Genomic DNA, 72,089 nt, shown 5'->3' with positions numbered 1-72,089 from the left:
ATTTATTTTTAATTTTTTTTTTTTTAACTTGGATGATCCTTACTGTTTATTTTTGTTACGCGTTTGGTCTCTGTCTTATCTAAAAATACTATTTTTCCCTTATTAATTTTTTAAATTAATTTTCTTATTTATGTATTTATTTTTTATGAAAAAAATTAATATACCCCACATATATGTATCTTATCACCATAAATCTGAAACCACATTTGAGAAATTTAATTTGAGCCTTACCATTCACCATCTCATCTCTGATCCTCCTCATCTTCTATTTCTTTTCCATCTTTAGTAACATCAACGTTTTCACCGTCCTTCTTTTTTTTGGGTACTTCAACTCTAGAGAACCAACACCACAACCTACTATCTCTTCATATTTAATGGGTTGTGGTGTTGTTTCAACGGAGTTGAAGAACCGAAAAAAGAAATGTTGATGAAGACGTCGATATCACTAAAGATGAAAAATAAATAGAAGTTGAGAATGGTGAAAGATGTGATTGTGAGGAGATATAGATATGTGAGGTCTACTAATTTTTCTTAAACATATAAAGCATAAGTACATAAACAAGAAAATTAATTAAAAAAAATTAATAAGGGCACAATAGTCTTTTTAGGTAAGACATAGACCAAGTTCGTAACAAAATTAAATAATAGGGACCATCCGAGTTATAAAATTAAATTAATTAAAAAATAAATAGTAGGGATCATCCGAGGAGATACAAATATGTGTGGTATATTAATTTTTATAAATATGTAAAAAATAAACATAGATAAGAAAATTAATTAAAAAAAATAAATTAATAAGGGCACAATAGTATTTTTAGGTAATATGGGGACCAAACGCGCAACAAAAATAAACAATAGGAACCATTTAAGTTTAAAAAAATAACTTAGACACCAAAACCACAAATTCCCCCAAACTACAGGGACCATTCATGTAATTTAATTTTTACTTTTCGTTTTGTTCATATTTGGGTAACTATTTTTTTTTGTACACATCTAGGTAACAAACTTGTTGAAAGCGTTTACATTTAGGATTTAACCTGCTATAGCAGGTCATAATGGTCATATGTGAACACTCCCAAAAAGTTTGTTACCTACATATGTACAAAAAAAAGATAGTTACCCAGATGTGAACATACCGAAAAGTTAATTACCTTGATAAATCATATTCCCAAACTTAATCATCGGATGATTCAATTTTTAAAATCTTATAATAATAAAAATTGTAGACACTAAAGAGTTTTTTTTTTCCATCAAAACCCAACAAACTTCAACTTTTGGTTTTAAAAAGTCACTAAAGTTAATTTTGGTCCTCATATACGAAGTCAAAAAATACATGTTAATAAAGCCAATGTATGCATTATCAAGCCAGTTTCCGACTGTACAGATTATGTGGCCCCTAAGTCTCTGTTGTCAACTATACACAATCCTAATCAGATAATCTACTTGTGTTTTGGGTCATTAAAAAAGATAGGGATAATAACTTGAAAGGGTAACGAACTTTCGGTTTTGTTCACATTAAGTCACTAAACTTTTTTTTGTTATCTATTTGTCACTTAACTATTGAAATTGTTCATATTTTACCCTTATGACCGGTTGTTATCGATCATAAAGGTAAAATGTGAACAATTTCAATAGTACAATGACAAATTGATAATGAACAAAAGTTTAGTGACTGGATGTGAACAAAATCGAAAGTTCGTTTCCCTCTAAAAAAGCTCAATGGTTAAATGTGAACAAGCTTCCTCTTGTATAATGTTTGAGCAAATTATTTATTTTTGTTAAATTATAACAATATTTGTTGATGAAAAAATCTATGAAATAAAAAAACAAAACCCTAAAAAATATATTTAAAAGAACGAAAAACTGAAACCGAAATAAATAAATAAGTAAATAAATAAATAAACCAATGGTTTGGTATTTTGATATTTTCCAAATAAAACATCTAAATTTCCAATCTGATTTTGGTTTTACAAAAATTCAACTTTCGAATTTTCATATCTAAATGTCTCCCCCTTTTTATAATCGAAAAATGATTATAAAACCAAAAAAAGTAATGAGAAAGCGCTCAATTTGGAATTTTTCCACCAAAAACTCCCCCTTAACACATGACATAAACATTTTGCTTCAATCCGGAAAATCCATAATATCTTCAATTTTTAGCTTCGTTCACGGACCGCCTTTGACAAAAATTTGGGTAGAAATTGTCAATTTCAAAATTCCGTCAAATGCGGTCCGTGAATGAAGCTAAAAATTGAAGATTTTTGGATTTTCCGGATTTAAGCAAAATGTTTATGTCATGTGTTAAGGCCTTAGGGGGGGTGGATAGAAACATTCTGAATTAAGTGTTTTCTCATTCACTTTTTGGTTTTATAATCATTTTTCGATTATAAAAAGGAGGAGATATTTAGATATGGAAATTCGAAAGTTGAATTTTTCATATTATGCGGACTTGAAGACCGAAATGACCTCGAGTATTTGAAGTTTATGAAATGATTCGATTGGAGATTCGGAAGTGATTTTGGTTCATGATGGGTTTGGACTTATGAAGATTTTTGGAGTGTGCATAAATGCTCAAAATTTAGGTAATTTTTTGGAGAATGAGAAACTCCTAATTACCTTTTGATGCTCAGTTTATATGGTCTCACATTCTAGAACCCATATTGAAAAGCCATGGAAGAATTGAAGATTCGATGTTCATCTCTACATGTGTCACGTTTGAGGCTCGATTCGTGAAGTTGCTCGATTTTAGAAGATTTGAAGTGGGTCATCCATTCCTAACTTTGAGGCGGAGAATGTTGGGTACAAAGTTATCCATGTATAACTTTGTAAATGGTTTGACTTCTGTAGACCCACTTGCATGTGGTAATGTAGCCTTGTGACATGATGTATATATATATATATATATATATATATATATATATATATATAGAGAGAGAGAGAGAGAGAGATGTAAACACATCTATATAAGGTAGGTTAATACCACGTGTAGAGGTGTGCTTGAGAGATGTAACACTGAGAGTGTTAGTGTTTGTTAATTATGTAGATTTAGATCTAGATCTTTTTTTGTAAACACCTTTCATAATCGAATGCATCTTATAAACACCCAAATCACCGTGTTTTTTATGTGTTCTTTAATTTTGCATGTCAATCTAATGGTCATAATTCAAATAAGTGAGAATGATTCATTTGTTTTGTAAAACCAAAATCAGATTGGAATTTTTTTTTATTTTGTAAAATACCAAACCATTGGTTTTTTATTTCGGTTTCGGGTTTTCGTAGATTTCTTCATCAACAAATGTTGCTAAAATTTAACAAAAATAAATAATTTGCTAAAACATAATACAAGAGGAAGTTTATTCACATTTAGTCATTGAACTTTTTTAGAGGGAAGTGAACTTTAAATTTTGTTCATATTTAGTCACTAAACTTTTTGTCGTTATCTATTTGCCACTCTGTTCACATTTTACCCTTATGGTCGGTAACAATCGGTCATAAGTGTAAAATGTGAACAGTTTCAATAGTTCAGTGACAAATAGATAACGAAAAAAATTAGTGACTAAATGTGAACAAAGTCGAAAGTTCGTTACCCTTACAAGTCATTATCCCAAAAAGATAATAAGGGTTGATATATTCATAAATAACCCAAACGATTAAGTGAAGGTCTAAGGGAAGAAGGTCGGCAATACCTATGGTTTTTTGGTAGAGGATCGTCTCTAATTTAGGAAGCATTTCTGTGGTCGTGGTTTATTTTCTTCTTCTTGCACAAAATTTGAATTGTATGTGTAATATCTTGTTTTTAGGGTTAGAAGTTTTGAGCATTTTGGTAAAAAGTAAAAGCAAAATGTATCTTTAATTTAAAATAAAATAAATTGGAGTGAAATAAATAAATAAAGGTAAATGATTTCGATTAAAACTATAATAAACATTATTGATAAGTCATAAATAAATTTCAATATTAGTTGGGCATCGAATGAAATTTTTTAAAGTTTAAGGACCAAAAGTGTCAAGTTGAGGAAACTTATATTTAACTCAAGGATTAACCAAATGAACATATAAGATCGATTTTGTATGGAACGTGGTAGTTTTGGAAGACTCACTAAGCTTCGTGCTTACAGTTTTCAGTTTTGGTTTTAGGTACTTCCGGTTGCAAAGGGAAGAGCTCGGGATGACTGTGTGACATCCCCATTTTCACGGCCAGAAAAAACCAATTTCGTTTATGCTTTTATAATAAAATATGAGTAATCTTTCAATTAAAAGTATTTCGGAATTTGTTCCCAAAACAAAAATACGATAAAATTTATCAAAACATTTCTTAAAAAAATGTATTTTCATTTCATTACAAACTTGGGATGTCAACATCGATACAGATCAAAAGCGCAAACAATACGATATAGGCCTTGCAACATATATTACACCTAATGGCGTATAATCCAAAATCTTTCGTCATCATCCAACTATGCTATTGTTCCACTACATATAATATAGAAAGCTGAGTGGATCGAGTCTTAGATCCTGGTGAATAGAGTTTTCAACCCACAATAAATTTATTAATTTCATCAACCAACAATAAATTTATTAATTTCATCAACCAACAATATCCCTAATTACACATTCCCGTTATCCTCACTTTACGTCCCTAAACACCTATCATAAGGGACCTAGCCAAAGGATCATCATTGGGATGGACAATACTGCTAAGGGTATATTTCAATCGTTCAAAAATGATGAGTCAAATGGCAACGAAGATCGGCATGGATTACTGAATTGTTGACTATCTGCATTCTCCATATCTATTCTTAGCCACCATATTAAAGTGGTTGTGTCTCGCGGATTAGTTGATTCTCGTTGTACACACATATCATATTTATTTCATGTTCTAGTATCGTATTATGCAATATGTGTGACATCCCCATTCTCACGGTCAGAAAAGACCAGTTTTGTTTATGCTTTTAAAATAAAATTAGAGTAATCTTTCAAAAAATATTACGGAATTTGTCCCCAAAACAAAATATGATAAAAAATATATTTATGAAATCATTTCTTAAAGAAATGCATTTTCATTTATTTACAAAATTCGGGATGTCCACATTGATACAGACCAAAAGCATAAATTGTACAATATAGGCCTTACAACAGTTATTTACATCTACTGACCTATAATCCAAAATCTATCCTCATCGTCCAACTATGCTCTTATTCCACTACCTGTAATACATAAAGTTGAGTGGGTCAGGTTTGGGAGCCTGGTGAGCATATAGCGTTTTCAACCCACAAATAATAAATTTATTAATTTCATCAACCAATGATAAATTTATTAATTTCATCAACCAACAATAACCCTTATTACACATTCTGGTTATCTTCACTTTACGTTCCTAAACACCTACCACAAGGGACCTAGCCTAAGGATCATCATCGGGATGGACTTTACTGCTAAAGGGATTCCTCAACCATATATGTCCATAACGCAACCATCAGGGGGATGGAGTACACCGGTGAACACATCGTTCACAAACACCTACAGGTTGCAAGTCTGCTATCGTTCCACTTGACTGTCTAGAAAGGTCCGTGGTCATCATCTATACTCCGCTAGATGACTGGAACATCAACAACATTGAGGTCTCTCATCATTTTATTTCATCACACATTAACTATTTCATCTATCCATGTTATACCCAACATATTTGTAAATAAAAATTTATATACAGTTTAAATCATTCTAAACATGTATAAAACATTCATTCAACATCAATCTTAAATAAACAAACAATATATATACATATAGCATGTATTTTATATAAAACACTTCATATCTATGTGCAAGATGAAAGTGACTATATACTCACTTAGTAAGATGGTGGTTGGATGTAACACCCGTGTTTCTAGGCTAAAACATTAATAATGGTGTAATAGTCTAAGTCAACATTTGTAACCTATTTTGAAGAAATAAAGATGAATTATGTGAATTATGTGTTTTATGCTTAATTATTATAATTTAATGAACTAACAATAAAAAAAACGTCGAAAATAAATTTTAGATAAAGCCGATATCTATAAAGGAAGTTGTAGTGGTCGTGACAAGGATTCCGGATATATAAAGAATGCCGAAATCCGAGTTATAACGAGAAAGTTATGAAATAAATATTGGTGACTTGTTAGCCAAAACAATATAAACAATAGTTGATATACTCGTAAATAAGAATCCATCAATTATAAATTTGGATAGGTCGTGAAATAACATTTATTTGATAATACTTTGAATTCGGATATTATATATATAAATTTTATTATTTTGATAAATACTTTATTCATTATAAAAAAAGCTCAATAAATTAATTAAACATATATTGTCTAGTTATTAGATTTAAATTATATTTATATTAATAAAATAAACTAAAGCTTATATGATTAATATAAATAAATAAACGTTTTGGTCTAAAGTCATTATATGTATTAAATTATCTATATGCATAAATGTGAAGACGTTTTATTTATTTATTTATATTTTTTTTACAAATGACTTTTGACCATAAAGGAAGGTTATCTATTAACATTGACTTCATAACGTTCATTCAACATAGATAGCAAGTATACAGATAATATGCACACATAATATGTAGTTTATATAAAATACTTCATATCTATGTGTAGGGATGAGCATAGGCGGGTACCCACCTCATTTGGCGAGAACCGGAACCAGCGGTTCCTAGAAAGTTAGGACCGGAACAAGAACCACTCTAGATAATTCTTAAATTCTTGGAACCAGTCCCGGAACCAGCGGTCCCGGTTCCGGGAGCGGGTAACCCGGTTACATTATTTTTTTTTAACTTTTGTCGATAAAACCGCAACTCAATTCGATCCAAATTGAATCAGTTCGTACCAAAGAGGGACAAAATCGGATCGATATATTCTAAACCAGTCTAAGTAACACACACATATTTGTATAAAATACTAATGTGTGTGTGCGTGCGTGTGTGTGTATATATATATATATATATATAAACCGGTTTCGGCGGGTACCCAACGGGTTGCGATTTCGAAAAAATAAGAACCAGAATCGAAACCGCTTAAGGCGGTTCCATAACTTTAGGAACCGGAACCGGAACCGCTTAAGGCAGTTCCAGTTCCAAAACCGACAGTTCCAAGGCGGTTCCGGTTCCAAAAGCGGATACCCGGTTCCGATGCTCATCCCTATCTATGTGTAAGATGAAATGGACCATGCACTCACTTGAAAAGGTGGTGATTCCGAACTCAGACAGCGCTTCACTTCTTAAAAATAATTTCCTTCAACGAAACCTAGTATTATTATCACTAGAGTTTAGTATATTATTCGCCGAGACTAATTAATAATCTAGCTATTATGACTATTAAATATGCGTTAAACAATACTTATATAACCCATAATAATAGTGCAAGTACTTATTATAAGTTTCTAATAACGTTACTATAATTAAATAAAAACTATATTAAAAATAGCGTAGGCATAGCTCACTTACAGTGGGTTTTATAGAAAACCAGGTTTTGCTTGGAGCAGCGTTCCCTAGCCGAAAAGCTCTTATTCTCGGAGCCTTCGAGCACTCTGGGGCTTCCGCCTGGTGCTAGGGAGGTTCCATTGACTTTTCGGGGGCTTTCGGGGCTAGAGAGAGATTATATATATATATATATATATATATATATATATATATATATATAGAGAGAGAGAGAGAGAGAGAGAGAGAGAGAGAAAGAGAGAGAGAGAGAGAGAGAGAGAGAGAGAGAGTAAAGAGAAGAAAGAATGGGAACGGTGTGAAGAAAATGAGGGTGAGAGAGGTTCTATTTATAGGGTGAAAAATGGTTGAACTTGGTGCCACATGTCACCATATAGTGGCAAGACTTATGGAGAAAGCGATGACCAAGATTGTGCCACATCACCCAGTTTCGCACAACAGACTTCCGACTTCTAAAATCCGTAAATTTCACATACGACCTCCGTTTTTTATGTTCTTTATATTCACGCATAGGTAAAAAGTAAGATCTACAACTTTCATTTTGACTCCGTCGGCTAATTCTCGATGGATCTTAAATTTAACAGTACGAGGATATTATACTGTTAAATGTCCACGTAAAATTCATAACTTCTACATACGGACTCTGTTTTCGTCTGTCTTTTACCGTTGAGTTCCTATTAATGAGATCTTCAATTCACATTTAGGTCGCGTAGACCAAAAACCGCTCGATCTAAAATTCGAATTTCGGGTTGTGCACTCCTAAGCCAAATCTTAGAAAATTCATAATCTTCTCATACGAAGTCATATTTGGGCGTTCTTTTTCTGTATGTTCTCGGTTTAACGTATACTAAAACTCTTGTTTAGATTTTTAAGGCTAAAAATTCCTCCATCGTAAGTTCACTATTTATGTCTCCCGGTGTCGTGCCGGTTCTGCCGTAAAATTTCAACGGACCATAACTTCTTCGTTATAACTCGGATTTCAACGTTCTTTAATTATATGTACGGAACCCTTGAGACGTATTCTACAACTTGGTTAAGATTAATTCCTATAAATAATTTTCCATTAAAAACTCATTTTTTGAAGCTCATTATTTCTAAATTGACTAGCCCGAATCTATGGGCGTTACAACAACACCTTTCATGTCTCCCGGCTCAGGAAGTGATTAGTAGATGACTCCGCGGTGGTGCCTCTAGAGGATATTTAGGTGGATGACAGCATGAACTACATCGAGCGACCGGTAGCCATCCTCGACAGGAAGACGAAGGATATAAGGAATAAAAAGGTCGAGTTAGTGAATGTGCAATGGCAACACCGCTAGGACTCAGAATATACTTGGGAGCCGGAGGACGAGATGAGGGAGCACTACCCAGAGCTATTTCCAAACACAACAAACTTCAAGGACGAAGTCTAAAATAAGCAATGGAGATTTGTAACACTCGGGTCCTGGTATGTATTTTAAATTAATTTATTCATTATGAACTCGATGAGTTGGAGCCCCCAAACTCGTCGAGTAGGAACATAATTTGGAAGCGAAACCTAAAGTCTACTCGACGAGTTGAGGGACACAACTCGACGAGTAGGGTTGCTAGATTGAAACCCTAATTTTTAGGGTTTAGCACCCTATTTAAACACCTTAACCACCAAAGGCTGGCCTCCTTTGCAGCCTCCATCATCCCAAACCCTAGGCACGAAACCCTAATACGTTTTTGAGAGTTTTGAGCAATTCTTGGTGCTTTCTTGAGGTTTTGAAGAAGAAGAGACTTGAAGAAGGAGCAAGGAAGTGAAGGATAAGAGTAAATACGGAAATTGAGCTCCATTTCTGGTTCATTGGAGGTATAAAGCTCCTATATTGTCTATTCAGTGTTTAGATCTAGTTTTGGACTGATTTCTCCATGTCTTGGTCCAAGATTGCTAGTTTTTGAGATTTGGACGTCCCGAGTGATTACTCTTTTAGATATGTGGTCTAGAAGAACTTTCATGGCATAAATGTGCAAACTTTATGGCCATGGAAGTCCCATGCAAGCTTTAGGATGCCATTTTGACCTTTTGAGCTCCAAAAGGCCATGCATGGAGGGAAAGTTAGGGACTTTACATGTTTATTTGGTGTCTAGAGTCTAGATCTCAGCTTTTATGCTTTAGTTTGGAGTATTATGGCTTTTGTATCAAGATCTAAGTCTTAAAGGATTAGGGTTTGAGCTAAACCCATTAAAGAGGGCTACTAACGGGTAAAGTTGGAAACTTTACCCTTAAGAGGACATTTTCAGCATGTAGGTGAAGTAGGGGGCTTAGATTTGAAGGATAAGAGCTTAATCTATTAAGATGGCTCAACAGACTGAAGAACTTGTCGAGTCCATAAAGGAACTCGATGATTTGGGTCGAGGTGTCACGAGTCTGTAAAGGGAAAAACTCGACAAGTTCAAGGATGACTCGACGAGTTGATTGGAGAAGTCCTGACTCTGTTATAAGGAGAAACTCGACGAGTTGGATCGTGATTTCAAGGTTTTATGATTCATGGATCTCGACGAGTTGATGGACCAACTCGGCAAGTTGAGTCAACCAGGATGTTGACTTTGACCAAATGTTGACTTTGACTTATACTTGGAAGAAGGTTGACTCTTAAGGGGTCATGAGTACGGAAGGATAATTAAAGGAACTGTTTATGTGTAGGAGTCTGAGAGAGATTGATTTCAGAGCCGGAGTCTTTGCAGCTATTCCTAGTTTATCGAGGTGAGTTACCTTCCAGTAGAAGTGGGTCGAAGACACCAATGCCTGCCCATTAGTAGTTGATTATAGTTAAGATGATCGTCTTTGTGATAGTTGTTTGGTATGCCAGTATATGTTATGATTTATGTGTTAGTATGTTATGATATTATGTGATAGTGATAGGAGGGGTGGGATAGACCCCGTTAACGGTTGTAAGGATTGACATGGTAGGTTGGGCACTCAGATATGGCTGACAATATGTTATGCTATGTTATTATGTGGTAGTGGTAGGGGTGAAATAGTCCCCGTAACTGGTTGAAATAAACCGGATTGTAGGTCGAACACCCAGATATGTCTGGCGGTGTAGGTTGAGCACCCATATATGCTTGACAGGGGTAGATCGGGCACCTCGATATGCCTGAAAATGGTAGGTTAAGCACCCAGATATGCTCAACAGGGTAGGCTGGACACCCATATATGCACAGTAATATGTTTATTGTATGATATGTGGTATGATGGGAAACTCACTAAGCGTTGTGCTTACAATTTTCAATTTTGGTTTCAGGTGCTTCCTATTTGAAGGGAAAGGAGCCGACATGACTGCATCGCATCACACCGAGATTTTCGCACATGAGATCTATGAGATTTATACTCTGATATTATTTTGTCATGACATGTTTTGATTATGGATACATTGGTTTTGATACGAGTAGTTTTATGGTTATTTTCATAGAAATGGTTTTATAATTGTTTATGGAAAAATGAAATTTTTGGTATTAAATTTTGGGATGTTACATGTTGCCTACTTTTTTGTTTCCCAACCACATCGATCTAAAAAAACTAAAAAAAGCTAGTGGTGGCATGCCAAATATAATTTAAAACCCATAAAACATTTCAATAAATCAAACTGTGGTTACGAATAATCAAATTGATTTTAGCGAACCATACTGCTAATGTATAGTCATTTTCGAGGTAACGATTTAGTGGAAATGTGTTGCTCATTCAATCCATCAACCAATACTAACAAATCATTGTATGAGGTTGGACATGACTCTCATTTAATGGATGATGAGTCCAAAAGCGAGAGGCGTAGTGGTAAATCCAGGACTACGGTCGTAGTCCTACGGTTTGAGGCATTGGTAAAAAAAATTGAATTTTGATAACACTTCAAAACAATATTTTTCTCTTGCTCGTTTGAACCAGGGGAGGAACATGCACGTTAGGACTAGGGGCCAGATATAAAGCTTCAAACTAAAATAGTATAGACAAGTTTAATATTATTCAAAGTTACGATATATCAAAATTTTCGAAAAAAAACTAGTATGAAATATTGTTACATCTATCGTAGAATTATCTTTTAATTTTTTAAATATTATAAAATTATTCTTTAAACTTATTACTTTTTTTACAAATTTTATAATTATCGTGTTCTTCTTTAGTTTTTAGGTGAGCAACTTTTCTGACAGCAGTGTTCTTCTTTAGTTTTTAGGTTTCATATTTTCTGAAATATTGTGTTAAATAAATGTAAATTGTACCAGTTTTCCGGGTTTACTTATAGAGTATGACAATATCCTTTTAAAATTAGGATTTTGTTTTAATTTTTTCAGTAATTTTCGGATAATCTATTAATTGTATATATATAATTTTTTATCACGAAATAAGCTTGATTTTTTGTGTTGTTATTTTGGAGTTGACGATTCAGTGTCATATATCATAAACTGGAGGGGCCACAAAGGCCATAAAATTAGTGAAAAAAAATGAACCTATCATTTTATATAATACAAGTATTAATAAGTAAAAAAAATCAAGGGGTCACGCCCCTGGCCCTAGTGAGGATCCGTCACTAGTTTGAACTTTGAAGTACATTTAGGTTGAAGGGAGTGGTAACATCTTCAGTATGTTGTAATATAGGATTTTTTAAGGCACATAAGATTTTTTTGACTCATGTAGGATGAATAGTGTTAACAAAAAGGTAAGGAATGGTAGCATTTAATCTTTTGTTATTTATATTTTGTATATACTATAATATGGTATCATATACAAAACATATATAACTATAAAGAACATGTCTATATCATTTCTATTATAGACGCAACCATTAAAATATAAAATAATACACCTCAAAACCCGTCCTATCTCTGACTCTAATGCTACCTCATTCACCATGTTGGAAATTTTAAATGTTCCATGATCAAAATAGTTATATTTGGTGGATTATGCATCATGATCACATACTGTTACTTTATTAATGAGCACTATGAACTAATTCACCTAAAATATTTGGTTGATGGGTATTCTTCAACAAATATATATATAATTCCAACCTGAATATTCTTTTCCGCTTCATATTCTGCATACCGGATTAGCAAAATCTGTGATTGCTAAACAATATATTGATTTAAAATAGTTGTTATTCCTTTAGTTCTTCATTTACAAATAAGATAAAGAATAAAACAATTCCAATATGAGTTTCGATATTTTGAAAGTATTCATGAAGTAAATAAGATTCATAAAGATAATGTTACAAGTTATTCGAGTTTTTAATAATAGAAAATCAATTAAGAAATAATGTTTTTCATTTTTAAATAGATTAATTATCATTAAGTTAACTATTGGTTATCAATGTTGTAAAACTCGCCGAATTGGCTGATTACTCCTCCGAGTACTCGTTACTCGGCCCCTTACCAATGCGAGTTACAGAATCCTGAGTACTCCCCGACTGGTCCATCACTAGACTGAGCAGTGTTTAAAACCCGATCAACTCGGTAATTAATATGTATAATATACTTAATGATTTGTAATTTAAACACACATATGTGATTATTACTACATATATATCATAATTTTTTTTAGTAATTATTCACGAAGTGAGACAATTATGTGTTTTTTTGTTTTGTGTATTCATATGTATCTAATTTTGTTATAGATTTCAATCAAATTATGATTTTAACTTATGATTTTGACATGTATAATTTATTTAAAAACATTTCTACATGAATTTATTGAATCCGAGTATTCACTACTCAGTATTTGGTCGAACAGGTACCGAGTATCGAGTTTTATAACCTTGCCGGTTATACATATAAATTTATATGTTTTGTCAAGATATACATATAATTAAAGTTTTACACAGAATCAAAGATATAGACATAATTATAAAAGTTACAACTTTCAATTTTATCCAATATGTCAATAAACTTTATTGTGTTTTCATATTACATAATTACATTTCAATGAGGTAATTCATATCGGATACCATTATGCACACAATATCAACACCAAATAAACTACATACCAAATGACATATGAATGATATATATAATCCCATAACAGTTTATCCGGTTGAAATTTATCACAATATCACAATAATCTAACAATACCTAAAATAAAATTTAAAAATACAATTAAAAGACAAATAAGCTACATATCCATTCCTATTAAATTGTCATTTAATAACATTAACATAAGCATAATGAATTGAAATATGACCATGCGAACATCTAAAAGGATCATCCGCAAAACATATGTGATATGCTTATAATTTAGACAAAATTACATAAATGGTCCTCATGGTTGACAAAATTGACCAATTATAGTTCTTATGACGAATTCTTTACACAGATGGTCCCTGTGGTTTCAAAATCTTACAAAGATGATCCTTTTGACTAACGGCGTTAACTTTTTCAGTTAAGTTTTATGTGAAATGATATATTTGCCCTTCATGCATAAGGACGCTTTATGTAATATGTTTCTACCATAGGGACCATTTATGTAATTTTCTCTATTATTTATTATTTTTTTATTTATTTTAATTATATATTTAAGGATTTAGATTTGTTTAAATTTATTGTTTAATATATATATATATATATATATATATATATATATATATATATATATATATATATATATATATATATATATATATACACATACTAACATTTTTTAACGTTTTGTTCAAATTATTTTTTCTAATCTTTTTGATATTTTCTTCAAGTAAATTTATTAATGTTTTTTATTTTGACGTTTCATTCGAATATTATTTATTTATTTTTTTGACGTTATGTTCGAATACATTTTTCAACTATATAACGTTGTATAATTATTATTTTTGTAAACTAATTTATTAACATTTTTTTATAAAAAAGTGTAACGTGAATATGATTAATATAGATTAGGTAGACATAGGCTAAGCTGAGACCGCCTCACAACGTTGCCGAGAACGACCAAGTCATTTCACATTAGATTTAAATGTAATTATTTCGAGTTATTTTATTTATTTATTTATTTATTTTTTTGTTTTTAGCAGTGTTGTAAAAAATCACAACGCAAGGGTCTCTAATCGGTCAGGTAGCGTTTAGGGATTAATCTGAGTTTAAACGGGCCTAATTATAATTTTTTACAACACTACTAAAAACAAAAAAATAAAATAACTCGAAATAATTACATTTAAATCCAATGTGAAATGACTCGGTCGTTCTCGGCAACGTTATGAGGCGGTCTCAACGTAGCGTATGTCTACCTAATCTATATTAATCATATTCACGTTTAACAAACATTTTACACTTTTTTATAAAAAATGTTAATAAATTAGTTTACAAAAATAATAATTATGCAACCTTATATAGTTAAATATTTGAATTAAAAAGTAATAATTATATAACCTGATAAAAGAAAAAAATGAAAACATAATTGAAAGTGAATTAAGTTACGATTATAATTACAATAGTCGTGAAATCCTTTAACAAATATAAACATACTATATGTTGAAAAATGTATTCAAACATAAAGTCAAATAAATAAATAAATAAATAATATTCGAATAAAACGTCAAAATAAAAAACATTAATAAATTTAGTTGAAGAAAATATCAAAAAGATTAGAAAAAATAATTTGAGCAAAACGTTAAAAAATATTATATATATATATATATATATATATATATATATATATATATATATATTAAACAATAAATTTAAAAAAATCTAAATACTTAAATATATAATTAAAAAAGATAAAAAAAATAAAAATAAATAATAGAGAAAATTATATAAATGGTCCCTATGGTAGAAACATATTACATAAAGCATCCTTATGCATGAAGGGCAAATAAGTCATTTCACATAGGACTTAACTGAAAAAGTTAACGCCGTTAGTCAAAAGGACCGTCTTTGCAAGATTTTGAAACCATAAAGACCATCTGTATAAAGAATTCATTATAAGGACCATAATTGATCGATTTTGTCAACCATGAGGACCATTTATGTAATTTTGTCTATAATTTATTAACTCATGTAAGATGTAAGATATAAATATTTTTGTCTTTTACTTATTAAATTATATATTACTTTTTAATCATTTTTCATATTTAAATCGCTTGAATTTGGCTATGAATATTGCTTTAGACCATATAAAAAGGAAAGATTCCAGGTTTAAGGAAAATAGTCAAACAGTGGATGAATCAAGAAATTTGAAAAAGGGTGGCCGGCTATTTTCGAGAGAGGGTAGTTGGAATTTCAAACCAACTTCATTTCTGTCTCGATTATGATAATCACAAGTTCACAACACTCGCTTTCAAAATCTCCCCCGTTTTAGCTCGATTGATACATTGCTACAGACATATCTGAAAGAAAGAAACGGGGTTGTTTGATGACAGAAATGGTGGTTGTACCAAGAGGAGCTGGGTGCGCCGCCGTATGTGGCGGCGGTTGTGCCGGAAATGACACAAGAAAAGGGGGTTCTTCAAAAGAACACCAAAACCACCTCTCCTTAGTGGCTCTCATCATAGCAGCTCTAAGAAAATCAATGGCAGCTTGCCGAGTTGATGATCAGAGGGAAGAATCAAAATCAACAAAACCAGCAACTCTCCATCATATGGAAATCGGTTGGCCAACCGATGTTCAGCATTTGACTCATGTTACCTTCGATCGATTCCATGGATTTTTAGGTCTTCCTGTTGAATTTGAAGTTGAAATCCCCTGTCGAGCCCCCAGTGCCAGGTGCTATAATTTTTAGCCATTCTTCATTAATTAATCACTTTTAAGAACAATTTGCTCTAGATTTCAAAAACGTATGTGTACCTTACCATATAAATCGATTCCGAATGGAACCCACTTCTACGTTAGTTTTGAAATTTCTGTAAACAGTCGGAAATCTAGGGTTTATGAGTTCATTGACAAACAGAAAATGGTGCAAATTTGTCAAAGGAAATTGCAGCAAATGACAAATTGGGACCCTCATATTACTAGCAAAATAATGAAAATTTGAAATCCAAAGTCGAATAATTGGGGTCCATTGACTGAAAATTTGAGCAAGGGCAGGTTGGATTAATGTTTTAAAAGCGATTATTCAGTTGTATATATATCCATTGTTATACACTCTGTCGATGCAAACTAAGAAGAGCTAGGGTTTTAACTTGTTATGTGAAATTAACGATAAAATGTTATTGCAGTAAATTGAAAGTGTGGGTTGGAGACATTTTTGCATTTGGTCACTTTGATTGTGTTATTGACATATGTTTTGTTGTTGTGTAGTGTAAGCGTCTTTGGGGTTTCAGCAGAATCCATGCAGTGTTCTTATGATTCAAGAGGCAACAGCGTCCCGACAATTCTGTTGCTCATGCAGGAACGTTTATATGCTCAAGGAGGTCTAAAGGTATGCTACTTGCTACATATATCAATATATCATACCAAAAAAAGATTAGTATTTGGTAGAATCTCACACAATGAAAAGTGCCTGTGGATTGTCCCTCTTTAGTACACCGTTTGTTACATAGGTCCGGACAAAATTTCTACGGCTATTTTTGATGATGATGATGAATATGAAGAGGGCATTCACGTCTTTTCCATTAATAAGAGATCGAAAGCGAGTCTTTGTCCACTTATTTCAACTTTTTGGATGGGACAAAAATTTGCAGTTTTTGTCCCTCAACACCCAATGCAAGCCAAACATAGTACAATGTCTTGGTGTTATGTTTTGTCCCACACACACAACCCCCAATTGATACCACGGATTTGGGTAGTGTTTGGTATGATGGAATCGGGAAAGGAATGGAGTGTAACAAACATGGGGTGTTTTTTTTTTTTCTTCATTTGATCATGGAATGGAATGAGAATTTGCAATATAGTCCATTTTTATTTAACTAGATTATTATAACACAAATCCCTTTCAGAAGATTTTTGATTTTGTAACAATTGTACTTTCTAAAAGTAACTAGGACATATATTTTTTATTCAAATATTATTTGGATTTTAATCGGCTTTTCTTTTGTTAAATTTTGTATATAAAAATTTATTAATTTCGATAAAATAATGTATATGATAAGAGTTAAAACTACACATTGTGTTGTTATGTGATAGAGCATCTCTAATGGTTAACCTCTCAAAAGCTTTTTACTTTTGTCACGTCATTTTTCCATTACCTTTTATTGACAAAATTCTTTTATCAAATAGCTTCTCCAATGGTTAACCTTTTCAAAAGGTTTTATTTTTCCTTCTAAAATTAACTACTTATTCTTTTATCTATCTTAAAGGTTTTATTAAGCCAACTCGTTTAATTTATCATTTTACTAACATTTGTCGTGTATTTTTTTCCCGAACTATAAAAGATGATAAAATTTTCACATATGTAGTTAAAAAAATAAAAATAAATAATAATAAAAGATTACCTAACTGGCTAACCGCAATATTTTATAATACTTGATATTTTTTAATCCTCGCCCAAATGAATTAGCTGGTCCTAGAAATGTTAGAAAAAGTGATCAAGAAGTATTTTGAAAGTTTTGACAAGTATTTTTAAATTATATAATGTTTTCATAAAATATATTAATTTTTATTTTGTTTATTAAATCAATTAATTAATTAAATAAATTCAAAACCTAAAAGAAATCTAATAACTAATATAACTATGTTACTAAATGTAGGGATCAACTGTGACAAAGCCTAAAAGAAAATTAAAATAGAATGTCATATAAAAGTTTGATAAAAAAAAGATTGATTCCATTCCTAGAAACTAACAAACCAAAGAAACACAAGAATTGATGGAGCTGGAAATGTTTTTTTCTCAGTTTCTGCATTAAGTGAGTGATTGTGTATTTTGTAGGCGGAAGGAATTTTCCGTATAAACCCGGAGAACAGTCAAGAGGAGCGGGTGCGGGAGCAGCTAAACAGAGGCACGGTGCCCGAGAACATCGAGGTCCATTGTCTTGCGGGTTTAATCAAAGCCTGGTTCCGGGAGCTTCCAAGCGGTGTCCTTGATGGCCTCTCACCCGATGAGGTTCTACAGTGCAACACAGAGGAAGAGCGCGTTGCGCTTGTGAAACAGCTCAACCCCACACAATCTGCATTGCTTAATTGGGCTGTTCATCTCATGTCTGATGTCGCCCAACAACAAGAATCTAACAAAATGAACGCTAGAAATATCGCCATGGTCTTTGCCCCCAACATGACTCAGGTAGTAAATAATCAAAATTCCTTTTCATCTTCTGTCTTGCTCATTTCACTGATTATATGTTTATTTGGTTTCGATTTTAGATGTCGGATCCATTGACAGCTCTAATGCACGCCGTTCAAGTGATGAACCTGCTCAAGACATTGATCGCCAAAACCCTAAGAGAACGCGAAGAGACAACCGCCGGAGCCTCAACCGTTTCGTGTCCTTCCGACCATCATCAAGAGATGAAAACCGGATGTGAACCGCCAAGACAACCATCATCATCATCATCATCATCATCATCATCATCCAAAGAACAAGAACAAGAACAAGATGATGCTGATGATGATGAAGCGGAATCATCGCTAAGCGAGATTGAAGAAAATTTTCTGAAACGAATCGAGGAGAACAAGAAAGCAAAGGATCGGTTCAAAAGAGAACTGGATCAGCTGGTGACACAACGTTCAAGTCCAACGAGCGGGTTTGACTTTCAAGAGGAATCATCGGGTGCTAGTCTTAATAGTCTGGTTTCTAAAAAAACTGAAACCGCCATACAGATTGTAGGCCGACATGGTAGATGGAATGGGAATGGGAATGTATGAACTTATAATTTTTCGATTCTTGAAAAACTTTTAAGCAGTTTCTGCATATCAAAACCTGCTTGCCATGTCATGTTTTAATAATAACTTTGTAAAATGTAAACCAGCATGCCATGTCCTGTTTCATGCGAATCTTCTAACATATCTTCCTCGTCTTGGTCTAGGGAGTAGGGTTGCTTTGTTTGACTTATTAATAAAGAGTCGGGAAAAGCAAACAAGTCGTCCTTAGATACTTAATACTTTTTCTAGCGTCCACCATCATTTTCTTAAACATCCACGACTTTTTAAATTTTTATCACAAATTTAAAGCAAAAAGTAAAAAGCACACTGTCTAAATTCATTGAAATTTCATTATGATAATTAAAAGGCCATTGTTTCAAATGCCACTCATACATATATACGATTATTCCAAGTAATTTGTCGTGGTGCATGTATACATTTATATTTAAAGCTTTGAACCGTTTCCAAGGTTTATAAATCAAACACAGATTCATTCCTACCAGTCAAATACCATTGTAGATCATATTTCATATATAACACATATATAGAGTAAAAAGAAAAAGACTAAAGGAAATAAAATATAAGCTCAATCTGCTCAAACACCGAAGTTTGAGTTAGAACCAAACCATCTGTGTGGATTCTTTATTTCCTTTTTTTAATGAGCAAAATCACGAATCCAGACAAGTTTCCCAGAATTGTCTGTCATCCAGACTTGAAGAATCAACACACAACTCATGACATCTCTTTTCTTGGTCTATCATCTTGCTCTCACCCCAATTATCATCGTTGTTGTCATCATCATCATCATCATCATCATCATTAATCTCTTCTCTATTACCATCATAAACATCGCCATGATCATGATCATATTGACCATGACCAACACCATACGCATGAACTTGATGATGGTTATCATGATTGGTTTTGACATTAACATGGAATGAGTGATCATAACTGCAGGATTCAACGTCATCATCCATGGATTCTTCTTCTTTTTCTTCATGTTTTTCTTGATGATGATTATGATAATGATGACGCCGAAGAACATCATCTGCGATGGCATCCTCAGAATCAGCAGATGACTCAAACAACAGGAATGGTGTCACATCAATCATACTATTCTTCATCTTCCGATTAAATTCCATAGTTTCAAAGGAATCAATGGAAATGAATTCAAGTACTGTTAATCACTTGGATTCTTTAATGCTGTAAGTGGCAAACTTTAGAAAAGTTATATATACGGCGGCAGATGGCTAAAATAGAAAATTAGGAGTTGGAGGACTTTGAGTGGTAGAGAAAATTAATTAAAGTTCACATGCAGTGATTATTATATACAGTTAAAGCAGATCATATTTTTTTCCCTCTCAATTAGAGTGATTATAAAGTAAGTTTATCGTGATGTTTGTGATTATCCATAAATTAGATAATCGGGTAACTTGTTCTAGAAAAAGAATACACGGATCTTTAACTAGCACGTGGGCATCACGTGTTTGTAACTTACCGTCACCGAAAAGTAAACAAATACTTAACGCGGTAACGACCACGTTGTCCTTTTTCAATTGTGAATAACTGAATATAGGATGAGAAAACCATACAAAAAATTAATTTAAATGTGTATAATATGAATAAAAATTTTAGAACAGGTTTTTTAGTTGATAATATATATTTGTTACGACCCGGTTATTATTTTGGAATTGTGATATTGCCATGAATATTCTTTAAGATTTTTGAGTTTTTATGGTGGGTTTTTCTTCTTCTATTTTATCTCATTTATTTAATTTTGGTTTCAATCAGTGGTGGTGTCAGACAATTGGATTTTGGATATAAAAAATAGTAAAATTCAAAATAGTGTTTGTGCAAAGTTGCTTAATATTTAGATATATTACTAATAATTTCGAATAATATCTACCATATAAAATTATAAAAATCAATATTCAATAATCGATGATGACTGATAACAAAGTAACAAATTTATCACAAAAATTAAACATGAACTTTATAATTATAATTCCTTAAAAAGACTAAACGGTAAACGATTATAGCAGAAAACAAATTAAATTCAACCAATAACATAAAATAGTTGAAACTGAAGCGATGAAAATTTGGAATTTGGAAAGCAATTTATAGAGAGAACCTAAAATCAAATTAAAACAATTTACAACATTCAATCTAGTAAAACTACACAATACAAACCAAATTATTTCTTACTACATTGATACAATTTCATGAATGAGAGTATGATCCAAAAGAATAGACTCGGCTTAGCTCCATACTTCATAGAGATAACCCTAAAAATTTCGTCTAAAATACTACAAATTTATTCTCAACCAGGTTTCTACTTTCTAGTGATCATGAGCATTCGACTTGAAAAATGTAAATAAATATGCAGGAAAAAGCAAGAAATTACCATAGACTTAGAGACTAAATTGCTTTTAATCCAGCAATCTCTCGCAGCTTCTCACACAATATAAATGTGATTGTTGTTTGTGGACCTAATCGAGCAAAAATTGCAAAGCCCCTGCAACATTTTTTAAATCAAATCCTCATGCATCTGTTACATAAGAATGAGGGCATTCATGTCTTTTGCACAGACGAGTTGAGTGCGAGTCCATGTCCCACCTTCTTGGGTAACATCTGTCTCAATCTCAACACACAAACCAGACACAATACAACCTGTTCTGTCATGTCATGTGTAACAAACACAGGAGCTAAGGGAACAAGTATTGTTGGGGGTCTCACCCTTTGTAGAGTCCACGAGGTCCCTCTGTGATCAGAACCTAGAATTCATTCCAACAACATCTGTGAATTGTGATTATAATTTATTTAAAAAAAAAAAGGAGCATAAAGAAAGAAGTTACCTTATATGTACAATGAAACCCGTTTTTGTAAGCTCCATCACTCATAGATTCTCGTTGTAACATGAGACGCGTTTTAACCATGTCCATAGGTGCAGTTATCAGTGTGCTCACCAAACCCGCTACTGTACTCGACCTTCACATCATGTAAGTCACAGTTTGAAAAAGCTATAAAAGAATACATATATCATAATTCATATATGTAATGTATTTACAATGTGACAAGTTATTAATATAGTATTTAAGTATTTCGTGTAAATTGAAAGATTGTAGGTAAGGTAGGTATGTGTACATGAGATGAAGATAGAATCCTTCTTCAAGAGGTGTCCGTTTTATTAAGACCTACATCATAGCCATAAAAACAAAATTTATAACAGGAATTAAATATAAAGGTGAAAGAGAACAACACACTTTTAGAAGTTCACCCGCTTGAATTCATCATATGTTGCCAGCTGTGATGCTGTTAAAGCTCCTGCCCGGGCCATAGCGGGTCCCACCCCCTTCCAGAGAGCTGTTATGCCCTCTTTTCTGACAATTTTCTGCAGTTCACTAATTGCTCCTCTACGTGCATTAGGGTTCATTTGCAAACGCACCTATTCAATATGTTATGGATAAAAAGTCAATAATATGGATTAAAAAAGTGTTTCCGGGTCGACCCGACCCTCTTGTTTTGTCTAAAAGGTTCAGAAAGTGTTTTTTTTTTTTTTTTTTTTTTTTTTTTTAGCTTACCTTTAGAACTTCAACGGGGTTGGTGAGCAAAGTGGCAAAAGCACCAGAAACAGCTCCAGATGCAATCTTCATGAAGATGTTAGTGGACTCAAAGGCCAGTTCACAGAAATTTTTACAAGGTTCATACAAACCTAAACGTAGACCTCCATAAAGAACTGACCTTGTCAATGCTGGTGTCAAACCAAGATACAAGGAACGAGTTCCTTCTTTCTTAACAACTTCAACAAAAGTTTGTCCCTGTAAACACCCAAGCATCATGACTGATTCAATTCTTCTTGTTAAAGCAGATCTTTATAATTTATGATGAATAATACCCAACATGACCTCTTCATACCATTCCAATTAGTGGACCTCTTTGTCCCACAAGTTGCATCTGCAGTCTAACTTTGAGTACATCTACATACAAATTGGAAGAAAAAAAAAATCAAATCAAAATCAAATTTCAGTATATAGGGATTGATATAAAACAAGTGAAACATGAAATTATTGAAATTTGAAGGAAGAAACCTAATGGATGTGTGATGCCGGTGGCTGCAGCAACAGCAACACCACTTGTTCCAAAGTGAGATGCAACTTTGGAGGGGGAAGCATACCAATTTTGATTGAATTTCATTCTAATTTCGCCTGGATATTCAAAATCACAAATCAGATCCCTACTTTCTCATCCAAATACCATGTTTACAGCAATTTTCAAATACCGATGTCCTATCATACATGATTTTTACTCAGATGAAATCAAGCACAAGCACAAGCACAAATTCGTCTGTAATGCAGAAACTTAGCTAAACGAACAAAATGGGAAACCACGACCCGATACCTTATGCTCGTGACGAAGGGGTCAAAGGCATAAAACAACCAAAATAGTCCCAAATTTCAGCAAAATTGAGATCGTTTAACAAGATTTAATCTTTAATTAAGTATATGTTACGATTTAGCATTAAAAATTAAGGGTTACAAGAGAGAACCTGAATCATTGGAGGGGTTCTGGAGAGAGGAACCATTGTTGATTCCTTCAGGCATCTGGTTAATTTTACTTTTCCTATTTCCTATTTGGATTTTCGCTCCCTTGACCCAGTTATGTCAAATGCAACTTTTGAAATCAGTACAATAATGATCCTTTGGTTTAGTGATAACTTCATTATATACGCCTTTGCCGTTCATAATTTATTTTTAGACAAAACTATGGTTTTGTAGTTTATTAAATGTCACAATTTTGAATCTCTGTTAATTTTTTTTGATGAATATGATCTTCCTAAAACTTACGTTATTGATCCTTGTGGCTTAATCTTGCGTGATTAGTCCTTTAGCCACCTGAAATAACTTTTTTTTTTGTCCATTTTTATTTCTTTTATATTTGACAAAATTGCAAGGATGATCCCTATTATATATCAAAACTAACAAGTTTGGTCCAAACAAGTTTGGACTCGCAATGATAATCCAAATGTTTCTTTTGTTGCGAGTTTAGATCAAAATTTTAAAACTTTTTTTAAAAACATATTTTGCCCTTTGTTTTTTCCTTTTTTATTATTATATTACAAAAAAGAAAAAATCTCTCTCTCTCTCTCTCTGTGTGTGATGCAAGACCACCGCCTCTTGCTGGACTACAACCACTTATCGGACCACCCTAGTCACTAGAGACTATTTTCTTCGTCGGACCACCCACATCACCTCCGTCTAGCCGACTCTGCAACGTAGCCGGATCTGAAAGCCTTAAACTTCGTTGCAACCGCCACATTCCACCTCAAATGTAAGAAACCACCAGAGCCATCTCTGTCGTCGCTTATCCTTCTCCGACGAGTCTCCTGTGTTTGTAGAAGATGAATGACAATGACGATGATGAGCCTCATGTGTTCTCGTCATCACTCACCTGTTCTCGGTTTTTAATTTTTTTACACCGTAAACCTCCATCATCCACCACCTCTGTTTGCTCACATCACCGAACCGTCGTTTTCCACCTCTAGTTGTCATCCCTTACTCCATTTGAACCCTTAGCTACACCAAAAAAGCCATCAATTAAAACCAGTAACCATCTTCCTTCAAAAAACATCACCTCCATCACCCTTATCCTGCACCTTAAACAATTGAGAAACCATTACCTTCAAATAATTTTTTTTTTGTTTTCTGAATCGTGACCCAAGTAGAAAGAGAAAGGAAGAAAGAGGATGTGATTTTTTCAGAGCTTTCTGGAGACGCTTCAAAGTTGGAGAGTTTTGCGCTCCATGAAAAAACGATAGTGACAAAACCCTAGTTATTTAGGTGACGGCGACTTCAGATCGATTAGGGTTTTCTGCAGGTGACGATGACTTTGAGATCAAATGTTAGTGGTGGCGGAGACGATGGGGATTGAAGACGATAACCCTGATTGGAGTTGGATCTACAATGGTGTTTTCTTCAACTCTTGATTTTGACTTTAGAACAAGAAACCATTCATCAGATCTTATTTTGACTTTAGAACAAGAAACCCCAAAAAAATTGATAGCAAACCCATTGACAATCGTTAGAGCTCCGATTGAAGCTAGAAAGAGAGCATCGATTTTTCATTTGTACGGATTTTTCACATGTCACTAAAGCTTTGATCGGAGTGAGAGGGGGAGGGGGTGTGTATTTTTTTTCTTTTTTAATGTAAATAATAAAAAGAGTTTAAAAAGGAAAAATACCAAGGGAAAATATATCTTTAAAATTTTTTTTGAAAATTTTGGACTAAACTCGCAACAAAATGAAAATTTTGTGCCACCCTTGCGAGTCCAAACTTGCTAGTTTTGACATACCATAGAGATCATTCTTGTAATTTTTTAACAAAATATATTTATATAAAAAAATAATAAACAATTACCTTAACCCCGTTCATCATCTCTTCCTTCACGTTTCTTTCTTTCATTCTTATTGTCGGTAACCCCATCTGAATCTTACATGTCGAAACCGCCAATAGTCGCTGGCCTTCGACAATCCATCCTTACCTTCATATCTCTTTATTTCATGTCGCACCACATCAACCTACATCATCTCTCTTTCCAGTTTTATCCGATGAAACTTCCAAATATCCTACAAAACTATAAGTCCTCTGACCATTCCCCCATCATACCATTTGAAACAAGTTCATTGATCATCACCGGATTAGAAAGATCCACGATTCCATTCATGATCTACTACTTACCGGGTGGAATCACTGTTATGGGAGCCCCATAAAAAAAGCTTGACTTGCTCTACGATTTTTTTTTGTTGCAGGCTTATATAAATCCATTGACATTCCATGGTAAATTAGCAAGTTGGAATGCAATCGTGCTATTCTGACCTTAAGCTTGTTCTTCTACATAACCAACCTATAATTTCACAAACCAACACCAGCTATGTCATTGATGAAACGTCTCTTATAATGGACAAAGACCAATTAAACCCAACCGTTGTCGCTTGGTTCATCGCTACAAATGGCAGCTGCCCTTCTTATTGTCATGTGTTTTTCAACTAACACAAAAACGAACCGATTAAAAAAACAACAAACACGACAAAGATGACATAGTATAACAATTAATTTATTTAATTAATACGTAATTATACATAACATGACAAACACAAAAATCAAGATTGAAATTCTCTAACATCCCGGGCTTTAAGGTATTTTTAAATCCTTCCCTTGGTATTTAAATATGTCATTTTGGTCCTTAAAATTGGTTGGAATTAGCCCTAAGAAGCCCTTGTGGCAAATTGGTAATTCTTGGGAGCTTGAGTAGTACGTTGGGCGTACATGTAGGTACGCTAAGCGTACTAGGGCACGCCCTAGTATGCTGGGCGCACACATATGTACGTTGGGCGTACGTGTGTTCGGGTGAAAACCCTAATTTTTAGGATTTGTGGAGTATTTAAGCACCATTATGGATCATTTTGCCTTACTCTTTCAGCCTCCAAGTCCTTGAGCCGTTTTGAGTAAATCCTAACCCCATAAGTGAGCATCTTGAGCTTAAAGTGTGATATTTGTGTACCAAAAGGAGAAAAAAGTGCATCAAATAAGTCAAGGAAGGAAAACAAGCTTGTAGATATTGGATTATCATCTGCTTGGGAAGCTCCAGAAGGTAAAAAGCTTCCACATTTATGCTTGGATTGTTTAGATCTTGTTTTGGTAGCTTTATGGTGTTCTTCTTGTCCCAAAAGTTCCAATATTATGCATGCTTTGTTTTGGACATGTTTGGCTGTCCTTTCAGACCCAAGGATGGGTTCTAAGTCATACAAATGAGGTCCCTTTAGCTAGTTTGGTTCCTTGTTCTTTATAGGAGGTCTTAATGGATTAATACAATGTATTAAGGACTTGGACGACCAAAGTCTTAAATTTTGTAAGCTAATGGATAGCGAGTTCCCAAAATAACACATACCAAACATACAATGGGCCCAACCCTAGGGTTCATTACCAACCCAACACAATTATGGGCCCTCGCCCTGGGGCCTCACCCTGGAGTATATTTCAACCCGAGATATCACAATGGCCCCCACCCTGGGTATATTTAAACCCGACATACCATATTGGGCCTTGCCCTGGTGTATATTTCAACCCAATCACAACATGTACCATTTAATAATAAGCATATCACATAAACAGACAATGGGACGGCCTTGGTGCCGTAGACCCATGGTTATAGTGAGAAGACTCACCTTAACTGCTAGAATCCCTAGTAAATGCTCAGGCTGCGGTACAGAAGAATCCTCACGCTATCTAACAAATAACCCAAGTCAAAATTGGGTCTTAATCCATATTCGTGGACCCAAGCTCCGAGTCCAAACACCTATGTTATAGGTCCATTAGCCATTTTCATATTGGGCCCAACCATTCGTGGCCCGAATATAAAGATGGGCCCTAAGGCCCAACTTATCCATTTAAGGTCCAAAACAAAACCCTAAGACCCGTGCACTTAGACTGGGTCAAAGCCCAAAACCCATATAAGGCCCAAAGACTAAAGTCCAAAACTACAAAGTTGTCTGGGCCGACGGCCGGCGTACGTGTTGGTACGCGTGGCGTACCTCGACTGGAAGCAGTACGCACGACGTACACGCCAACCATGCAACAATTCATGAAACGACTTAATGCATTAAGATTTTACGTCCAAAACCCATATTTGAACCCATTAGGACCTCTAGGGCTATAACGTTGCCAACTTTAAGCCCATGCATAGCTACAAGAAGCCCAAAGACAAAAATCAAGCCTTTTATGTCCTTTGTTACATCCTATCTTTGGAATGGGAACTAAACAACCTCAAAGCTTGCACTTTTAAGAATTGAGATGCCTAAACATGCCTGGAAATGCAACTTGAAAGGTTTAGAGTAGCTCATACTCACCAAGATTTAAACTTTTGGGTCAAAAACAAGAAATCTAGCCCTAACTAAGAACTTGAGGAAACATGAGCAAAAATCTGAGCTTTATACCTCAAAGTGGTGCCAAATGAGTAGAAAATGGTGGATCCAGAATCTTGGAGACAAAGTTTTATTCTTGAACCACCTTCTTCACCACCAAGGAAGCTTAAAATCTCTCTAAAAAACTCAAAAGATCCAAAAATAGCTAGGTTTAGCTAGGAGGGCCAAAATGACAATGGGGGTTGAGGTAAGGGAAAGTATTGGGGTCATAATGGGGTTTAAATAGTGTACAAAACCTAATCACTAGTGTTTTGGTTTGAGCCACGTACGCCTAGCATACCAAGATGTACGCACAACGTACGCACCTGGAGACCTCTACATTTAGCTTAACAAGGGCTACGCCCCGCGTACCCGAAAAAGTCAAGAGTCCACTCTCGGGACCAAAAGTGACATAAAATCAAATTCCAAAGGAAGCCAACTTGAACAATCTGAGATGTTACACAAACATATCAAATGCAAATGGTATAAACATGTGTTGATTTTCCATGCACAATATCTCATGTTTGGTGACCTTGCATGTAACAGCCTGTCCCACCGTGAAACCCCTGACCCTCAAGTCCACGAGATGGGATACCCTTGTAAGGCCCACATATGCGATTTTACCTCAAATCCTTCCAAAAATCAAAACATAAGCCGATCTAAGGGTTGACCTTGCTTCTGTCGGGTCAGTCAATAAATTCACAGTGCCTCTTTCTTGGTGGAAACCTCGACACAAGCCATCATCCCAATATTTCATATATCACATCACATATACAATGCATACATACAAGGTTCATAGTCAACATTTGAGTAGGCCTATAGGCACAAGCCATCATCCCAAAGACCTGAAGAACTTCCATCCATGATCAGTTTATAGTCAACACCTCAAAGGGCCTATAGGTATAAGACCATAATCCTAAAACCTTATTGAACTTCCAACCGTGATTAAATCATAGTCAACACCTGATTGGGCCTATATGCACAAGGTCATCATCCTAAAGACATGTTGAACTTCCATCTATCATTCTAGTGGGCTTGTAGGCACAAGACTATCATCCCCTAAAATCAACACAATCAAGGAAAATAGACTAACTAGCCTAAATCAAGGTTGTAGAACTCGTTACTTGGTACCTGTTCAGCCGACTACCGAGTAGGGTTGTGCATGGGTCAGTTTTGGACCCCAACCTAACCCAACCCGTAAATGATCGGTTTCTAGTTTTCAGAACCCAATAGGATCGGTTTCTGGTTGGTTCGGTTTCTCGGGTTCTGATATCGGTTTGGGTGGTTTCTCGGTTTCTTGGGTTCAACCCATACACTTACGGTTTCCTGCCATTCCAAAATCAACATCAAAATGACCGAATCCATAATCAAACAACTAAAATCGGTGTAATAATTTTATGTTTAGGTCGTTGTAGAGCACTCGACAGTTTCATAAATTGAACAAATATTTCAGCAAAGCAACATCAACACTTTGCTGTTTGGGGATAAAAATGTAATGTAATAGTAGCAAAGCAACGCACAGATTGGCAATTGCAACTAAGAAGTGAGAAACTGAAAAGCTAGAAGGGAGAATTTGAAAACGAGCCTGAGAAACGAGAAGGAATCATCGGAGGCATGGCGGGCTAGTAGCTTTGGAACTTGGAAGGGTGGCGCCGACGGTTTGGGAACGTGGTTGAGCTCGTCGGAGCTCCTGCTACTGGAGTGTACTTGCGTCGTCGACTTTGATCCGGGGAGGTGAGATGAGAAACGGTGTTGCCGCTAAGTGAGAAAATGAGAGATGAATGCGATTTACAGATTAGTAGCCACATTTGGGGTTGTAATATTAAATATTGTGTTTTTTTAATATGTACATGGTTTGGTTTTATGGATTGAGGGGGTCGGTTTTATGGGTTTAGAAATGGGTTGGTTTTACGGGTTTAGTGGGTTGGTTTCTATGTAAAAACCGAAACCGAACCTAATTTCGGTTTTTAAAAAATTTAAACCCTAACCGTCGATTTTGCTTTGGTTTTGGTTTTTTCGGTTTCGGTTTTGTCGGTTTCTTGGTTTAGGTTTGCTCAATCCTACTACCGTGTAGCGAGTACTCAGGAGTACTCGGATTCGGTAATTCATGTAGAAATATTTTTAGGGAACTTATATATGTCAAAATCATAAGTAAAAATATTAAGTTGATTGAAATATATAACAAAATTAGATATATATGAATACACAAAAACTGAAAAACACATAATGGTCTCATTTCGTGAATGATTACTGAAAAATTTAAGATATATATATATATATATATATATATATATATATATATATATATAGTAATAATCACGTGTGTGTAATAATAAATCCTTAAGTATATTATACATATTGATCACCGAGTTGATCGGGTTTTACAACACTGCTCAGTTCAGTAGGGGGCCGATCGGGGAGTACTCACGATTCTGTAACTCGCATCGGTAAGGGGCCGAGTAGCGAGTACTCGGAGGAGTAATCGGCCAAATCGAAGAGTTTTACAACATTGACCTAAATACACAATCATACTCTAACAATACTTAACCAACCTATCACATTGGGCATATAATGCCTCACACAATATAATAAGAACACTCACCTGATGCCAATAATAGAATCTTAACAATAGCCTTTGTAACGAAATAACTAGCACATACCCACCTAATATCAAATTCATCATAGTTTGGCCAAAAGTCAAACTGGTAAAAAAAGTCAACAATCAATGGCTCATGTGCCATGCCAGCCTATGGACGCGTCGCGTCCATTACAAGACAAAATAGTTGTGCCATGTATCCATAGGCAGGCTGCAACCCTTCAAAAAGTGTGGCACACTTCTCTTCTAAACATACTCTTTCCTTAAGCCCTTAATCCTTTTAACCAAGAGTTATAACTCTTATATCTGAATCTCACAAGAGTTTTAATGGATAAAGTTTCCAAATTTATCCATAGCTATACCTCAATCAAACTCAATCTCAAAACATGACTAAAATGCTACAAAATTCTTGCATGGAAAAATAGGGACACAAACAAGCACTTATTTATCCATTGAAAGTCCAAAAAGTATGTAACATCCCAAGAAATGTATGTAAAAATTTCGTTTTTACTTCAACCCAAAACCATGAAATATTCATATCAACCATTCGAAAATATGTCAAAGTAAAAATAGTTATCAGAGTACAATCCCTAATTCATAAAAGTGTGGAAACATGGGTGGATGCACTACGATCAAGCTGGGCCCTTCCCCTTCGAACCAGAAGTACCTAAAACAAAATTGAAACCGTAAGCACAAAGCTTACTGAGTTCCCCCAAAATATTTCATACCATACATACAATGGGCCTTACCCGACATTGGGCCCTGCCCAATACAGGTCTGTCAATAACATGTGATAGGCCCCTATCTAACACACTCATCAGGATTCAACTGGCATTGGGCCCCGCTCAGTATACATGCAAACACATACAATACATGCAAGAGCCACACAGACAGCTAGCATTCTAATAACAATAATTAATGGGCCTACACTGGTGCCTTCGACCCGCCAAAACATTGTGAGAAGACTCACCTCAATCAAATGATGCACAAACACACACTCACATGTTGTTGTTATGATGGCTCCTTAACTGAACACATTCAAACTAACTCTAATAAAGAATCAGGGTAATAGTCACAACTAAAGTCCAATCACAATCCTTTCATAAAGGGTAAAATACCTGTTTACCTTTCCTACTCTAGGCGTAACAAGCCATGACCCAAGCCTAAAAAAACCTAAAGCCCAAGAAATAGCCTAAGAAGGATTCTGGTGAGTACGCCCCATGTACCACTAGTTACGTCCCACATACAAGCTTATACAACATAAGGGAAATCAGAGCTTAAACACACTATGTTGAGTGTACCCCTTTGTACCCCCCATATACTCCCTAAAATGCTAAAAATCACATTAAGCACTTAATGCTTAAGTCCAAATGTCCAAAACGCATATCTTGCTCAAGGGAAACGTCTTAAACGATAAAGTCATCAAGTTGATGCCTTTGCATGGCTCAAAGAGTCCCAACATGCATTTCTAACACTATAACTTCATATTAAGACCATCAACTCATGCATGGTTGACCTTAACCCACCAAGATGCCATTTTTATGATTCTACAACTCCAGAAATACCAAGAAATGACCAATACAAGTTCTGGAGTAACTTCTACTCACAGGAACCAAACCAAGGGACCGAAACATACCAAACATAATCCTAAATCTAGATCTAAGCGAAGGAGTCATAAAGTTTGAAGCTTTATACCTCTAGAAGCTTGTTAGGGGGAAGAGAGTTATGGATCTTCAAGCTCCAAGCAAACTAATCCTCATCCAATGAGCTCTTCTTCTTCTAGATGCACCAAACACACACCTAAAACACACTCAAGGATCAAATTTCTTTAAAATGGGATTAAGGTTTCGTGATAATGGTTTGGGGATAATGGAGGCTAGTAATGAGAGAAACCTTGGGGCATAAGGCGATTAAATAGGGTCCAAACCCTAAAATTTAGGGTTTACCCCTAACTCGAATGCACCCAGGTACCAGGGGAAAATCTTGTGTCCATGAATCGCTAAGATACACCCAACGTACCTTGATTACGCCCAACGTAATAGACTAATTTGCAAATTAAAGAAACACTTTATATTTTAAGAAATTTACCTGAGAACCTGGCGTTACAAAGCAACACCAAGAAACCTTGGGGACTGGAGTTTCCATACACCAAATGGATAATATCGAAAGTGACACAAACAATTCACTTGACTTAGCTTCTTGTGACATAATCCACTTGCTTCCTCTTCAAGACTCAACCAAATGCATCAAGAACACCAAGAATGGATGAGAGGTGCGAGGGGTTTCACTTATGGAGGATGGAGGTAAGATTTACGGAAACCATAGTAGTTAGAGCCCTTAAATAGCCCCCAAAACACAAGGCCTTAGGATCTTGGGGTGTTGTGGTGACGCACCTCGCTTTTTCAAAGTCGCGCCGTGTTTTCTTTTAAATTTTCGCTCTGTGCCTTTCCAAAGACTTGCTACGCTTTAGGTTAATTCGCAAAATCCTATATTCTCAAAACCCTAAAGTCAACACCTAGCGATCCCGAAAAAAAGTGTTTTAAGTGGTGTCTTTTTTTTCCTTTGATAAAACATAATTTGTTTTGAAGAATATTTAGTCAAAATGGGTATGCAAATATTTTAGCTAGGGATGCAATGTTAGTATTTATCTTTAAAAAAGTATTATATAAAAAATTAAAACTACCGGTAAAAATTTACAGGTACGCAATTACATATCCTTATTAAACTTTACATGTGCCTCTGGTGTGCCACAAAAAAGAAACAACCATCAAAACATGTTAGCCTATATTCTTTATATATATATATATATATATATATATATATATATATATATATATATATATATATATATATATATATATATATATATATATATATATATATATATATATATTGGATTGCTCCCTACAGGCTAAGTCAATTTAACTTGAACCAATCCCATAAACAATGCAAAGTAGTTAGTATAACCTAGATTTATTTAGCAAACATGGAATTCTAGTTTTGTTTGGCAAGGTAATTTTTTTTCTAAAAAAGATTAAAAAATGTATGCTTTTTTAGACCAAAGTCAAATTTACGAACACAAATTTATGCTTTCAAACACAAATCTAGACCAAAAAATGTATGCTTTCAAACACAAATTTTTTCAAAGTGCTTGTTAATTAACAATTTTTTCCCATAAGATTTTTCAATCCTTCAGTGGGTCACATAGGTTTTCTACCTATTAGAATTAGATAACTCATACAAGATCACATAAATAAGCAGCTTGAAAAAGCTATACTATCGTAGAAACTGAATTAAGCTTTTTTTAGTCTAAGTTTACTCATGAAAAAGGTCCAACAAAAAAAATCTCCTGTTGTGCATGCTCTTAAAAAAACAAAAAAAAAAAACATAGTTTGTTGACACCAAAAAAAATTAAGGCAACTAACTACTAAATAAAGGGAAACGGACGAGCTTACTAGAACGCATGGCATCTCATCTAAATTTCATATTTACTGTATGTACGAAAAAGGTATGCCAAAAATCCTCATTCGACTACAACAAGAATCAAAACGACATTTGGGAATTGGGATTTGTAGCAAAAAGTGATGAAAACCATATTTCAAAACAGCCATTTTGACATGTCGCTATAATATGAGAACAAATGTACAAAACATCAGAATGTTGATGTTGATGTTTCTTCTAACTACCATCAAGATCCCCGCTTCCATTTTTCTTCCGTTTCCTTGCATAGCGCTTCATTATAATATGCCCCTTGAACAGCTGATGTCTGAAAATGTAAAATTGGCTAAATAAATAACACTACTATGCCTATTTCAACCAATTTGTGTAAATATGGGTCACTTTGTGTTATACTTTAATGCTAATGGATCAAAATGATAAAGTTAGAGAAAGAATCATATGCCAAAAGGATCCAATTGGCATAATAATCAAGCATTTGTAACTTTTTAAATTGCCTTGTTAACAAAAAAAAGGATCATTATTCTAATAATAGTTTTTTTCTACTTACTTGGCGTATTCTAGTTTCTGAATAACGATCCCGTTTAGTAAGAGTTCCGAACTATAAACTGCTACACCTGCAAGTACATATACTTAATGTTTTTCAACTAACTTTCAAATTAACATTTAATGGAGCCATAAAAAAACACACAGCTAAATACAAGAAACAGCAAGATTCTTGATACATAATATATGGATCTATACCTTTGTCTAAGAATGGAACACATGATACATAATCTTGTTCACAAGACAGTATTAACATATCATCTGAGGTCTTGCACTCCATGCTAGCTTGCTCAATGTCTTCCATGACCTATGGAGCATCTCATTGTAACATTAGTTTCAGTTGCACATATGCATGACAATAGCAATTCTTTTATATTATATATATATAATTTTAGAATCATCAAAATCAAATAAGAGCATGATCACACCTGACCATGAACAGCCTTGATCAAGTTTTTAATCATTTCTCTGTCAGGTTCTACATTTGGGGTAATGAAGACTCTTCGATCCTGGTATTTTAAGGGCACATATGATTAATGAGCATATTCATATAAACTTTTATCATGTAATATTGAATCATTATCAGTTACCTTTAGAAGTGGATGTGTTGTTGCACGAGACAATGAAACAGGCATGCTAAAGCCCATATGTTTTTCCTTTTTAGCATCTCTAAGGATGTAATTTTTCTCATCGATAATACACCCTACCTGATCACAACTCTCTAGCCACAAGGGTGTCACAATTTGTTTACCTAAACCCATTGCTTCCAACATCTTCTTTGTTCTTGCAAATCTATCAGCTACAAAATGTGTAGCATCTGAGCAATCCGTTGCCATACAAGTTCCCAACTTTTTCAGAATCTTCATCAAAGAAAAACAGAATTCATGATCAAGAAAAGCTATTTGAAGCAAATTAGATCTAGAAAAGCTTTCTGAAACAAACTGGAGAACCTTTCTCTGCTGCTTAACCACATCATCATCAAGGCTTTGGCTGAACAACACACGGATTTCTACCTTACTTCTACGTCTTCTCAAATCCTTTGACATAAAAACAGGGGCAGATTCGGAAATTCCCAATCTAGGAAGCTCATTCCTGAGAGAGGAACTTGTAGAGCTTTTCTTGTGCAGTTGCTTCCGGGGTAGACCTACTGAATAGACACTTTTTTAAAAATTGATGATGTAAAAAGGATAACAAAAAGTAATAAATTCCAGTGCGATTTGTGAAAAGTTTGTTATGATAATGCATATTGCATACCCTGATCAGAAGTCCTAGAGGCGCTACTCATAATGTATGGTGTCTTGTTCTTTCCATTTGATGATAAATCTTTTATCTTCTCCTCACCACCTAAAGCTGGTATAGATTCGAATGAGTGTTCAAATTCGTTTAAAGTTTTTGGAATCATCTTTATCCTCATTGAAACACATTTACTGTTGCTAAGTTTCTTTCCAGATGTTGACCTGTATATGGAAGCAGAGCGTGCTTTCCTCTTTACACTTGACATGAAAGAAGCTTCCCTGAAGTTCCCTTCCATCTCACCATTGCCACCCTTGACTACAGAAGATTGAACATTTAAGGTGTTTGTCAATTTTGCATTTTGTATCATCATATTTCTACACGTCCTTTTCTTTTTGGGCCACTTCCATGTATCAAACTTCCAATCACCTAATTTTCTTTTATGAAGTACATCAATCTGCTTACCATTATACGTTGCATCTGCAGTCCTATGTGAGCGTTTTTCAGAGGACCCATGTCTAGTTCGAGAAGCCACAGGTGAAAAGGTTTTAACTTCCTTATCTGGTTTTATGTTTTCCTTGTCTGCATCTTGTTTTTGCTTCCTTCGTTTATAAACTTTCAAAGATTTCTCATGTACCTTCTTCTTTGGTTCAATAAGATTATCCCCATTTGTGCAGTTTTCATCCTTTCCTAGATTCGGTAACTCAAGATTCAACTCTCTTTGGTTTTTATTATGGAAGCAAGTAGACATTTTATGTCTTCTGTTAGCAACCCTCTTTTGCTTAAAACTTATTCCATTGGTTTGTGAATCACAGTTAGCACTCAAAGGAAATGAGAACTTTTTGGATGGATTCTTGACCCTTGTATGTTCATTAACATCAATATGTGGAGGTGTGGCATATAGCAAGGCTTCCATAGCTTCAGCTGCCATTTGAGTGTTAAAACCAACATCAAACATATCTGGTGGTTCATCCCTCTCATTGCTATCGTTTCTAGGCAGCTGTTTGGATTTGCATCTTTCACTCAAATGTTTATCTCTTTGTATGTCAGGTTCTGTTTTCTTTTCCAAAAAGAACCCCCCTCCATGATCAGGTTTATCACTATCCCAATCGAAGGTTGAAAAACCGATTTTGGTCATAAAACTGGTCTTCATTGCTAATTTTTGGGACCCTTTTGCACATGAACTAAAAGGTGATCTTGGTCCATCATATTTCAGAATCTTGACTTCTGGAGAGGAGTTTACAGCACTAACTGACAGAAAATGATCCACAAATTTCAATGCATCAGCTTCTGCTGATTCTCCAGGTTCTTGAGATTCATCAACTACTGCATTCTCATCCTCAAAATTATTAGAAGAGGCATTTAAATTAACAAGCTTATCTCCTTTTGAACATCTTGTGTCTGTATCCCAGCTCCCAAATTCATTTTCATTATGTGACACTAAGTTTCTCTCTTCTGATCTTTCACTGGGAATATTATCAGTTAGTTTGTCTGTCAAATTGCTTCCCGCTGAAGAACCAACATCAACGGATTGTGCATGTCGCCATAAACATCCTGATAAGAAATATAACTACAAATGAGTCAAAATTTTATGAGGAATAAACATAAAAGAGATGCAAAAAAACACAATTTCAAATGGGATTTATAATTCTTGACATTAATGAGTGTTTTGCAAAGCAGCAAGATGCCTGTTTCAATATGTTAATTGGCTTACCTCTTATTTTTCCCTGTTTTTGCTCAGAGATAGCTTCATCATCACTATCCAGCACAATTTCATCCTCACTATCATCTACCATTAGGGCTCTTAGGTCGCCAACAAAATGTGAAATATCCAACTCCTCAGTATCTGCATCCAAATTCTGCAACGGGCTTTCCAATTCTTCGGTGAAATCAAAATCCCCAGCAATAAGATGACCATCCTCAACACTTACATTAAGGTTGTTGCCTGTTGAATCAAGAATGGATGCACATAAGACTTAGTTCATGCTATGAGCCTTCAAATACAATTTCTGAAAGTGCTCCATAGTATATGAGATTAATCATGGATCGTTCTTAACCCTGTAATTCTAAACAAGAATCCATAGCATCTCTCTTGATTACAATAAAACTAAGAACTTTGCATTGCTTTGAGCTTGGAAATCTCAACCTGATACAGAGTATCCTAGAATCCATAGCATTCTCTATTCCATTACTAGGAAACTGAAAAGCATTGATTTGATTTGAAATTCAATCCACCATGAAATTTCAACTAAATACAGAGTACTCCCTCTGATATAGAAAATAAACTCACTTCAAACCATGTGGTTAACAAATGTCATTTATTCACCACCAAAATCATTCTATTTGGAAGTACTTGATATACAAATTCAAGTCCTTAGCTATGCTATCAAAAATTCAAAATGCATAACCAAAAATTATAAATGCTACCCTTTTGACCTCCTCAAATCACAAAGCGTAGTTCCTTTTTTTTTTTTTTTTCTGGAACAGCTAGAAATGAACAGATGATATACAAGTAAAACACACACATCATATTTAGATCATATATTCGAGTGTGCCAATGCTTATTGTTGGGAAATGTAACAATAGAAGGGAAAAACAATATGTACCCGCTTCACGATCATCCAATGCGGCCATAAATTAAACACTTTGTGCAAAACCAAAACCCTAATCAGTTCTTTCAATTCACACCAAACGCCTACAACAAAAACCGATTAGAAACAAGAAAACCGGCATTATTCTACAGAAGATGGAAGAATCGACGTAGAAGCTTATTTGAGAAGCTAGTGATGACTAAAAAGTTTAAAAGAAAAACTGAAAACTTAATCGTAGATTGGAGGATAAACTCATGGAATATAACGTTGATTAGGTAAGATTACAAATGAAATGATAGAAAATGATAGTGAAATTGGGGTGAGAGACTGTAATATGAATTTGAGTTGTGGATTTTGGGGATGCGAAGCGATAAACGAGGAAAAAGAGTGGGAATTTGGAGGGAAATAGGAAAATGAGTTGAATAAGAAAAAGGGGCATTCCGAGAATCGAACTCGGGACCTCTCGCCCCCAAACCAGAATCATACCACTAGACAAAAATGCCCAACTTGATAATTTAGTACAGATATTATAATATAATCCAATGATTGGTTCACGATTGATCACGTCAAAGTAACATCCAAACTTGAAAATAACAAATCAAACCAGAGACCTGTATTATATGAGATTTTATACAAAATATCCGAATACACAAAAATAAACTTTACGCCGCAATCAAAACATATAAATATAAAGTTTGGCGGCAAGAATTAATGATAGAGGGTTGTGTAAGTACCACAAGGGAGCTGGTTACGTGTAATGACGGAAATAAGGAATACTAATTACAAGCCAATAATGAAATGTGGTTTGTCACGGAATGTGGATATGTGGATGATGTCATATATATACATAATATTAATATGTTTAGCGAGATAATAACATAAGTTCTAGTTGGTTTAGATGGTTAATGTGTTAGAAGGTGTTTTTGGAAGTTGCAAGGTCAAATCTTCTTTCAAACGTTAACTTTTTTTCCGTAGCTCCTTTTATATAGTTTTATATGGATTATACATATTATATTATGATGTTGTGAAAATTAAATACAAGTACTAAGTTGTCCAACTGGTTAAACGTTGAACTTTTAATTTTGATGTCCCTATTTCAAATCTTGAAATTAACTTTTAACATTGAGGTCCCTATTTCAAATCTTGAAATTTAATACAAGTACCGAGTTGTCCAACTAGTAAAATGTTGAACTTTTAACTTTGAAGTTACAATTTCAAATCTTGGCCCTTACATAGGTGTACTTTATTTTATTTATCAGTTTTTCAACTTGTTATTTAAAATTCTAAATTATCCCACATCGGTCATAACATGAAACATAGCTCTTATACATCTGTTATATAAGCAACATAAGCTTCTCAATTATCAACAAGTTAAATTTTCGAATGAGTTTTGGTTTAAACCTAAAACCAAGTTTTGGAAACCAAGAAACCGAGCATCGGATTGTGATACCCTTTACTTTGACCTTGGCTTCGCTACTGTTTGTGATAGTTGCATGCATTGCATTCTTTATATGAATTGTGTTTCCTTAACCACCCATTTCTTAAAGTATAAAATTGTCATATGTTGTTGACCAGGTTATTGAACCCAAGCCTTTATTGTGTTTATATGGTTTTTCGGACGTTTGGTTCGAGTAAGTCGGACAGTGGCTAAGCCAGGTTCAAAGTAAAGGGGTATCCCAAATCGAGTTCGGTTTCTCGGTTTTCCAAACTCGGTTTCGGGTTTAAACCCAAACTCATTCAAAAGTTTAACTAGTTGAGACTTGAGAGTTAAGAAGTTTGTGTTGCTTATATAACATATGTATATAAACTATGTTTCATGTTATAGCCGATGTGAGACATTTTAAATTTTTTAAAAACAAGTTGAAAAATTGATAAACAAAATAAAATACACCAATGTAACAACCAAGATTCCAAATAGAAACCTCAAACTTAAAAGTTCAACACTTTACCACTTAAACAATTTAATATTTGTGTTTAATTTTCAAAGCATCATAATATAAAAGGTATAATTTGTATAAAGCTATATATGCGAAAATAAAAGAAAATAAATGTTTGCAAAAAGATTTAAAATTGCACCCTCTGGAAACATCCCTTAACACCTTAACCATCTAAACCAATTACATCTTGTGTTATTATCTCGCTAAAAATATTAGTATTATGTATATATACAGTACATAAAACGAATTTTTTCTAAAAAAATTATACTACCGATTTTTTTTTTCCGGGGATTTATTGCGGAGCCGCCCATGAAGTCAGATTGCTAAATCTCACTCCAAATAAATCGACATCGGGTAACTCACTAGGAAATTTCATTGCATAACTTATTTTGATATGTGCTCATATTAAAAAAATGAAAGATTTAGAGGTGTGAGACATTTAGAAGGCCTCGTTGTGTGCGAAACTTAATCCTTGTTTTGATACCTATAGAAACCTCGCACTTTGAATTAAACTATTAACTTGAACACTTTTGGGACCGTTTATTTATCGAAAACTTTATGAAATTGTGAACTTTTTTTTAAATATTTAAACATGTTTTAAATTCACCTCGCAAAGGATGTAACAATCCCGCAAATCGAACATAATAAGTCGTGGACATAAATCAATTTGTTTACCCGACTTTTCCTAACAGGAAGCCGTTCATAAGCAATCTCCAAACAAATTTATTTATCTTTTCTAGGCGCATAATGATTCCACTTAGTGACACCATTCCTATCAGATAAGAAAAAAAAAATCATCAAGTGTTTTTTCTTACAACATTTGTTGATAAAGAATCTAACTTCCAATACTACGAGTCAACTATCCTATGAACTAAATTTTTGAAGAGTATGCAACAGGTCCTCGAATTGGGTGTCTTCAGCTCCACACCTAATTTGTCTCCCCCGTTTTTACATCCAATGCAACTCATTCTAATCATCATTAATATAGCAATCCTATGCAACTCACCTAATTTGTCTCCTCCGTTTTCACATCCTATGCAACTCATTCTAATGATCCTTAATATAGCAATCCCTATATTAACTCAAGAAAAAACAATATGTGGAACTTAAATTATAAATCCACACATCAACCTTAATATCTATCTAAAAACGTGGTAGAATTACCATCTCCCACATGTTTCACCAAAACATAATGAGGAATTATGTCTTTGACATTTATACCACTAAGAGAATTGATTATATAGGCTCAAACTCTATTTTTTCGCACCTAAACTCACCAAACCAAAACTCCACAACCTTACACCAAAAAGGCCTTCTGCTCCTTCAAATCGCCACCTCCAATTATTTTTATTTTTATTTTTATTTATTTTTTTGTAGGAGAGCATGGTTGAAACTCTCCAAACTCCCTATATCAATTCCGTTAATTTCGTTTTTATGTTTGAAGGTCATAACCAAATCCTCATGCATGGTACTAATTCTAACATGTTATGATTCTTGAATATCTTCAAAATTTGAGTGTTTTTTGTATCATTTATCACTAGCGTGGAGGCTAAGATCATTTACGAATGACATATAATATGGGAACATGATAAGAGTTTTAGTTAGTTAGACTTGCAAGATCAAGTGCTAAGGGTCATAATTGTCGATTGGTACAAAATTTTAAAATTGTGTATAATAAATTACATTCAAGGTTATTCGATTTAATTCAAACATATTTTACTTTGCATTTAGTTATTTTTGAATTTTCTTAACTCACCATGTAGCATTTAAGACTTTGGAAGCCATCAATCCATTATATAGAATAATGGGTATTAAATGTGAAAGTTAACATAGGAAATACATATATATTTTTTAATGCGAAGTGATTTGTCCACAACAATTTTTCTTATACACAACAATTTCTCTTTTATAAAGTTATACAATACAATATTTTAAAACATAAATTGTTATGTGTGGAAAAAAAATTGTTGTCTATAAATTAGTTCTATTTTTAATCGATTCTTATATGAAAAACATTCGTCATCATCAGTTTCTTTTATAAGTTAATCAAATGAAATGAAGAATGTATGTGTTCAAACCGGAAGTTACATATTGAAACAATCAATTCTTGTACATTCGAAAGGAGTGGATCATATGGAATAATGATTTTTAAATGTGGAAATTAAAGTGGAAATTCAACATTGAAACAGATTCTCAATTAGTACATAATTTTGTTTAATGGAAAACTCTATTTTATAGTTCGATCATTTTTTTACTTTTTTGAAAACTCAATTAATTACATTCAAGAATATGGGTGCTCAAATACTACCTATGGCTATTTACTCAAAGAATATGAAAATAGTTTTGGTCTGTTAATTAAACGAGAACTACCTTATGATATATATACTAAAGTACAATTATATCCTTTTGATTTAGTTTAATAATGAATTGTCGATACAACACAACCATTTGTTATTTTGTAAGTAATCAATTGGTATGGTACTACTGAGTACTTATCAAACATGTTTGACTATCAAACTATTGATTATCAACATATAGGTTTCGGTTAGTAAATTTGATTACCTTACTTTATATGTAAATCCAAGACATATGGCATCCCATGTGAATGTGAATATATATATATATATATATATATATATATATATATATATATATATATATATATATATATATATATATATATATATATATATATATATATATATATATATCACCATTTTATGCTTTGCAGTGTCTTTGGTTCTCTACTAAAGGTGTGTTGCAGGTGTAATCAAGACCAAAGATGCTTAGATCAATCAGATCCACTTGGTGAGTATTTTCTTCTACTTGATCTATCTAATCTCTCTCTCTCTCTCTCTCTCTCTCTCTCTCTCTCTCTCACACACACACACACACACAAAACACAGAGACAAACACATATACACTTTCATACTTGAGATTTTTCTTGTTTTGGGTTTGTCATGAAGCATCTCCATTTCAAGAGGTCTGGGTGCTCCAAGTTTCCAATTTAGGAGTTTCTCTGCTCAGTCTCCAAGGTTTGTTTCTTATTCTACGATCAACAATAACTCTAACCGATGTTTGTATGCATAACCGGGCGGTTTGTCTCGTAGCTTTTTGTCTGTTTTTAAAACTATATAATACTAATTAATATAATATGTGTAATTATAGAATCATATTATTAAAATAATAATGCTGTTTTTAAAATCCTCCTTAATAAATGAAAATTTTTTACTCCATATCATCTTCTCCTTCATTTGAATACATAACATTTTCTAGATTTTTTGAATTTTCTATTTTTCACTTATCATTTTATTGTAATTTTCATTTTATTAAATTAAAATTCCACATTTAATATGTAAGGTAATATATATGTAAGGTATTTATTAGAAATGATTTATATATGTAATGTATTCAATGCAAAGTCTCATTAATTTTAATAATTTAATTTTTTTTTCATTTTTCTTATAAATTCAAACTTCTCAAATTGTTAAAATTTCATATATATATATTTTTAAATAAACTCATATAATACATGAATCTCACACCTAGTAAAATAATTTAAGAAATTACAGTATAAAAATTTGATTCATTTGACAACCCTTTCCTGATGGCCCATTTTAATTTTAATTAAGATTGTAGATCTTACTCATGAATTGTTATAGTTGATCATAGAAACTTGAACACACACACACATATATATATATATATATATATATATATATATATATATATATATATATATATATATATATATATATATATATATATATATATATATATCGTATTTAGGTAAAAAATGTAAAATAAAACAAAATAATTGGATGAGACTGCAAGTGGATGGAGTGCATGACAGGTTCAAGTCCAACACATGTTTGTAGGTCTACAATAGTTTCAATCAAAGATTCTCCATATAAAAACAGTACACTTATCAAATCGGAAAAAGGAATAATCTTTTTTGATGTTTCAAATGTTTGTTATAGTTTTTTAATTTCAACTCGCCTAAAATAATGCATATAGTTAACTTATATCTATTAAAAACATAAAGTTGTGATTCGCGTACAAAAGATTAGTTAACTACTTGAATTTTATTGTAATTTAATATTTAGTGAAAATTTAAATGCTGAAGAGTTTATTACTTTCTCTCATCTTTTTCAACCTGAAGGCGTATCAGTTTTCCTATTTTTCTCTTTGCTGTTATCCTTTGCAACCACAATACAAAGTAAATTCAACCCTTTCAACCTAAAACCTTTAAGAACAATATCTAATGCATATTATACAAATGAATAAGAAGAAAATAGAGTAGAAAATATAGATTACGTGCTCAACCAACACATTTTTGCAGTAACACCCACCACATGTTCCGAGAAGGGTTTAGGAAATCGATTTAGTTATTTTTAACTTAGACTTATAAATAAGGTATAATAGGCAGTTGATAAAGATATACAATTACTATAAAAAGTTTTAAAATGTCAAAAATAAGAATTCAAGACATATATGATTCAGCGGTATCAGAATTGATGGATACGTGTGGTTCAGCGTTCAAGTTTTGTTGAATGTATTAGTAAGTCTCTCTAAAAAATTAAAAGTAAATATAATATTTAAAATTTAAACGGAACAAACATAATATTTTGATATTTAAAAATACGATATCTAAAATTATCATGTTAAATAAGATAATTTCAAACATAAGTTAAATCATCAAACTTTTATGTTGAGTCAAAATTATTTTTATTGTTATTGTTACGAACGTTTCAAAAATCTTTAAGACTCATAAACATTTTTGCTGAAATTTTATAAAGCATTACCAATCTTTTCTAAAGTGAAAAATCTAATATGAGTGTTATAACTGCTCATGTTTGACCATTACAGACTAGAAGGCAAAGTAGCCTTGATTACCGGAGCAGCAAGCGGCATCGGCAAAGAAACCGCCACCAAATTCATCAGCCATGGCGCCAAGGTGGTAATCGCCGACATCCACCACCACCTCGGCCACTCCACCGCCACACAGCTCGGCCCAAACGCCTCATTCATCTCTTGCAACGTCACCAACGAATCCGACATCGCCAACGCAGTCGATTTCACCGTATCCAAACACGGAAAACTCGACATCATGTACAACAATGCCGGAATCCCATGCCGGACCCCACGCTCCATAGTCGACCTCGACCTCGAGATGTTTGACCGGGTGATGTCGGTCAACGTACGGGGGGTCCTTGCCGGAATCAAGCACGCGTCACGGGTAATGATTCCCCGTGAAAGCGGGTCCATATTGTGTACTGCAAGTGTGACCGGGATTTTAGGAGGAATTGCTCAGCATTCGTATTCGATTTCAAAGTTTACGGTTGTTGGGATTGTGAAATCCTTGGCATCTGAGCTGTCACAACATGGCGTACGGATTAACTGCATATCGCCTTTTGCGATTCCGACTGCATTTGCGATTGATGAGATGAAAGGGTATTTCCCGGAGCTTGACGAAGAAGAACTTGTGAGTGTGGTGCGGAATGGAGGGGAGTTCAAGGGGGCTTACTGTGAGCCTGGTGATGTGGCGAATGCTGCTGTTTATCTTGCTTCTGATGAAGCTAAATATGTCAATGGCCATAACTTGGTGGTTGATGGTGGTTTTACATCTACCAAAACCGCCAAATTTGATGTGCCACTTCCACACAAACACCACTGAATAATAAATCTTATTATTAGACCAAATTATCGATCATAATAATAATATTTTGTAACTGTATTGCAATATGTGGATAGACTAGAGATGGAAGTTGAATTTTATGTTCATATGTCACGAGCTATCCACTGATTCCTTTGACCTATGTTCCTTCAAACTCGTATGATTCATTGATCGGCTTTCAGGTTAAACGGGTCAGGTTAGTTGGGTTTTCTAAAAATAAAGTTTTCGACCCTATTAAGGTACGGGTTAGTCGGGTTCGGGTTAATTAGATTCCGGATTATTAGGGCCGGGTTTGTGAGGTTAATCGAGTTAGGACGTAAGATGGACTATAAAATACAATAAATGTTATTTAATTAAAATAGCTGGGAATTGGTTTGAAGATGAGTATTTAATCTTAAGCTATGATGCATGGAAACGCCCAAAGAGGAGCCGTTCCCGTATCTGAAATGGTTGGGAAACGGAAACGCCGGGAAACGTTTCCGGCAAAGTATCCGTTATTCTAGAAACGTTTCATGTAAGTTTCCTCCACGTTTCCTTTTTTTTTTTTTTTTTTGCATGGGCTTTTAATGTGCTAATGGGTAATGGGCTATAGTCCTATATCGCACGCTAACTTGCTATTACCCTACAGTTAGCCGATTACAATTTACAAGCCTAATTTCTAAAATCTAAAACGATTGCTTCGCTGCTGCCTGGTGCCTAGTGTGTCGGTGTCTCCTTGGTGATTGGTGAACGACTTTTACTGCCTTACGCCCTTGCCTCTCTGTGTCGTCGATCAAGAAGACAAGAACAAGAAAATAATTTAGAAATCATTCACACATTCACCACTCACCAATTCAGATTTTATATCCATTATTTTGGAATTTCTTTAATATATATATATATATATATATATATATATATATATATATGTGTGTGTGTGTGTGTGTGTGTGTGTGTGTTTTCGTATTTTTATATTGTCGTATCTGTGCCGTATCCGCATCTTGAATTTTTGAGTTTTGCCGTTTCCCGTTTCGGTTCCGTATCCGTTTCCCGTTGCCGTATCCGTTTCCGTGCAACTTAGATCTTAAGCTTCTTAACAAGATTATATATATTCTGTTATAATATTTGAGCCATTTAATATGAATATACATATATAAGGAAGTAAAATGTAAATTGGAAAAAAAGTTAAAATACATAGATTTGTTTGTGAACACACGTACAAGGTACCGTACACTATAGCAATGTAAAATTTTGTCAATTTTCTTTTATAATTTTTTGCGTTCTTTGATTTCGATGTCCTGTGCACCAATTCAAAAGGTTTTACAATGACCGTTATATTATATAATTTGGAATGCTTAAAATATGCATAAATTGTCAAGGTAATCTTAAAATCATAGAAGGGTTGACCCGAACCCAAAAAACATCAAAAAGTTCAACCCAAAACCCAACCCTATATAGCTTTAGGGTTTGTCAGGTTAACCTGAATAACCCAAAATTTCTTTTTGGACCCTATTAAACTTGAGCCTGTTTATCTAATTCGGATCCGGAACGGGTTGAGCTTTTTGACAGCATGGAATTTCAATTTTCAAGTAACCTAGCCTAAGCCAGTAAGTCCTAACGGGGAGTGGAGTTTTGACATTTTTCATCTTTATTAAAGCCCAATGTAACATTAAATAAAACTGGGCCAAGCCAAGGTGTTTACTGTTAAAGGCCTTAAGCCCATGCATAAAAAGGCTTAGAGAGCCTGTAGCTCTTATCATTTCATAGTCATACCATGTTAGTAAAAGAGAGAGATAAAGAATAATCAAAAGTATATGAAAGAATCAAGTTGTAGCCAAAAGAATGAAAGGTGAAAGAGGTAATTTCTAGTTAAGACATATGATCACGGGTGGTTTAACTAATTTGGGAGCTCTAAGTAAATATCTTTGAACTTGAGATATTTAGTTTTATAAACCAGTGTTTTTATCACCCAGTAAAGCTTCAACTTGTCTTTGTAATCCAAGATATATATATATATATATATATATATATATATATATATATATATATATATATATACACACACATATATAGGGCTAGATTATTTTGTTTTTTATATTTATTGTGTGCTACAATGCAACAATAGAAATTTAGTAAATTAAATAATTATTTAATTAAATAAATATAGATATTAAATGATTTCCATAATTATATGTATATATTAAATGTTATCCATAATTATAATATGCGATAATTTAGCTAATATATGAATAAAAAAACTATACTTAATACACACTAAATATGCACATATCAAAATACCCCACACTTGACTTTTGCTTGCCCCCAAGCAAAATTGAATTTTAACACATTAGAATTATGTATGACAACTCCAATCTAACCCAGCCATTATACCAAGACCGCAACGCATGCATTTGTGTCTAAAATTTTTCCTAAAGAACCCCCCATACTCCAAATACTCACAATCCTCATAAACATTCGCCCACTCACCCCGAACTATGCTCATTTTATGCAACCCTCCGAATCCATCCTCAAAAAACCTTTTTACCCTCAAGGTATTTTTAATTGAGCAACCCAAGCATACATATTCTAGAATTACAACTTTTCGATACCACTATGGAGCTTTTTGAATTCTTCACTTCCTTGATTATTTGATCTTTGATATCTTTGAATTCACCACCTTGTATTGATTGATTTTTGGTATCTTCAACTTTTTTGGATTTCTTGGAATTTTGATCTTTAGATCTTCACTTCATTTGCTCCAAAATTCTTACAACTTTTCTAGTAGTTCTCTCTTTTTTTTTACATGTATACCTCACTTTTGTCACTCAAATCCCTACATGCTTAAGCAGGGGCGCTCAATCTCAACCTTTATTGGCTAACGATAAAAATTTTCCTGGATACATTTCAGGTTTAGGCTGCTAAACATATTGCATCCCTCAGGCTGAGCAAGGTCGTGTTTTTGTCTCATGATTTCACTAGAATAAGGAAGCCACAAATGCGCTAGAACGTATATAGGCTCAACTAAACATTTGAGTTTTCATGTAATTATCAACACAATTCTAACATGGAATCCTAATTTTTACCAAAATTTTCTAATTAAGTCCTAAGTAATACTTTTGGTATGCAATTTTTTTTTTAAAATTGACTCTAAAATTGACTATTATGTAACCAACCCCCTACCCCACACTTATGTGATGCAATGCCCTCATTGCATATTATGCATAAAAACATAAAAAGAAACTAAAGAGGGAATTGGAACAAACTCCCCTGGGATAGCAGTGGATAGGTTGATCACTTCCATTTTAGCTCCAACTTCAATTGACTTTAGACATGGTAACATCTCATCCATGCCTTGGTTGTCTCGTCTCGTGTGGGTCGCTCCAAATACGCGGAAATCAGTGTAAGATCTTCAGGAATTGATATGGAAAAATAAGTGAGCAAGTGGTACACTTAGCAGCATCAAATCAGCAGTCCTTTGGTATAAAAATGATTGACTCGTCAAGTCATATGGTGGACTCGTCGAGTACCAGCGCGGCCATCTCAGAATGTGTGGAAATACAAGGCGACTCGTCGAGTCAGTTAAGTGCACTCGACGAGTAGGCCACTGAACGAAAAAAATTGGCATTTTGCAACTGTGTCAGCCTCTAAGAACTTCTCTAACTCTTCCTCACGTTTAGACTCAATTGCTCATACCCCTAGGGACCGGACTTGACACTTTGACGTTAACGTTCCGCTTCCTTGACTCGCTTTCACTCGTGATAACACCCGTTCGCTATAACTCTAAACCCTTCCTAAGCAACCAATCCTAATCCAATCCTGAAAAATAACTAATGCACACAATCATTAAACACAATAAAGTCTTGAACAAGTCATACACACCAAATAAATAAAAAACGGAAAATAAAAATTGTTTGATTAAAACACAAATAAACCAATCTTCTTCCTCATCATCATCCGCGGCTGCTCCACTTCCCCCTGCACCACTTCTTCTCGCACCAATCACCTCATCCCATGACGGAATAAATGGATAATTGCCACCATCAATATGTGGGATATTGAAGTGGTCAAAAAGTCGGATATGAGATTGGTTGCTAAAATTCAAAACCCGTGTCATTTGATCCTGTAGCTGCCTCATCACCACATTGTACCAATCCATTGGTACATCTTCATTCTCAACCAGAATCACCGGCGGCTCATCCTCCATATCCCGCTCTCTCCTTGATCTAACCCTCCTTCCCGGTGCTTCGGGATCAACAACGGGGTCATCATTCGGGATGGCATAATGGCCACCTCCATAATCATTCGGGATGCATGAGTTGTCCTCTCAGCTTCAAAATCTGTTGGGAAAACAGTTTGTCAAACCTGGATGTTCACCCTGGGGAGCACCGATCTTATTTGAGAAGAAGAATTATGGGTCTCATCGAATGTGCATAGATTATCGGGAGTTAAACAAGTTGACAATGAAGAATTGTTACCCACTCACCCGGATTGATGATCTCTTCGATCAGTTTAATGGTTCATCTTGGTTCTCCAAGATTGATCTGAGAACGGGTTACCACCAGATGCGAGTACGGGAAGAGGACGTGGAGAAGACAACGTTCCAGAATTATTGAAAGACCCTCACTTTCATAATATTAAAACAGTTGTTACTCCAAAACATGCTACATGCATATCCACAAACAATATTTTACATAGATAATTTATTTACAAACGACTGGATACAAACCGACTAAGTTTAAGTTTATTACAAAACTACCCATGATATTGTATATTTTATACATACTAAAACTTAAATACAAAAGTAATAGTATAAGCTATTTTAATTCTTCCAATAGTATAAAGCTGTACTGGATGCTATTTGCCTGCAATATATTAAAACATTAAGAGGGTAAGCGGTGACGCTTAGTGAGTTCAATAATAGATACAATATAACGTTATGCCATATATATATATATATATATATATATATATATATATATATATATATATATATATATAGTTCAATATGGCAGAAGCAAAGAGGAACAAGAAACAACAAGGACATATGTGAATCATGTGACAATCTTTCCATATCAATCATTGACTTGATTCAAAGATATACAATCAATGAGACATAACAATTTCAATACTTGATATACATCAATAAAGCTTTGGACCAAATGGCACAGAAGACATACAATTTCTGATTAACATTTTGGTAGATTTCAGGCTTTTAGCCCTGTCTAACCATTTGCCAACACCATAGAATAGAAATCATTCTCTTACGGATACATGTTCTACATGGCCAGATGCTACATACCAGTACCAACGTGAATCTAAGTCCTTTCACTGATCATATGGTCAAAGGTCTTTATTTGCTATTAAAAATAAAGAATAAAAATAACACGGGAAAATAACTCGGAATACTAACACTGAAAAGCACATAGTACATATAACACATAACATACAATTGTTCATATATATTAAACTCACTTTGAATTAACCGGGGGTCAAAATAGTAATTTCGGCAGCACTTTGTTCCTATAAATAGCTTTCGTCGTTGAAAACTTGGAGATTTATTGAAAAATAGGCCTTGCGAGGATAGAGCTTCATACCGAAAAGATAAATTTCTCAGGCTTCACGGGCACTTCGGCGCGTGTTTTTTTGTTAGAAATGTTACCGGGGCTTCGTGGAAAGTGGAGATACTAAAAATATGGAAACAAGGGTGAAAAAGGGCAAAATCTCCAAACTACCCCGGAAGGCTCGCATGCCTTCCTTTTATAGGCCGAGGATGCGAGGGTCGGCTGAGAAGGGTGAGTCAGTGAAGGCAGGTGGCAGCAAGGGAGAGAGACACGACACTGATGTGAGGCGTCTTAGACATTGCCTAGGACGCCGAAAGGCGCGTCGGATGCTTACTAGATTGAAGTTCGCTCCAATCGTAAGGCGACACGCGACTACTGTTCATGCGAGGTGATGTAGCATCTCCGGATAAGACCTTATCCTTGCGAAAATTCTCGAAAATTATGCCCAAATCTTCTAAAATCTATAACTTTCATATATGGGCTCCGTTTTTGACGTTCTTTATATGCACGCATAGCTACAATTATGCTCTACAACTTTCTTTTAGACTTCGTCGGCTAACCTTGAATTTAATTTTAATATTATTATTTTTAACAGACCGGGACTGGAAAATCCGTTAAAAATTCATAACTTTTTCATCTGACATTCGATTTCATCAGACTTTTTACCGTTGTACTACTAATGACGAGACCTAAAATCCTCATTTAGGTTGTGTTGGCTAAAAATCAATCGATCTAAAATTCGATTTTTTAGTTGTCTAAGCTGAAACTTAGAAAAATCATAGCTTCCTCATACGAAGTCAGATTTTGACGTTCTTTTTATTGAACTTCTCGGTTTAACGAATACTAAGAATTTCATTTAGATTACTAAGGATAAAAATTAGTTTATCAAAAACTCACTTTTTATGTCATTCGGCGTCGTGCCGGTTTTGTCGCGGATCTTCGATTGGTCATAACTTCTTCGTTATAACTTAGATTTCGATGAGGTTTTCGCCTAAACTTTTATAAAGAGATTCTTTACAACTTTAAATAATAAAATTTTACTTATTTCAAATTTTATATTTTTGCTAAATTTCACTATATAACATTTTATTGGAATCTCATGAGACTTCCAATACTTTCTGAATGATTCTAAGCATAATTTACTTTATTTCTAATAAAAACCATCTGTTAGAACTCAACATTCAAATTTACATAATATTTCGTAATATTATTCACTTTTATAATTTACAATACACGATAATTGAACGTGTATGTTACACTTATTTTGGTCATTACGAGTTTGTGGTGATGCCGTTTGGGCTCGCCAACACACTGACAACGAACCGAGTTTGTAGACAGATTCTTGATCGGTCGGTTATTGTTTTCATTGATGATATTTTGGTCTACTCCAAGACTAGTGAGCAGTATGAGGAGCATCTTCGAGAGTTGCTGGGAGTATTGAGACTGGAGAGGCTTTATGACAAGTTCTCTAAGTGTAAGTTTTGGTTATGAGAGGTCCAGTTTCAGGGGCACCTCGTCAATCAGAATGAGATTTTGTCGATCCGGCCAAAATTGAGGCAGTGATGTATGGGGAGGTGCTGAAGTCCACGTCTGAGATTAGGAGTTTTCTGGGTTTCTTCATGATTTCTCCAAGATTGTTGTTCCTCTGACCCGCCTAATGAAGAAGGGTGTAGATTCTGTTGGGGGCATGCGTAGCAAGCTGCATTTGAGACTTTGAGGAGAAAGTTATGTGAGGCCCTGTTGTTGACCCTCCCTAAGGGTGTCAAGGATTTTGTGGTATTTTCTGATACGTCGATTGTAGATTTAGGAGAGGTTATCTTGCAGATAGGTAGAATCATTGCTTATGCATCCATGTTATTGAATCCTCATGAGGCTAATTATCAGACTCACGATTCGGATTTGGGCCAGTGGTGTTTACCCTTAAGATTTTGCGACATTATCTATATGGGGTCTAATGTACCATCTACACGGATCACAAGAGTTTGAGATATCTTATGGATCAACAGAATCTAAACATGAGGCGGCACAGATGGCTTGACATGGTCAATGACTACGATTGTGAGATTCTCTATCACCTGGAGATGGCCAATGTGGTCGCCAACGCTTTGAGCCGCAAGGTGGCTAGTACTCCTGCTCGAGAGTACTATTTGAGGATAACCATCAACTACCCAATTCATGATCTAATTAGGAAGGATCATTATGAGGGAGTCAAGAAGGAAAATTAGAAGCATGAGAGGATTTGGGGTGAGATTGACAAGTTTTCTATCGACAGTCGCAGACTTGTGACCCGGTGCAATTAGGTATGGGTACCATTTTTTGGCGGGGTCCGACAGATAGTTTTGGAGGAGGATCATAAGTCCAAGTTCTTGATTCACCCTGGAGCCACAAAGATGTATCAGGACTTGAGACTTAGCTGTTAGGTTTCCATGAATGAAGCGAGCGATTGCATGGTATGTGGAGAGATGTTTGACCTGCTCGATGGTCAAGGCTGAGCACCAGAGGCCGCATGGAATGTTGCAGCCCTTAGAGGTTCCCATGTGGAAATGGGAAAATATCAATATGGATTTCATCACCAAGTTGTTGAGGACAGCCAAGGGATTCGACGTGTATGTACGCGAGATTGTCACTCGCGACGGTGTACCAGTTTGTATCTGATCGCGATGTGGGTTTACTTCTTGGTTTTGGAAGAAGTTTTACGAGGAGTTGGGTATGATGCATTTGTGTCTAGAATTTTTCTAAGGACCCCCCTCAATTTTAAATACTTACAATCCTCATAAACACTCGCCCACTTCTTTTAAACAACGCTCATTTAATGCATCCCTCCGAATCCAACCCCATAAAACTTTTTTAACCTCAAGGTATTTTTGGTCAAGCAACCCAAGCATACATAATCTAGAATATTACAACTTTTCGATACCAGTATGGAGCTATTGGAATTCTTCACTTCTTTGATAATTTGATCTTGATTTCTTTGAATTCACCACCTTTTTTAATTTTTGGTATCTTCAAATTTTTGAATCTTAGGAATTTTGATCTTTTGATCTTCACTTTAATTGCTCCAAAATTCTTCAAAACTTTTCTTGTAATTCTCTTTTTTTACATGTATCTCACTTTTTTTCACTCAAAATCCTACATGCATAAGTAGGGGTGCTCAACTTCAACCTTTATTAGTTAAAGTATTAGTCTTCATGGATACATTTCAAGTACACGATGCTAAACATATTGCGATCCTCAAACTAAGAGAGGTTGTGTTTTTGTCCCATGATTTCACTATAATAAAGGGGGCCACAAATACACTGGAACGTATATAGGCTCAACTAAACATTTGAGTCTTCAAAGAATCATCAAACACAATACTTGCATGAAATCTTAAATGCTTTTACCATAATTTTCTGAATTAACCCTAGCAAATTTTATGCAAAAATTTCAAATTTTTTTAATTTAACTAAAATAACCAACCCCTACCCCACACTTAATTTATGCAATGTCCCCATTGCATGTTAAAACAATCATAGAACATAAAAGTAAAGAGAATTGGAACAAACTCCCCTAGGATAGTAGTGGTGATGGTGATCTTCTTCAATTTAACTCCATCTTCAGCTGACTTTAGACATGGGAACAACTCATCCATGCATTGGGTGTCAAATATCGTGTGGTTGATAGCTCTAAATATTCAGGGAAAAGCTTATTGGAAAACTTCAAAAAATATTGCCCGCCTTGAATGGAATTAAATCGAAAACTTGAAAGAAAATTGACTGAGCAACTTGCCGAGTTGTAAGTGAAGACTCGTCGAATTGGATCGTGACTCAGGCAGAAAATGTGAATTTCCTTTGGAACTCGTCATGTTTAGACGTGCACTCGACGAGTTTAAGTTGCTGAATGTGAATTTTCTTCTTTCTGCTCCAGTTCTGATTTTGTGGTCAAAGAGGGTATTAAGGTAATACACCTCCTTATACTCTTCAGTGACGAGACTCCTTTTTAACCATTATAAATACCAGACTCAACAAATCACTCAAATATTCTAATCTTCTCATAAACGACTCGACCCCTCACTTTATTTCCCGCACGCTTTAAGAAATCGCTCTAATTTCACCCTAGTTTCTGCAAAGATCAAAGACAAAAAAAAAAAAAAAACATAATAACAGGAAAAAAACATCAAAATAGCATTCCTACATTACCCTAATAAACTAGAAGTTTAGAAACAAACCAAACTAAACACACAAAAATAAAAAGAAAAAGAAAAAGAAAAGCAAACTCTAATGATGGGTTGCCTCCCGCAAACACTTCTTTTTGTGCGAGTCTTGAGGTGGACTCCCAACTTAATAAACTTCCAATAAACTCAATGCCAATCCATCCATTGCAATAAATATTTTCTTTGGACTAATTTGTAAAATTTGGCTCTTTTATTCTAAAATTGTACAAACAAGCTTGAATACATAAAACCCAAGAATTCTAAAAAGGGTTGGGACCGGTTGGGTACTAATCAGAAACATATCATGCTTCATAAATTTCTCCAATTTTGGAATCGTCACCCCATGCTTCAAAACACAAACTGGAAACACAGGGGGCCATGTCATGGTAATGGTCAAACCAAAGCTTGTGTAACGCCCGTAGATCCATGCTAGTCAATTTAGAGATAATAGGGTCGAAAACAACTTTTTGACAAAGATAAGAATAAATAATCTTAACCAAGTTGTAGAATATGTCTCAAGGGTTTCGTACATATAAAGAGCGCTGAAATCCGAGTTATAACGAAGAAGTTATGACCTGTTGAAGTTTCGCGAAGGAATCGACACGACACCGGGAAGACGTAAACAGTGACTTTATGATAGAGAGAATTTTAGACTTATTAATCTAAATGAAAGTCGTAGAATATGTTAACCTGATAGAATCCATAAAAAGAAAGCCCAAATATGACTTCGTATGAGGAAGTTATGATTTTTCGAAGTTTCAGCTTAGTACTGTACGGTCCGAAACTCGAATTTTATTTCGAGTGGTTTTTGGCCTACATGACCTAAATGAGAGTTGAATATCTCATTAATAGGAACTCAACGGTTAAACGACAGATGAAAACAGAGTCTGTGTGAAGGAGTTACGAATTCTTCGCGGTCATTTAACAACCTAAACTCCTCCTATTGTTAAATTTAAGATCGTTCGAGAATTAGCTGATGGAGTCTAGATAAAAGTTGTAGATTTTGTTTTTACCTACGGGTGGATATAAAGAACGTCGAAAATGGAGTTAGTATGCGAAAGTTATGAATTTTTGAAAATCGGTTGATTTCCACCCTGTGTGCGATACCACGTGTCAGCACCAGGCTGTGCCTGGCTGTACCCAGCTGGACACGACATGGGCATCAATGGCCACGACGTGGGAGCCTCTTCAGCCTCCTATAAATAAAGACGTCCCTCTCCTTCATTCTTCACACCTTAAACCTTCATTCCACTCTCTCTACTCTCTCTCTCTCTCTCTCTCTCTCTCTCTAAGCCCTAAAACCCCCCGAAAAGCCTAGGGAACCCCCTAGCACGAGGCGAAGCCCCGGAGCGCCTGACGGCTCCGAAAAGAAGAGGCTCTGGCTCAGAAACTCTGCTCCAGTGGAGCCCGGTTTCCAAGGAAACCCGCTGTAAGTAAGCTATACCTACCCTATCTTTAGTATACCTTATGTTTTAATATAGTAACGTTATTAGGAAATTATAATACGTACTTGGGCTATTGTTATGGGTTATATAAGTATTTTCTAACGCTTATATAATAGTAATAATATCTAGACTATTAATTAGTCACGATAAACATTAGAATAAACCTTAGTGGTATTGATACTAGGTTTTGTCAAGGGAAAATTGTTTTGAGATAACGAAGTGTTGTCAAAGTACCGAGTCACCACCTTATCAGGTGAGTGCATAGTCCCTTTCATATTACACATAGATATGAAGTATTTAATATAAATTATGTGCTATGTGTGCATATTGTTTGAATATTTGCTGTCTATGCTGGGTGAAATATTTTTATACACGTTTTAAATGATTTAAACTGTATATATGTATTTTATATCTACAAAATGTGTTGGGTAAAACATGAGTAGATGTAATAGTTGTTGTGTGAACAAATAAAATAATGAGAGGCCTCATGATATATGTTATTGATGATCTAGTTATCTAGCGGAGTATAGATGACGACCACAGACTATTCTAGATAGTCTAGCGGAACGCTAGCATGCTCGCAACCTATAGGCATTTATTTGAATTGTGTGCTCACAAGCAGTACTCCATCCCCCAGATGGTTGCCTTATTTGACATGAATTGCTGAGGAACCCTCGAAGCATGTGTTGTCACCCCGATGAAAGTCCTTACACTAGGTCCCTTGTGTTAATTGTTTTAGGGTCGTAAAGTGAGAATAACAAGAATGGGTAATTGGGTTTGTTTGGTTTGATAAAGTTAATAAACTTGTTTATTGTGGAACGCTAGCAGACTTACAACCTGTAGGTGTTTATTTGAACTATGTGCTCACCAGCAATACTCCATCCCCCACATGGTTGCCTTATTTGACATGAATTGATGAGGAACCCCCGAAGCATGTGTTGTTACCCCGATGAAAGTCCTTAGACTAGGTCCCTGGCGTTAGATGTTTTAGGGACCTAAAGTGAGGATTGCGGGAACGGGTAATCGTGTTTGTTTGGTTTGATAAAGTTAATAAACTTATTTATTGTGGGTTGAAAACCCTATTTACTCACCAGGTTTCCCAACCTGACCCACTTAGTTTATTTATATCACAGGTGTTGATATGAAGTCACATAACACTGAGAGATTAAGGAGATATAAATCACTAGTGATAATGAATGTAAGTTCTATTTATGCTTATGTTTCTGTATTGACGATGAAATCCGAAATGTTTTAAAATGAATAAAAATACTTTTCTTTGGAAATTCTTTGATAACGTATGTATCATGTTTTACTAGGAACAAATTCCACAACATTTTTATTAAAAGAGGTACTCTAACTTTTATAAAGCATAAAGAAAATCGGTCTTTTTTGGCCGTAAAAACGGGGATGTCACAGTTGGTATCAGAACATTAGTTTAAGCGAACTAGGAATTTGTAGGATTTGTAGACTTAAGCTTAGAATGCTAAGCGATGATTGTGAGATATGAGGATTGGCTTATTTTAGGAATTATGCCGAAAAATGCTTTTATGTGCTAAATGCTTTGTGCCTGATATGTTGTTATTTGTTTGGATCTATGGTCTGTTGCCGACCGGATCTGGAAACCTTATGTTTTTAGGATTCTAAACGTATGACTACGATATTAGAACTGGCATATAAACGTTCGGAGGGATAAGGATGATTTAAACATCTATCCTAAGTAAAGATCTAAATTCACCCTATTCGGTGTAAAGATCAAAATGACGAGAACCCGCAGTGGAGCCGGGAATGCGAATGGAAACGGAAACCAGCCTCTAGTAATTTAGCAAGTACCATTTGTGGTAGCTGCTCCTGAGCCAATGAAGATGGCCGGAGTGCAGGCAATGATCCAGATGATGTTGGATCACCAAATAGAGGAAACCTAGCGTTTACTCTAACAAACTCGCTAGGAAGCTACCATACCAATCGTAGAGTTCGAGCTGAATGACGGACAGTCAGAAAGAGGTAACTATAGTGGGACCGTTGGTTAAGCTGATCCACCAGTAATTAGGAGGAACAATCAATATGAAGGAGTCAAGAGGAATGAATGCATGTACAAGGATTTTCTGACTTGCAAGTCATCGACTTTCACTGGAGAGGAAGATCCGATCGAAGTCATGGATTAGACCTCGAAGATGGAGTTAGCTTTCATGGCGTATGGTTGCAGAGGCAAGTTACAAACCTCCTTTGCAGTACGTCAGTTCCGAGAAGGTGTTGTGCATTGGTGGAATACCCTGGGGAAGACTCTGAGCCCCAATGAGCCCCTACAACTGACATGGGCAGAGTTTTTAGTGACGTTTAAATGCAAATATTGCTCATCCCAAAACCTACTCGAGCTAGAGAACCAGTTCCTGACCTTGAAGAAATGAAGCATGTCAATTGATGAATACACCAACAACATCACAGAGAAGATGGAGTTTTCCTTGCATCTTGTCCCAGATGAACTGACGAAAATCGACAAGTACGTAAAGGGACTTCCATGGGAGTACGCAGTACCAGTGCGTCAGACACCCACTCTGGAGGCAGCTATTTGGGCTGCCAAATTTGTGGAGGATATGATCAAGGGAAGAGCTGCCAACAAGGTTGAGGTTGGTAAGAAGAGGAAGTTTGAAGGGTCTGTTAAACCCAATAAGAAGAGAAAGTCTGGTTCAAGAAAGTTCGGAATAGGAAATGAAGCGAAGTGGCGCAAGAAGTGTAAGAAGAAGCACTTCGGGAAATGTAGCGAGGAGGTGACCTGCAACAAGTGTGGGAAGACCAGACATTATGCCAACGAGTGCACCGCCAGCAAAAGGGTGTGCTATGAATGTCGTGAAGAAGGGCATGTTGCTAAGGATTACACAAAGAAGAAAGAGGTGGCAATGCCCAACATTCCACCAAAACCAAAGGCAAGAGCGTTCCATATGATCCTTGACGAAGCAGATGGAAATGAAAGGGATCAGGAATAAGGATCTATGAAGTAAACGTGTAGATAGTACCACGTAGTATAGCCTATTAGAGGCATAGTATAAGCTGAACTTGAACACCTATGTAATCGTTTCAAGGAATAATATAAAACCTCTGTTTTGCTATTTGATGTGTTAAATTGTTTTGTGATTTTAGGACTTGGGGACTGCGAGACAATACTTGGGACGAGTATGAGTAGGTGTGAAAGGTAGTAGATGCATATACTACCAGAAGCACCAGACTCACGCTTGGATAGGGGAAAGTCACAAGGTTACCAAGAAGCTAGTAATTGATTCCGTTTTGTTCATGTATGTCGTTACCATCGTTTCGGTAATAACTAAGAAGATGATTGTTATTCCGACCCTAGTGGTCATATCAAATTGAGTCCGACTACGCTGAGTATGTTATGTGGTTCAGAGAATCAAGTTCGATGTAGCATCTGACTTAAGACGGAAGATTGAAATAAAAAGCGATCAGTAAAGGTATCGCGAAAAGTTGCTTGCAGCTAGAAATGCTACATTTTAAGATGTGGTTAGAACATGAAGGAAGGTATAGTCTGTTCTGGAATTTGACTCTAAAAGACCTGAGTCCAAGCGATGCATCATACGATGAGAGGTCATTAGAACATGACCCATCGGTCTATTATGATAATCGAAGGAAGAAACTTATCTCAAGTTTGTTAAAGAAGGAGTCCCTAATAAAGATCAATATCGCGACATGAAGATCATGATTAGAAGTATAACATGAGATAGAGAGTGGGTCGAAGATCGGGCACCGCCTGCAGTGAGGAAGTCTTAGGGTTAGATAATTGTTCGAAGAAACATGAAAGTTAAGGTTATTACTTAGGATGAAGAGATAACGTATGTAGTCATCATGTGAGTCCTGTTTCGTTGATGATTCCAGGACGTAATCATCCTAAGGGGGAGATAATAATAACCCCCGTAGATCCGGGCTAATCAATTTACAGATAATAGGAGTCGAAAACGACTTTTCGACAAAAGATTATTTAGAATAAATAATCTTAACCAAGTTGTAGAATATGTATCAAGGATTCCGTACATATAAAGAGCGTCAAAATCCGAGTTATAACGAAGAAGTTATGACCCGTCGAAGTTTCGCGACGGAACCAGCACGACATCGGGAAGACGTAAATAGTAAGTTTATAATAGAGTGACTTTTAGCCTTAGTAATATAAATGAAATTCGTATAATATGTTAACCTGAGAGAATCCATAAAAAGAACGCCCAAATCTGACTTCGTATGAGGAAGTTATGATTTTTCGAAGTTTCAGCTTAGAAGTGTACGACCCGAAACCCGAATTTTAGATCAAGCAGTTTTTGGCCTACGCGAATTAAATGAGATTTGAAGATATCATTAATAAGAACTCAACGGTAAAAGGATAGCCGAAAACGGAGTCCGTGTGAAGGAGTTACGAATTCTTCACGGTCATTTAACAGCCTAAACTCCTCCTAATGTTAAATTTAAGATCGGTCAAGAATTAGCCGACAGAGTCTAAATAAAAGTTTTAGATCTTGATTTTACCTACGCGTGGATATAAATAAATTCGAAAGCGGAGTTCGTATGAGAAAGTTATGAATTTTTGAAAATTGACTGATTTCCACCCTATGTGCGATGCCACGTGTCAGCACCAGGCTGTGCCTGGCTGTACCCAGCTGGCAACGACGTGGGAGCCTCTTCAGCCTCCTATAAATAGAGATGCCCCTCTCCTTCATTCTTCACACCTTAAACCTTCATTCCACTCTCTCTACTCTCTCTCTCTCTAAGCCCTAAAACCCCCCGAAAAGCCTAGGGAACCCCCTAGCACGAGGCGGAAGCCCCGGAGCGCCTGAAGGCTCCGAAAAGAAGAGGCTATGGCTCAAAAACTCTGCTCCAGTGGAGCCCGGTTTCCAAGGAAACCAGCTGTAAGTAAGCTATACCTACCCTATCTTTAGTATAGCTTATGTTTTAATATAGTAACGTTATTAGGAAATTATAATATGTACTTGGGCTATTGTTATGGGTTATATAAGTATTTTCTAACGCTTATATAATAGTAATAATAGCTAGACTATTAATTAGTCACAGTAAACATTAGACTAAACTCTAGTGGTATTGATACTAGGTTTTGTCAAGGGAAAATTGTTTTGAGATAACGAAGTGTTGTCCGAGTACCGAGTCACCACCTTACCAGGTGAGTGCATAGTCCCTTTCATCTTACACATATATATGAAGTATTTAATATAAATTATATGCTATGTGTGCATATTGTCTGAATATTTGCTGTCTATGCTGGGTGAAATATTTTTATACACGTTTTAAATGATTTAAACTGTATATGTATTTTATATCTACAAAATGTGTTGGGTAAAAAATGGGTAGATGTAATCGTTACAGTGTGACCAAATAAAATAATGAGAGGCCTCGATATAGATGTTATTGATGATCCAGTCATCTAGCGGAGTATAGATGACGACCACAGACTATTCTAGATAGTCCAGCGGAACGCTAGCATGCTCGCAACCTATAGGCGTTTATTTGAATTGTGTGCTCACAAGCAGTACTCCATCCCCCACATGGTTGCCTTATTTGACATGAATTGCTGAGGAACCCTCGAAGCATGTGTTGTCACCCTGATGAAAGTCCTTACACTAGGTCCCTTGTGTTAGATGTTTTAGGGTCGTAAAGTGAGAATAACAAGAATGGGTAATTGGGTTTGTTTGGTTTGATAAAGTTAATAAACTTATTTATTGTGGGTTGAAAACTCTATGTGCTCACCAGGTTTCCCAACCTGACCCACTTAGTTTATTTATATAACTGGTGTTGATATGAAGTCACATACAACTAAGAGATTAAGGAGATATAAATCACTAGTGATAGTGAATGTAAGTTATGTTTATGCTTATGTTTCTGTATTGACGATGACATCCCAAATGATTTAAAATGAGTAAAAATACATTTCTTTGGAAATGCTTTGATAACGTATTTATCATGTTTTACTGGGAACAAATTCCATAACACTTTTATTAAAAGAGGTACTCTGACTTTTATAAAGCATAAACAAAATCGGTCTTTTCTGGCCGTGAAAATGGGGATGTCACAGCTTGGTTCCTGCAATTCAACTTGTTCTTGTTCTTCGTCTGACCCTTTTTCCAGTAAACTTTCCAGCTCCTCCAAATCTCTTTCTGGATTAAATTCTTCATCTTTTAACTCTAGCTCTTGTAACTCAGATTGCTCTTGTTTATTAGGTAAGATGTTATCTAACCATCTTCCAAATTTCTTCAAATCATCCTCTGAGTGACACTCCTCATCTTTTTGCTCGATTTATTGTACTACTTCCTCAAGATAAGCATCAAAAGCAACGGGATTTGGAAAATACATAATAAATAAATATAAATAAAAATAAAACTAAATATAAAAAATCAATAAATTAAAAGCGATAACAATTAGCAAATAAAATTAACTATTTAGAACCGTTCCCCAGCAACGGCGCCAAAAACTTGTTGTGTGTGAAACTAACTACTTTTATCCTACTTTTTAATTAAGAATTTGAACCACAAATGGTAGTGGACCTGTCAATTGATGGTATAAATTAGCAAACAGGGTATCGAACTCAGGGAACGGAAATTAATCTAACTACTAAAATTATCTAAAACAAATAGTAAAATAGAAGGGGTTTCTCTAGTTTTGCAAGACTAGAAACTTAACTAAAACTTAACTAATACCTAATTAAGCAACTAACAACTAAACAATTAAAATGCAACTAAATTCAATGATAAAGAGGACTTCTATTTAGGTTCGAATCATTTGATCCTATGGTTGATTTTATGGTAAATGTATCGGATTAACTTTTCATTGGCTACCGATTAAGGTGATTAGGTTCACGTTTGCTATTACTAATCCTTAGAAAACAGATTAATTTAAGAAATGGCCAGTTGTCTAAATTAATGAATTTCCTAGTTTATTAATTCGGGTTAAGTAAGACTTGTAATGGTTAGTTAAATTAATAATTCACTTAACCTCTTGTTGATGGTTTATCACACAAGCTCACACATTAATTTACCTATTTTCTAATTAATCATAGTTTCACATTCACTATTCTCAGGCATATAACAAAACAATATCACCAAATTAAATCAATCCAAACCATAAAATCAATCCATATTCACAAAATCATCCACCCTAAACAGAAGACAAACATTTTAGTTCATAATTGCAGTAAAAACAAACTCAAAAATGAAGTTAATTAGTCTAAACATGATTCAATCAAAGGTTTAAGTAAGAATACACTTGAATTGACTTTAATCCTCCCAAATTCGAATGCTTAGAATTGATCTTCGAGTTTCTATGGTTCCAGCAGTACCTCAATCGCAGCTTAGCCTCCTAGGATTCTCCAATAGCCTCTGGTTTCGGTCTTAAGGTCCCTATTTATAATTTTCTGGAAACAGAGTTGACTCGTCGAGTCTAGGTACCGACTCGTCGAGTCCCTCATTAGAATCCCGTCTACAGCAAGGATTTCTATAGCTTCGTGTACCTTCTATCCGACTCACCGAGTCAGGCGTCGACTCGCCGAACTTCCGAACTTCCGATTGCATCTCTTGCTTCCTTTCGTTTCCGAGCGTATCTTTTGGACTGAAATATAAGTTAAACACAATTAAGTACCTTTTGTCGATAAATTTCAAATATTTAGGCAATAAATAATAAAAATCTATACTAAATATATAGCTAAATAATTACATATCAAGAGTCAAACTTTTCGATTATACCTTTTCTCAGATCTTTCAGGTAGTCAGGGCAGCTTTGCAACCAATGCCCCTTCTCTTGGCAATAGAAAACATATAGACTCTTTGGAAATAAAAGTTTTTTCTGGACTTCCAATGTTTCCATTGTCAATGTCCATGGAAGTTTGGGTAGGTGATCTTTCAATCAAATTTGCTTTTCCAGTGCACCAAATCATTGTTGATTCAGCAACAACAAGCAAATATGTAAGATCAATAAGGGCCTTGTCGTGGTCTATCACATATTAGTCCTTAATGAACTCACTATATGACTCAAGAAGTGATTGAAGAACCCAGTCAACCACCAACTTCCTCGAGACAACGACACACAATGCTCACGGCCTGTCAATATGTGACTTCATCTCCAAGACATGAGTACACACAGACCTTCCATCTTAATGTTTCATTGCAAGTAGGGCTTGAGTGACCTTGAATTTTTCAAGTCTTTGAACTTGTAGGTTAGGGAGAATTATTGGCGAAGGTAGAGGAAGTGAAGTATGACTTCCACAATCCAACCGTGGAACATCATCTTCAAGAGGAAAGCTTGTTCCAAAGGATTTGGGAAGACCACAGTTGTCTGAACTAGACATCTACAATGGGAGAAACTCAAGTTAATTAATTTAGTCATTAATATAACACCCAAATGAAATATTAAGGCTAGGACCCAACACAATACTATACAATTTAGAAGAGGGATGCCATAAACCAAACTGCAAAATATTTGAAGGTAGGTAAATGATGATTTACAAATTTCCACCACGAAAAAAGAAAAAGATTTTTTTAGGTTTTAAGTGAATTGAAACTCCTAGATCCTTTGAGATTCATTGAACAATTCAATGGCATGTTTAAATCTCGAGTGTGCCCTTCAAGTTTGTGACTGGGATGCTAAGGATCACAAACAAGGTGTGAATAACCATGCAAATTAGCTTGGTACACCCAATGTTACAACCACCTAATCAATGTGTCGGTTAAACACATACGCTCCATTGATTTATGATTAACATAAAGCTACCCTTTTCCACACACTGTCAGTCCAGATTAGTGTACCGGTTAACCACACACGCTCCACTAACGACTTAACAAGGTGCAAAGTGCAATTTCATGGGTTAGCACCATATTCATTCCTAAAGTAACTAAGGTTGAGAATTTATAAGTGTTTAGTTACTTTATATTTATCATTATACTTTTAATGAAGGGAGAATAGAATTCCTATCCTACCCATTCGGCTAACGACCCTCCACCAGTCAAGGAAGCGGTGGCTAAGAGTGGACACTCATTAAACTGTCATTTTATAGGCAGTAACCTTATACCCCCCTTATAGACCGACTTCGTGAATGAAGCCTACTAATGGTAAGACTGACTTTTTTCTGAGACATATATATAAAAATATTAAACCTATAATATTATAATAGTATAAGGATTGGATTTTAAACTTTTAAAATTCTAGTGTTTGGAACTAAATGTTTCAAAAGTTAGACTTTTACATTTACAAATTTCAAAACTTGAGGGTAAGTTTTATAATATAAAGATTTTATGAAAAGACTCTTGACATTCCATAACTTGAGGACAAGTTATGGAGTTCATAAAAAACCATTTATGTGAAATAGACTCTTCAAGTTCATAACCTATGACTTTAATGATTTATTTAAAAGAAAACTTTTCATTTTCCATAAACTTGAGGACAAGTTATGGAATTCATCAAAATCATTTAGATCAAAATTCTAACAATAAATCAAACATTTTGTCTATGATATAAATTAAACTCATAAGAACATGACAATTCAAATCAAACAAATTTCATGTAATTAGCCTAACCATATAAACTAATACAAAACATGAAACTTTGACAATTATCTTTTAAATTTGATAAGCATGATCATTACCACATCAAAAACAGGTTTATAAGTTTAAAAACAACTTAGGGTAATGATCCTAGTCCAATTCTGGCCAAAAAAAGAAAATCAAAAAACTGCATTCTGAAGCACCAACTCGGCGAGTGCAGGAGCTGGCTCGACGAGTCCACTAAAAGAAAAATATATGGCTTTATATGATATTGAGTCTAGAAAAAGGTGTATTGTAGTTGATCGTGCTTTTGAAGGAGATTAGGTCTGGGATTGGGCATCATGTCCTAATGCTAATAATGTTGAACATGATATTTTAGCAATTGAACAAGATGTAGACAATATCACTCTTGCATCGGGTCTGGATAAATGGTAATGCATCCTACAACCAGATGGATGCTTCATGGTTAGTGCACTGCGAAAGGTAATTGACCCTTATACCCCTATCTCCCCTAAAATTGTACAACTATAGTGGATAAAACAAATCCCAGTGAAAGTTCTATGTTTTATATGGAAAGCAGTCCAGAAAAAGATCCCATCTGCCATTACCTTGAGATCGAGGGGTGTTGAGATTGACATAATTTCATGTAACAGGTGTATTGATGGGGTTGACTATGTTGACCATATCTTAGTTGGATGCTCATTTGCACGTATGATTACATATTCAATTCTTAATTAGTGGGGAATACAGTAGCAAACGATGTTTCAAAGCTTGGATGACCTCCTAAACTTTGCTGCATCTCGAGGATACAGTCCAAAAATTAATAAGAGGTTCGCTCTAATCTGTTACGGGCTGTTATCGATCCTATGGAAGCATAGGAATGAGAGGCAATTTCAACATGTATTCACACATACAACTAAAATAAGGGATAATGTAAAATCATTAGTATTTTGTTTTGGCTTAAACACATGGGTGAAATGGGTAGTCGTAAGTGGGAGGATTGGATGCACTCTCCCTTTTGTTCCATGTGATGTTTTGTTTCTCCTTGTACTATGTTTTTCGTCTCCTCTAGCTTCTTGTTGGCTGGGAACATGAGAAGTTTTATAAATTTGCCGTTTAAAAAAAATAAATAAATAACAAAATTATACTGTAAAAGCATTATTATTTCATATTTAATGGCAATTAGTTAATTTTTAACAATATATATTTTGAATTCAATTTTCAACCTCAATAATTAAATTTAATTGTCTTTTAAATCATACAACAACCTACGAACCAAACGCTAATACGTTATTTTGAATATCATATAATCTTTTTATATTTTAACTAGTAATTTTATTCTTGCGCGAGGCACAGACGTTCGCCTAATATTACTATAATTTTGTAATTTTTTCAAAGACGTTACTTGATAAAAACACTAAAATATAACGTCATAATAAAATTAAGTTAAATTATATTTTTCTATTATATACAAAGAAAATTAAAGGTACACCGGGTATATTTTGTTAGCTTACTATTTGATTGAATTGCATATAGTTACACTTCATTTATATCACAAAATTTACTGATTAAATTTCTGCAGCAACACAGTAACTTCAAACCCCTATTATCAAACAAATGTCAAAATGTTATTTCTAATATAAAAGATATATAATCCGCCGCTTAATATTTTTATATGGTAAAACTAATTCTCCTGAAGAATACATTTATATATCTAGGAAATATAATATTGCTATGTATGATCCGTAGTATTCTACTAGAAATAACATTGTTGTCCGTTTGCTTTCTCATTCATTGTACGATGATAACTAAGTTTTATTATCAGTTGGATGTAACAATCTAAAAAAAATATTTCAGTATTTTATAACACTTCTAGTCCCTGGCTAACCAAATATAAAAAGAAAAAGACATGATAAATATGTGACATTGTCAAATCAAAAAACAAAATCATTGAGTTTTATATAGACAAATGCAGCATGCATAATTGTATTTTAATTAAGATAAAACAAACACAAACACAAACACAAGTGTTACTAAACAGTAATAAAACAAAACCAGCTATCAAATATATTTATTTTTCAATCAAAGATAGTGATTTTAGTTTGAGATTAGATTAAAAATGTGATCAGCTATATTTTGAGCATCCATGGCAGCTCCATATAGGCCTCGTCTTGCAAGCCCAACACAATAAAGGCCATTCTCTCCTTTCCAATGGTTTGGAAATATTAGTTTTGGTAGTCCATCTTTCTTTAAAAGACAATCATATCCCTGCATTTTTCAAAATCAAAAGATCTTATTTATTAATTTGTTATACTATCTTATTTTTACTTTTCCGATTAGAAATTTATAGTTTGAAAATTTTATTCAATTATAGCAATATTACAAAAAATATAGCCATTTTCACTACTATAGTTAAACAACTTAAAATACAAAGTCATAATTGTGTAGAGTTTTCTAAACCAAATCCCTTATCATGAAAAAAAAGTATAATTTTGTAATAAAAAATGCTACAAAAAAAAAAAAAAAAAAAAGAATTACATGATGTTTCTTACATTTAACCATTAAATATATGACTTTTAATTAAAATCGTTATAACTTTATAACTGTACTAAATATACGACTTTTAACTAAAGTTTAGTCAAACTTCATAAAAATATCAACAGCAATAAAGACATGATTAAGATGATTCACATTTTTTTTATAACAAATTGTTATGGCCTTAGTATTTTTGTCACCATTTGATTATTTATGTTAATTTACTGAATTAAAGATAAATAAACCTAACAAAATTGTAATGTTGTGAACTTATGATAAAGCTATAAATATGAAAATGACAAGTGACTAGTAACAAGTGAGTGGTCTTTTGTTGGGATATGAAATTGGAAAACCATTTACCTGAAGCCATAAATGGGTTGATCTTTTAAACCCAGTAGCAAACAAAATTACATCAAATTGATGGCATTTCCCATTCTCAAAAACAACCTCATTTCCTCCACCTTTTATGCTTTTTAAAGCAGGCAATACCTGTTTGAATCACTCTCAATCAATCATGCATGTTGTAACAACCACATACATAAGTATATAATATAACTTGTTAATTATGAAAATTAAGAAACCATACATATACATATATACATACCTGTATCTCACGAGACTTTATCTTTTTGAAGGTACCAACATTGATGACAGGGTATTTACCATCTCTTACTTTGAGAAAAAAAGGACCTTCTTTCGGCCTTTGGATCCCGTATTTTGTTAGATCTCCATACGTTAACTTACTCAGCAATACCAACAACGAATCCACCAAATATAGCGGTATGAACTTCAATAACATCAATCCAAGATTTACTGACCATCTTGATACGATATGAATCTACACCACCAACATATACGTACAATATAAAAACCATTATTGTACATAAAAATATAAATTGATGCACCAAATACAAATATAAAATTGCATGTATATTATAGTAAAAATTGTGACAGCTAAAATACATGTAACGGGTATTAACTTGAACCATGACGTGTGAAAATTATGTCATAGTATCAAATAACAATATTTATAGGAGGATAGAATATTAATACCGGTAAAGGTGATAAATTTGGACCATTGACCTAAAACGAGTTGATTTTAATTATTTCAACATGTTAAATACATAAAATAATAAAATTAACTAAAAATTAAACGGTCAGGTTGGATGTAAGTTGCTAGAGGAATATTGTATTTTATGCTTATAATCTCGTAAATCCGTTTAATAAAAGTTGGATGATAACCGTAATAATATACAAATTCAATTGGACAACCAACTGAAAAAGTCAACTTGAGCTAAATATATTATTATTACCATTATTATCAAGTTGTTATGTTATTTAATCGGATTTGACTATTACTAAACAAAAAAAAAGTCAACGCTCTGTATTTGCAACGAAAAACGAAAACTCTGCAAAAATGTTCAAACTAAAACACGCTTTTTACCTCACAAAATCAGTAAATATAAATAAAAGCTTATAATTACCGGACTTCGGACAACAATGGAGGTTTTTGCACCATGGTTAGCTAGATCAAGTGCAATTTCCATGCCGGAATTTCCAGCTCCGACTACCAAAACCTTCTTTTTTTCGTATACATCGCCGGATTTATATTCCGTTGAATGAATAACTTCACCTTTAAACTCACTCAACCCTTCCACCTCCGGTATAAAAACATCGCTGGTTTCTCCGGTAGCCACAACCAAAAACCTCCCCTCATAACATTGTACCTCTTCCTCCGCATTCTGACCACCAATTCTCTTCGCCTCCACATTCCATCTCTTTCTATCTTCGTCGTACTTCGCAAACTGCACGAGGTTCCCGAAGATAGGCTTAATATTGAAATGAGATGCGTAATCGTCCAAGTATTTCAAGAAATCGGCTCTGGAGACATAAGTCGGAAAAGTTTCAGGAAAAGGGAAGTGAGGAAGCTGACAGAACTTTTTGGCTAAATGGAGGTGAAGCCGATGGTATGACTTCTTGTTGAATAATGAAGCAATACAGTCTTCCCTTTCAAGGATTCTGTATGGAATTGAGAGTTGGTACAGGCAAGCGGCAGTGGCGAGGCCGGATGGACCAGCACCGACGATGATCACCACCGTTTCTTCAACCCGGCTGTTCATTTTCCTGCCGGCGATCGATGGGGATCTTGACTTTCTAACAAAAGCTTCTCACTCTCTGTCTGTATATATATATATATATATATATATATATATATATATATATATATATATATATATATATATATATATATATATATATATATATATATATATATATATATATATACTCACTTAAATAATAATTTATAAAAGTCGTTTACATTCATCTAGTCGTAGGAGGCGTGAATACTGAAGATGGCTTTTGAAACCAAGTTATTGACAGTCAGACACATTACGTCATTACGAGGCTACGATTACACGTTAAGCAACACAATTTTCTTACGCATCTAAATAAATAAATAAATATCTAATATTCAAATTATACTTGAAATAAAACAAAATTAAATAAATCAATATTTTATTATTACATTTCAATCATATATTAAATTAGAGTATATATCATTTATTTAATATGTACCATTAATTCTCAATTGTTTGCTGCACTCCTATGATTAGATGAATGTAA

General features: G+C 34.5%; 6 protein-coding genes across 9 annotated transcripts; 2 read left to right on the top strand and 4 right to left on the bottom strand.

The window, feature by feature from the left end:
* The first annotated feature begins 15,613 nt into the window (after positions 1-15,613).
* Positions 15,614-19,323, top strand: LOC145017858 (rho GTPase-activating protein 2-like). Its single transcript, XM_078975815.1, has 4 exons — positions 15,614-16,190; positions 16,725-16,845; positions 18,292-18,642; positions 18,723-19,323. Exons 1-4 carry the CDS (start codon positions 15,841-15,843, stop codon positions 19,221-19,223), a joined length of 1,323 nt encoding a protein of 440 aa, XP_078831941.1. The 5' UTR covers positions 15,614-15,840; the 3' UTR covers positions 19,224-19,323.
* A 213-nt stretch (positions 19,324-19,536) lies between these two features.
* Positions 19,537-20,723, bottom strand: LOC145017177 (uncharacterized). Its single transcript, XM_078975246.1, has one exon. It carries the CDS (start codon positions 20,363-20,365, stop codon positions 19,889-19,891), a length of 477 nt encoding a protein of 158 aa, XP_078831372.1. The 5' UTR covers positions 20,366-20,723; the 3' UTR covers positions 19,537-19,888.
* Positions 20,724-21,321: 598 nt separating this feature from the next.
* LOC145013868 (Mitochondrial substrate carrier family protein) lies at positions 21,322-23,902 on the bottom strand. Of its 2 annotated transcripts, XM_078972210.1 has the most exons (9): positions 23,770-23,902; positions 23,312-23,428; positions 23,139-23,200; positions 22,805-23,041; positions 22,501-22,668; positions 22,368-22,417; positions 22,079-22,211; positions 21,960-21,997; positions 21,322-21,738 (listed from the first exon to the last, which is right to left on the bottom strand). In XM_078972210.1, the coding sequence occupies exons 1-9, from the start codon at positions 23,822-23,824 to the stop codon at positions 21,642-21,644; spliced, it is 957 nt and encodes a 318-aa protein (XP_078828336.1). In that variant the 5' UTR covers positions 23,825-23,902; the 3' UTR covers positions 21,322-21,641. The 2 variants fall into 2 exon arrangements, with proteins under 2 accessions (XP_078828336.1, XP_078828337.1); XM_078972211.1 differs by lacking the exons at positions 21,322-21,738; positions 21,960-21,997 and having other exon boundaries at positions 22,131-22,243.
* Positions 23,903-34,114: 10,212 nt separating this feature from the next.
* Positions 34,115-39,049, bottom strand: LOC145014264 (BRCT domain-containing DNA repair protein). 3 transcript variants are annotated; one of them, XM_078972641.1, is made up of 10 exons: positions 38,618-39,049; positions 37,726-37,956; positions 36,477-37,565; positions 36,033-36,329; positions 35,729-35,925; positions 35,369-35,638; positions 35,207-35,287; positions 34,977-35,085; positions 34,783-34,849; positions 34,115-34,542 (listed from the first exon to the last, which is right to left on the bottom strand). In XM_078972641.1, the coding sequence occupies exons 1-10, from the start codon at positions 38,643-38,645 to the stop codon at positions 34,455-34,457; spliced, it is 2,457 nt and encodes an 818-aa protein (XP_078828767.1). In that variant the 5' UTR covers positions 38,646-39,049; the 3' UTR covers positions 34,115-34,454. The 3 variants fall into 3 exon arrangements, with proteins under 3 accessions (XP_078828767.1, XP_078828765.1, XP_078828766.1); XM_078972639.1 differs by having other exon boundaries at positions 36,033-37,565; XM_078972640.1 differs by having other exon boundaries at positions 35,729-35,922; positions 36,033-37,565.
* A 4,221-nt stretch (positions 39,050-43,270) lies between these two features.
* On the top strand, positions 43,271-46,356 carry LOC145018479 (NAD(P)-binding Rossmann-fold superfamily protein). The gene is made up of 3 exons (XM_078976357.1): positions 43,271-43,347; positions 43,506-43,574; positions 45,409-46,356. Exons 1-3 carry the CDS (start codon positions 43,322-43,324, stop codon positions 46,214-46,216), a joined length of 903 nt encoding a protein of 300 aa, XP_078832483.1. The 5' UTR covers positions 43,271-43,321; the 3' UTR covers positions 46,217-46,356.
* A 22,507-nt stretch (positions 46,357-68,863) lies between these two features.
* LOC145018413 (putative indole-3-pyruvate monooxygenase YUCCA10) lies at positions 68,864-71,636 on the bottom strand. The gene is made up of 4 exons (XM_078976303.1): positions 70,949-71,636; positions 70,069-70,302; positions 69,825-69,953; positions 68,864-69,197 (listed from the first exon to the last, which is right to left on the bottom strand). The coding sequence occupies exons 1-4, from the start codon at positions 71,582-71,584 to the stop codon at positions 69,027-69,029; spliced, it is 1,170 nt and encodes a 389-aa protein (XP_078832429.1). The 5' UTR covers positions 71,585-71,636; the 3' UTR covers positions 68,864-69,026.
* Positions 71,637-72,089: the final 453 nt, after the last annotated feature.

This window comes from Lactuca saligna, chromosome 9, assembly GCF_052625555.1.
Source record: "Lactuca saligna cultivar CGN05327 chromosome 9, ASM5262555v1, whole genome shotgun sequence".
In the NCBI taxonomy this organism is placed as follows: Eukaryota; Viridiplantae; Streptophyta; class Magnoliopsida; order Asterales; family Asteraceae; genus Lactuca; species Lactuca saligna.
This window is presented reverse-complemented; position numbering and strand designations above follow the sequence as displayed.

Coding starts and splice junctions, on each gene's coding strand:
- LOC145017858 (XM_078975815.1), top strand. CDS start 15,841: ATGACAGAAATGGTGGTTGTACCAAGAGGAGCTGGGTGCGCCGCCGTA. Junction 16,191..16,724: donor TGTCGAGCCCCCAGTGCCAG/GTGCTATAATTT, acceptor GTTGTTGTGTAG/TGTAAGCGTCTTTGGGGTTT. Junction 18,643..18,722: donor TTGCCCCCAACATGACTCAG/GTAGTAAATAAT, acceptor TTTCGATTTTAG/ATGTCGGATCCATTGACAGC.
- LOC145017177 (XM_078975246.1), bottom strand. CDS start 20,365: ATGGAATTTAATCGGAAGATGAAGAATAGTATGATTGATGTGACACCA.
- LOC145013868 (XM_078972210.1), bottom strand. CDS start 23,824: ATGCCTGAAGGAATCAACAATGGTTCCTCTCTCCAGAACCCCTCCAAT. Junction 23,429..23,769: donor GAACCCCTCCAATGATTCAG/GTTCTCTCTTGT, acceptor TTGAATATCCAG/GCGAAATTAGAATGAAATTC. Junction 23,201..23,311: donor CGGCATCACACATCCATTAG/GTTTCTTCCTTC, acceptor ATTTGTATGTAG/ATGTACTCAAAGTTAGACTG.
- LOC145014264 (XM_078972639.1), bottom strand. CDS start 38,645: ATGGCCGCATTGGATGATCGTGAAGCGG. Junction 35,288..35,368: donor CAACACATCCACTTCTAAAG/GTAACTGATAAT, acceptor TTAAAATACCAG/GATCGAAGAGTCTTCATTAC. Junction 34,543..34,782: donor CAGAAACTAGAATACGCCAA/GTAAGTAGAAAA, acceptor TTACATTTTCAG/ACATCAGCTGTTCAAGGGGC.
- LOC145018479 (XM_078976357.1), top strand. CDS start 43,322: ATGCTTAGATCAATCAGATCCACTTG. Junction 43,348..43,505: donor AGATCAATCAGATCCACTTG/GTGAGTATTTTC, acceptor TTTGTCATGAAG/CATCTCCATTTCAAGAGGTC. Junction 43,575..45,408: donor TTCTCTGCTCAGTCTCCAAG/GTTTGTTTCTTA, acceptor TGACCATTACAG/ACTAGAAGGCAAAGTAGCCT.
- LOC145018413 (XM_078976303.1), bottom strand. CDS start 71,584: ATGAACAGCCGGGTTGAAGAAACGGTGGTGATCATCGTCGGTGCTGGT. Junction 70,303..70,948: donor CCATTGTTGTCCGAAGTCCG/GTAATTATAAGC, acceptor TTGGTGGTGTAG/ATTCATATCGTATCAAGATG. Junction 69,954..70,068: donor TAAAGTCTCGTGAGATACAG/GTATGTATATAT, acceptor TGATTCAAACAG/GTATTGCCTGCTTTAAAAAG.